Source organism: Schistocerca cancellata, chromosome 6 (genome assembly GCF_023864275.1).
Source record: "Schistocerca cancellata isolate TAMUIC-IGC-003103 chromosome 6, iqSchCanc2.1, whole genome shotgun sequence".
Classification (NCBI taxonomy): Eukaryota; Metazoa; Arthropoda; class Insecta; order Orthoptera; family Acrididae; genus Schistocerca; species Schistocerca cancellata.
Window position 1 is genome coordinate 277,873,076 of NC_064631.1, and position 72,089 is coordinate 277,945,164.

The window sequence follows — 72,089 nt, forward strand, 5'->3', positions numbered from 1 at the left end:
GTGCATAAGTGTCATCCACAAGCGGCCTGAATGGGCTGTTGAAGATGCCTACCTAAGAATGTTAGCAGTTTTACCACATTTCTCTGTGCTACACCTCTAATTTATTTTCTCTCTCGTGGTGCATTCACGTATTGAATGACGCACTAAGTTCTTTACGGTAAGGGATCTCTAATTCCAGAAGGCTGTTACTGATCGAAGCCAGCTCTCACTTTTGAGTGACAGGCCTGTCAGCCACATTGTAGTCTGCCTCCAATACCAACAGTGCTTTGCAATGTTGCAAACAGCTTTATTCAGTTCCAAAACCAATTCTAATAGTATACTGACATTCTTAGAAAAAGCAGCTCAGTGATTAGGAGCCACAAGCATTTTTTGTAAGTTAAAAGAAAAAATTAGTCAACTTATCGTTTTCGTGCACTGTTTTGTTTTCAGCTTTAGCTCATACTTTATCTCATAACCTAGATAGCTGAATTCGAGGTATTTTTATCTTGCCGAATATTTGCTTATGTCCAGGCTCGGTTTAACACTGGACCAGTGTAAGGGGTCAAAAGACCTTTGTCATATTTTTCTTCAATGTCACATTCAGTTTATTTGCTTTGTTCCTGTAATCCTATGACTTCTCTAATTTTTATTCTCTTTACAATGATTTACTAGGATTTACGAACTACATTCATTTTCTTGAATATTTAGTTCGATATACCTAGAGCGATTGAAGGTATCAGTTTGACATCTTTGAATTTCTCTTCAGGAGATATGTAAATAATTTTACAATGAAGTGTAAACAATCAGGAAAGATGCAGAGCTGTTGTTGGCAGTGTCCAAGTGCACAATAGAACCTGCTAGAGGTTATATCGTGTCATTCAGGTAATATCAGCAGTCTATAAAAGACGTCTTCAAAGACGTCTCGACAGTGTGGACTTCCTGGTGAAGAAATGTTACCAGTGTTAGAGAACTCCGACATTGAAACGCAAATTGACTTCACGGATGGAGATGAGTATTTTTTACCGGAGACAATGTGAAGATGAAGACGTTACGAACGAAGAAGAATTGGTGGATGAGAATTCACACTCTGATCTACCTCAGTCCTCACCTCATTCATCACAGTAGGCCCATTTCAATGTATCTACAAATATGGTCTTTAGAGGTGGAGCAGAGTAAGAGATTACAAGTTTTTCCATATTTGGGATAAGCTAGCAGTCAAGTAGACGACTGTCTTCATTGCTTTCCTTCTTAATTTTGACGAAGTAATGCTACGTCTCATTGAAAAGTACACATAATAAAATCTTCTTACTGTACTCGATAAACTACGATTGCATCTCATTTGGGTAACTGGAGATAATGAGAGCCGTGATATACGTTCAGGAAGTTATTTGTATAAAAGGTATCTATGCCGATTATCTTCGTCCCAATCCTTGGAGACTTACTTTAATCAAGTACATTATTTCATCAATTTCTCAGATACCTCCTTTGCGATGGAAAATTAAGTCGCGCTGAATGCCAGCCAGCCGACCAATTCGCTCTTGTATCTGATACTCAGGGGTGGGGGGAGGGGAGTCCATGGAAAACAGTATTTGCTCTTACCTCCATAGAGTAAATACAGCCATTTTCGAGCAAAATGAGATACTTGTTCACTCTACTCATGCCGAACAAACCTGACAAATATGGTCTCCAATTGTGGATTTCGATAAAGAACAAATGTAATGCTTTTCCATAGCTTGGTAAAGAGAATATGCATAGCGAAGTACATCGTCCTGTGTCTCATAAAGCAATTTCTAAATGGAGAAATAAATGTTACGACAGACAACTTCTTCAAATCTGTTCAACTTGCTAAGGAGCTCAAAGAAAATATCATTAGTCGGTATAACGTACAAGATCCGTCGTGAAATCCGTGATGGGGTAAAGGAAACGGACTGAAATACACCAGAAACCATCCTGTATTAGGCTCGCGACGCAGATTGCATCATACCTGTATAGCACGGGAAGAATAAAAATATGTACATTGCGTACTGAAGTAGAAATAAGTAAAGAATGTACGAAGAATCCTGAAACAATAATATTCTGCAAGACGGCAGGTTAAGGGGTGGACTATGTTAACCAAATGAATTGTTAATACTCGTATCCTACAAAGGCAGCATGTAGGAGACGGGCGATGCAAGTCTTCTACATCGTCGTGGACGTGGTGGCAATAAATGCAAGAGTAATCCACAAAATAGTAATTAACCAGAAAACGGAAAGGAACAGGTTCATACTTCATCTGGTGAAAGAACACAAGGGAAAGAAAGAGCAGGAAGAAGGACAGACGAGAGAGGATGTGGCAAATTATCCAAAAACGGGAGGCAGCGCCAAATCAACCTCTCCAAAGCCCACAGATGAGCAACAACCATCTAAAGTGCCCCAAAGTCCTACGCGGAAAATCTGAGCGTGAAATACAAATCACCTGTGCAAAGTTCATTTAGCAGAGTCAATTGACTTGAGTACAAGTGCAACAAATCAGTGTGTAGAAGACATGGGAGTGTAGATGGACCGTATATGCCGGATGTGTCTAGAAGCTTTAACATACGGTTAGTGTACAGTTTAAGAAACTGTTCCATGACGCAGCGTTATGAATTTAAGAGAATTACTTATGGTTATTTCTAGCTAAAGAAATAGCTGTAATTTATTAAACAGCGTCCCATGTGGGGCGACAATCTACTCATGTGGTAAAGGATACTAAAACCCTGAGCTGTGAAAATTTTGAATATATGTATCATGTACCAGTAACTTTCGCGACGTAAAATACAAGGAACTGTGGTCGAATCCTTTAACGTGGTTCGCGCGATTCACGTGAACGTATAAAAAACGGAATTGCATGTTGATGTACAACATAGCCAGAATACGCGATAGTCCTGTTCGCCGAACTACGTCACAGCACATTACGTCTAACGTGCTATGACATAGTTCGGCGAACAGGACTATCGCGTATTCTGGCTATGTTGTACATCAACATGCAACTTATTAAGTCTGAAATCAGGCAAAGCATTTCACGGAAGAGGCAATCAATCGCCGATAAATGCTTTGAGCAAAGTTTTTCAGGTTTACTGTGCAGATATGTTATGCAGTGTTGAGATTCGCTGGACGACTAGAGCTAGTAACATTCACATTTGTCTGATCTTTAAGACAGAGATACAACACCATGTGGATGATGAAGACATTGAATTCATTTCTGCAAAAAGAAAAATCCAGTCACAGTTAATAAACATTATTAAGTCAATTTAATCTGCTTCACGTCAAATAGACTATAAACATAAATGACAACTAGACCAGCAACCTTTCTAGACATTTAATCAATGCTTTAATTTGTCTTTCAGTAGTCACTTACAAAGGTATTGTTTAAATATTCTGGTTGAAGTAGTATAAAAGGAAATCAGTGGCATGTCTTAAATGTTGTACATGGAAGTAATTGGTTTGTATGATGTGTCACGTATTGTTGTCGGCAAAAGTGGAGGAGACCATCAGGTGATATACTGAGGATATCGTATCTAGTTGACAGAGTATTATTCAGGCATTGGCGATTTAAGTTGCACACATTTACTGTGAACATATGTTCATTGTTGGCAGCTTGTGAGCAAATGTGTAGTAAGTTCCTTGCATCATCAAACAACAGTATTCAGTTTTCCTCTGTATATCATCAGTATTTCGGCGTAGAGAGTAAATCTTTAATAAGTGTGACTTTAGCTACAATTATCAACTAATCTGTTTGTAGGAAGGGAGATCGTTAGGTTTTGAAAAAGTTTTACGCGTTATAGTGAAAAGTAGATATCAGTTTAAGATGGAGTATCAACAAGCAATTCTGCAGTCTGTAGAAGAAGTAGTCGAGGCAGATAACTATATGTGGCCCAGTGCTGGAAATTTTAAAGCACTTGAAATAACTTTCTGCAAGGCAATTCGAAATGCCGACTAAGGAGTACTTAAACAGTCTATCCAGTAAAGAGAACCTAGCAAATTCATTCTCTAAGCAAAACTGTACTGTCTTACAGACCTAAGTAACTGGGAATTCTCAGCAACAGGAAATCTTGTTATAAGAGTTACAGAATTAGCATATGATACAACAGAGCTAAAATTACACAGATACAATTTCGACCGCACGTGATATCACTTACTAGTGAAATACAAGCATCGAAAACTCCGCAGAGAATCACCAATTTCACCGTTGCGGGCTTATATGTCCAAGTATCCAATATTAATTGAAGCCATGAAAAAATTATTCAGGAAAAGTGTGATGAACGTAAGGGATACTTTTCCTCAGAGATAGACCCTTGTGCCGGAAAAGGGAAGAGCAAGTTAAATAATATGTAGGTGAACAGATTAAGTTGGCAGTCGCAAACTGGTTATAATGTAGTATTTGATTCAGAGGTTCATGAGGAGCTATGCAGTATTAAGTGACAAATAGGTTCGAATCTCCAGCAATGGAAAATTCAGATAACCACTCAAGTGGAAGAGGTGTCTAAGGAAGTAGAACAGGTGTGTGTGCGTGGGAGGGGAGAGTGAAAATACAAGATTACAAGATAGTAATACACTGGTACATTATTCAGTATGACCACAAACCTCGAGGTCCGAATTATATTGTGGAGATGAATATCTGTGTCAACCAGAGCTCACAGTCAAAATGAGCTCAAATTCAGAGACGATTCTCACTTCAAATATGTATGCTGCGATGCTTATGGAAGAGAAACCCCTGAAGCACAGACAGTTCCAGGTATTCGTACCTGAGAAACATATAACTCAGTAGTCTCTATAAAATGATTTTTAAAAGTTCTGTCTATATCGTGGAATGACAAGCAGAAGATAAGCTATGTCTCAAGATACAGAAACTATGGAGGAGTAATCTGGGTAACCAAAATGGTGGAAACATGTGATTCGAATTAATTATTTCGAAAGCCGTTCTTAAGGGGAGTTGGAATGCCCTATCCCAACAATGTTAAATTTAGTTACTTGGCTTCCCTGTATTTCAGGAGCCACTGAAGCCACTGACATGAAACTTTTACAGGCCATTAAACTGTATGTCCTGCGTCTAATAAACTACAATAATTACATTTCAGTCACTGTTTTTGGAAACACAAGTTTTCAGTTACACAGTTTAGATTTTGTGTACCTTTTTGTACGTTATCCTATATAATTTTAATTATACATACCATTATGTTCTTCCTTTAAGTTCATTATACTCAGAACATGTATGTTTTTTCTCCCTGAAAATTTGAATACTTTACTGTAGTGATTTCTGAGATTTAGAAAAAATGCAACACAAAATGTAAATTTTCAGGAACGGCTTCTGAAGATTCAAAAGATTTTGACTCACTTACTACATGCGTAATTTTTTATTTTTAATCACTCAGAAGCACCCTGCACCATGGTGTACATCATCGTCTTGATATTTTTCCAGTTCTTTTCTTCTTTTCTTCTTAGTGGCCAACTGTGCTGCATACTCTGCTTTATCAATGCAAAACTCGTCCATCCGTTCAAGTAAAGTACTTGTTTAAGTGAAATATGAAAATATCTTATATTGGTTTAAAATGACATCTTTTCCTGTTTAGGAATATTATGGCAGACACTCACCAGCGCTTACATTGGTTCTGTGATAAAAAGCAAATCTGCCGTCGTAGTTATAGACAATAGGGACTTTATGGTGGGCCAACTGCAGCCCTTCATGTTTTATATCTTTCCCAAAGAAAATGCAATATACAGCTGAATAACTGTCCGTTTCGTAAAACCAGAATCGTTCGTGTTGCATTGGTTTGAGGAGCATGATTGTAAACGCTTGTAGAAGTGTTGCCCATAAAATTCGCCTAACCTAAGCCGGAAGTAGCACGTATGGGGCGATATTTAGTGCTAGTTCGGCTAACACAAACCCATGCTTTTTGGTAAATGCGTGAACTGTGGTTAGACACCTGGTGTTAAACGACTCTGGAAAATTACTAAGGATTCACAGAATTCTGCTACGCAGAATCATTGGCATATTTCTGCCAACAGGTGAACAAACACCATGTCAAACAGGTGATCCTGACGTCTTTCTTCATCAGTGTATATTATTTAGAGTCGAGCAAAATGTTGCATTTCAAATAATAACACCCTTAATTCTTTTGAGTATATTGAATGCATTGGTATTCAAAGCTGATCGAGACAATAACTCTTAATACTGTATTCCTGTTGAAACTGCTCAATTTCTTTAATTGATTGTCAGTGTATTTTCTTTCTTGCAGTTCTATACCCTGATGCGTAGCCAGCCTACGAAATTCTTCCCTACGCAACCAATTCAGTAAGATTGTTATTCAAATATCGTGCTACATATAATTGAACAGAATGCAGTGCGGAACACCTGAATTTAGTGAATCAAGTTTAGACTGTAAATTCCACCTCCATGAGGTCTTATCGTAATTTTGAATAGTTCAAATGGATCTAATACAAATTCTTCAAGCTGAATATATTATATTATGGAAATACAGTCCTGAATCACGTTTTATAACCCTTACTTAAATTATAAACATGGTACATGTAAGTTTTAATTGCCCAAATTATTAATCTCAAAACCAAACCTCTTTCTCGTACTAATAAAATCGGGAAATCTCATAGCCCTTTTCCTCACTGCTCGATTATCAATAATTTATTTAATTTTAAAATGTTATATTAACACAGAAATTAATGACACATACAACACAGAACAAAATTATAAATGAAAAAACAAAAAGGCTGCTGCAAAGGAGCACGAGGATGTAAAGAGCAACTGATAATACACTCCTGGAAATGGAAAAAAGAACACATTGACACCGGTGCGTCAGACCCACCATACTTGCTCCGGACACTGCGAGAGGGCTGTACAAGCAATGATCACACGCACGGCACAGCGGACACACCAGGAACCGCGGTGTTGGCCGTCGAATGGCGCTAGCTGCGCAGCATTTGTGCACCGCCGCCGTCAGTGTCAGCCAGTTTGCCGTGGCATACGGAGCTCCATCGCAGTCTTTAACACTGGTAGCATGCCGCGACAGCGTGGACGTGAACCGTATGTGCAGTTGACGGACTTTGAGCGAGGGCGTATAGTGGGCATGCGGGAGGCCGGGTAGACGTACCGCCGAATTGCTCACCACGTGGGGCGTGAGGTCTCCACAGTACATCGATGTTGTCGCCAGTGGTCGGCGGAAGGTGCACGTGCCCGTCGACCTGGGACCGGACCGCAGCGACGCACGGATGCACGCCAAGACCGTAGGATCGTACGCAGTGCCGTAGGGGACCGCACCGCCACTTCCCAGCAAATTAGGGACACTGTTGCTCCTGGGGTATCGGCGAGGACCATTCGCAACCGTCTCCATGAAGCTGGGCTACGGTCCCGCACACCGTTAGGCCGTCTTCCGCTCACGCCCCAACATCGTGCAGCCCGCCTCCAGTGGTGTCGCGACAGGCGTGAATGGAGGGACGAATGGAGACGTGTCGTCTTCAGCGATGAGAGTCGCTTCTGCCTTGGTGCCAATGATGGTCGTATGCGTGTTTGGCGCCGTGCAGGTGAGCGCCACAATCAGAACTGCATACGACCGAGGCACACAGGGCCAACACCCGGCATCATGGTGTGGGGAGCGATCTCCTACACTGGCCGTACACCACTGGTGATCGTCGAGGGGACACTGAATAGTGCACGGTACATCCAAACCGTCATCGAACCCATCGTTCTACCATTCCTAGACCGGCAAGGGAACTTGCTGTTCCAACAGGACAATGCACGTCCGCATGTATCCCGTGCCACCCAACGTGCTCTAGAAGGTGTAAGTCAACTACCCTGGCCAGCAAGATCTCCGGATCTGTCCCCCATTGAGCATGTTTGGGACTGGATGAAGCGTCGTCTCACGCGGTCTGCACGTCCAGCACGAACGCTGGTCCAACTGAGGCGCCAGGTGGAAATGGCATGGCAAGCCGTTCCACAGGACTACATCCAGCATCTCTACGATCGTCTCCATGGGAGAATAGCAGCCTGCATTGCTGCAAAAGGTGGATATACACTGTACTAGTGCCGACATTGTGCATGCTCTGTTGCCTGTGTCTATGTGCCTGTGGTTCTGTCAGTGCGATCATGTGATGTATCTGACCCCAGGAATGTGTCAATAAAGTTTCCCCTTCCTGGGACAATGACTTCACGGTGTTCTTATTTCAATTTCCAGGAGTGTAGATGCAGAGGTGACATATCAAGCTAAAACTAAACAAAGGTCGCCACACTACGCATACATTGATTACCAAAAAGCTTTTGATAGTTTTTTGTTTTGTTTTGGTTTTAGGGCGCAAAACTGCTATGGTCATTAGCGCCCGGTCCGGGACTTGAGAAACAGTAAAAAACAGAAAATGGAAACCAGCAGCAATGGGAACGAAAGTCATAAATTGGAGAAACTAAAAACAGAAGGAAGGCTTAAAAATCCTCTACAGAAAGGGGTTGGTTGTCCTCCAAAAAGCTTCAAATGACTGACGTCATTTCACTGGCGATCGGCTGAGCGCGTGTCATCTGCTAAAATCGACGATATATCAGGCGACAGCTGTAGACGCGAGCGTAACGGATTAAAATAGGGGCACTCAATTAAAAGGTGTCTTACCGTCCACAGCTGAGAGCAGTGGGGACAGAGTGGGGGAGGACCGCCGCTTAAAAGATGTCGATGGCTAAAAAGACAGTGCCCTATCCGGAGTCTAGTTAAAATTACCTCCTCCCGACGACGCGTTCGGGAGGAAGAGGTCCAAGCACAAGGAAGAGCTTTCACGTCCCGCAATTTATTATGGGGAAGTGTCGACCAATGTGCGTGCCATAAAAGAAGAACACGACGACATAAAACGCTCCGTAGATCGGCGAAGGGAATCGATTGAATAGCTGGCCGAAGAAGAGAGACTGCAGCCTTGGCTGCTATATCGGCCGCCTCATTGCCACAGATACGAACGTGTCCCGGGAGCCAGAGGAACGCCACCGAGACGCTTCCCAGGTGGAGCAAGCGGAGACAGTCCTGAATCCGGTGGACCAGAGGGTGCACAGGGTAAAGAGCTTGGAGACTGAGGAGAGAGCTGAGAGAATCTGAGCAGTTAACGTACTGTATCCGCTTATGGCGGCGGATGTAGTGGACAGCCTGGAGAACAGCGTAAAGCTCTGTAGTATAAACCGAACACTGGTCGGGAAGCCGAAATTGATTGGGGGTGTCGCCAACAATATAGGCGCTCCCTACACCTAACGATGTTTTCGAGCCATCGGTGTAAATAAATGTGGCTTCCTTTATTTGTGCACATAGAGCAGCAAATGCCCGACGATAAACAAGTGAAGGGGTACCATCCTTGGGAAATCGACAAAGGTCACGGAGCAGGCAGATCCGGGGACGGAGCCAAGGCGGTGCTGTACCCCAAGTTGTCAAAAAGGTTTTAGGAAAGCGGAAGGAAAGAGAACGGAGCAGTTGACGGAAGCGGACTCCCGGTGGTAGTAGGGAGGAGGGGCGGCCTGCGTACCCCGCATCAAAGGAGGCGTCGAAAAAAAGGTCATGGGCTGGATTAGCAGGCATGGAAGACAGACGGCTAGCATAACGACTCAGAAGGACTGCTCGCCGATTGGACAGCGGAGGTTCAGCAGTCTCAGCATAAAGGCTTTCCACAGGGCTGGTGTAAAAAGCTCCAGACACTAAACGTAATCCACGGTGGTGGATAGAGTCGAGACGCCGAAGAATAGACGGCCGAGCAGAGGAGTAGACTATGCTTCCATAGTCCAATTTCGAGCGCACTAAGGCGCGATAGAGGCGGAGAAGGACCACGCGGTCTGCTCCCCAGGAGGTACCATTCAGGACACGGAGGGTGTTGAGGGATCGCAGACAGCGAGCCGAAAGATAGGAAACGTGGGAGGACCAGCACAGTTTTCTGTCAAACATAAGACCCAAGAATTTAGCGACGTCCGAAAACGGAAGGTTGACACGTCCTAGATGTAAGGAGGGTGGAAGAAACTCCTTACGTCGCCAAAAATTAACACGAACGGTCTTACTGGGAGAAAAACGGAAGCCGGTTTCGACGCTCCAAGAGCGGAGGCGATCGAGACATCCTTGAAGACGTCGTTCAAGAAGGCTGGTCCGTTGAGAGCTGTAGTACATAGCAAAATCGTCTACAAAGAGGGAGCCCGAGACATCAGGAAGGAGACAATCCATAATTGGATTTATGGCAATGGCAAACAGTACAACACTCAGCACGGAGCCCTGGGGTACCCTGTTTTCTTGGGAGAAAGTACGGGAGAGAGTTGTGTTCACCCGCACCCTAAATATGCGCTCTGCCATAAATTCGCGAAGAAAAAGGGGCAGCCGACCACGAAAGCCCCAAGAGAATAGTGTGCGGAGGATGCCTGTCCTCCAACAGGTATCGTATGCTCTCTCCAGATCAAAAAATAATGCTACTGTTTGGCGTTTCCGGAGAAAATTGTTCATGATGTAAGTGGAGAGAGCAACAAGATGGTCTACTGCAGAACGATGCTTTTGGAATCCGCATTGGGCAGGTGTTAAAAGACTGCGGGATTCCAGCCACCATGCTAAACGTTAATTCACTATACGCTCCAAAACCTTACAGACACTACTCGTGAGAGAAATGGGACGATAGCTAGAGGGGAGTTGTTTGTCCTTTCCAGGTTTTGGAACAGGAACGACGATAGCTTCGCTCCATCGCCTGGGAAAAGTACTGTCGGCCCAAATTCGATTATAAAGGCGAAGTAGGTAACGCAGACTATGTGTTGATAAATGCAGCAACATTTGGACGTGGATACTGTCCGGTCCTGGGGCGGAGGAGTGAGAAGAAGAGAGTGCATGTTGGAGTTCCCGCATGGAGAAAACAGTATTGTAGCTTTCGCGATTTTGAGAGGAGAAAGCAAGATGTCGCACTTCCGCTGCACGATTCTTCGGGAGAAACGCTGGCTGGTAATTTGAAGAGCTCGAAATCTCAGCAAAGTGCTGACCCAATGAGTTAGAAATTGCGACGGGGTCCACTAATGTATCATGCGCGACAGTGAGCCCAGAGACCGGGGAGAAACTAGGCGCAGAACCGTCGAAGCCGACTCCCAACTTCCGACGAGGGAAAGGTGTTAAATGAGCTAATAAAGAATTTCCAGCTTGCCTTCTTGCTATCGCAGATGACACGGCGGCATCGCGCACGGAACTGCTTATAGCGGATACAGTTGGCCAAAGTAGGATGGTGGCGGAAAACGCGAAGAGCACGTCGCCGCTCACGTATTGCGTCACGGCCTGCCTCGTTCCACCAAGGAACTGGGGGGCGTCGGGGCAATTCGGAGGTGCGTGGTATTGAACGTTCCGCAGCTGTAAGAATAACGTCTGTAATATGAGTGACCTCATCGTCGACGCTAGGAAAGTGACGGTCATCGAATGTCGCTAGAGACGAAAAAAGTGTCCAATCGGCTTGGGCAAACTTCCAGCGTCGCGGGCGCATATATGGCTGTTGAGGCTGCAGTCTAAGGACACATGGAAAGTGGTCACTCGAATGTGTATTATCAAGGGCGGACTATTCGAAGCACCGAGCTAGCGGAACAGTACCGACCGCAAGGTCCAAATGAGATAAATTTGTCGTGGAGGCAGACAAAAATGTAGGGACCCCAGTGTTGAGGCAAACTAGATCCGCTTGTTGGAAGACGTCTAGCAATAGTGAGCCACGTGGACAAGGATGTGGAGATCCCCAAAGCGGGTGGTGGGCATTGAAGTCCCCAACCAGCAAATAGGGGGGTGGAAGCTGACCAAGAAGATGAAGGAGATCAGCTCGTGCCATTGGTGTGGACGATGGAATGTATACAGTGCAAAGAGAGAACGTGTATCGAGAAAGGGAAAGACGGACGGCGACAGCTTGGAAGGAAGTGTTTAAGTGGATTGGGTGATAATGGAGAGTCTCATGGAGAAGAATCATGAGTCCTCCACGGGCTGGAGTGCCTTCAACAGAGGGGAGATCATATGGGACGGACTGAAAATGAAGGAGAACAAAGCGGTCATGGGGACGCAGCTTTGTTTCCTGAAGACAAGATGACCGGCGAGTAGGATCGTAAGAGGATAGACAATTCATCCCGATTGGCTCGAATGCTGCGGATATTCCAGTGGACAATAGACATAGGGTGAACATAAAATGGAGGAATGTGACCAAGGGTGCCGTCAACTGAACAACTGCTCAGAACTTGCGACCGACAGCATGGAATGGCATTCAGCCGAAGGCAGAAGATTCTGATCCATAGGTTGTTCAGGAGCAGCTCCTGCCACCAGCGATCGGCCGTTTGATCGGCCGCCAGCATTGCGCCTCGGCGACACAGAAGACGACCGAGGGCGATTTCCGCCAGGTGGCGCTGTAGATGAGACACGCCTTGGCGGAGAAGGTGATGAACTGGGTTTCTTTGTAGCCTTCTTGGAAATATGATGTTTAGATGAAGGAGGAACCGATGGTTGTGAAGTTGGGGTACGTAAAAAATCTTCACGAGTATGCTCTTTTTTCGAAGTCTTGGTGTCTGACTTTTGGGCTCGAGATTTAGCAGAACCCGATGAAGGGTGAGCCATAGAGTGGGCAGGCGAAAGTGGTGAGGTTGAACGGGCGATCTTTTCGCTGGCCGATCTGACGATCGTGGCACTAAAGGTGAGTTCGCAAGTCTGCGTGGCCGCCTCCTTTGTTGGCCGAGGAGAAGCAAGGACAGCGCTGTATTTTCCTGTCTGAGGCACGGTGGGTTGTCGACTGGCGAATAATTTTCGAGCAGCAAAGGTTGACACCTTTTCCTTCACTCTGATTTCCTGGATGAGCTTTTCGTTCTTAAAAACGGGGCAATCTCGAGAGGAAGCAGCGTGGTCACCCATACAGTTGATGCAGCGAGGGGATGGAGGTGGACAAGCACCCTCATGGGCATCCTTGCCACACGTAACACATTTGGCCGGATTGGAACAGGACTGTGATTGAACTGCTGACACCAATAGCAATGCGTAGGGTTTGGGACGTAAGGGCGAACGGAAATTATCTCATAGTCTGCTTTGATTTTCGGCGGGAGTTGAACTTTGTCAAATGTCAAGAAGACAGTGTGGGTTGGAATGATGTTCGTGTCAACCCTTTTTAATAGCTCTATGAACAGTCGTTACGCCATGGTCAGACAGGTAGTGCAGAATTTCTTCATCAGACAATCCATCGAGGGAGCGTGTATATACGACTCCACGCAAGGAATTTAAAGTGCGGTGCGCTTCAACCCGGACAGGGAAGGTGTGGAGCAGTGAAGTACGCAGCAATTTTTGTGCCTGGAGGGCACTGACTGTTTCTAATAACAAGGTGCCATTCCGTAATCTGGAACAAGACTTTACAGGACCTGCAATTGCGTCGACACCTTTCTGAATAATGAAAGGGTTGACCGTGGAGAAGTCGTGACCTTCGTCAGACCGAGAAACCACAAGGAACTGTGGCAACGATGGAAGAACTGTCTGTGGCTGAGACTCAGTGAACTTACGCTTGTGAGCAGACATAGTGGAAGGTGAGGAAACCATTGTGGAAGAATCCCCCATGATTACCGGCGTCTCCGATGGCGCGCTCCTCCCTTGTGGGGGCCCTCTCTGAGGGCACTCTCACCTTAGGTGATTGTTCACACCTCATGTCACACCTCCCGACAAACGGACGGAGGGACCAATCGGCACTTTCGGAAGGTATCAGCTCGGGTAATCACCCCTCCCTGGGCCTGGCCATTACCAGGGGGTACGGACGTGTCCTACCTGTCTACCCGGGGCGGGGAATTACGCGTTACCCCGTCACCGGCTACGCACAAAAATGCGTGGGTCGGCCTTCAGACACGCACAGGGAGGAAGAAAGAGAAAGGGAAAGGAAAGAAGAGAGGTCTCAAACGCCGCAGCGGAGAAAAGGGTAAAGAGAAGAGGTAAGGAACAGAGAAGGAGAAAGGAAGGAAGAAGACATACAAGCAAAGAAGGCGAAGAATGCGTTACATTTACGAGCGTCCGTCTCCGGACGTAGGCACAAACCATACTCCCAGATGGGGAGAAAGGGAAGGAAAGAGCCAGAGGTGAGGGGAGGAGGGGCGAAGATGGGGGATGGGGAAGAATGCGGAAAGGGAAGGTATGCAGCTCGGAAAGGAAGGAAGGCCACATTAGCTCGGGGTCCCGTGCTTGCTACGCACGTATCCACAAAAGAGTTGTGGACCCCCTGTGGGGGCTTTTGATAGTGTACTCCACTCATGGTTACTACGAATATTGGAAATATACAAAGTAGATCCTAAATTGATACAGTTCCTAAACACAGTAATGAAAAATTGGAAAACCACACTTAATATCCAAACAAATTCAAATAATATCACATCACAGCCAATACAGATTAAGCGTGAAATATACCAAGGAGACTCATTAAGTCCTTTCTGGTTCTGCCTTGCTCTGAACCCACTGTTTAACATGCTAAATAATACAAATTATTGATACAAAATTACTGGAACATACCAACACAAAATCACACATTTGCTATACATGGATGATCTAAAACTACTGGCAGCAACAAATCAACAACTCAACCAATTACTAAAGATAACAGAAGTATTCAGCAATGATATAAATATGGCTTTTGGAACAGACATATGTAAGAAAAATAGCATAGTCTAGAGAAAACACACTAAACAAGAAACCACAGAGACTGCTTAGAAGCGATGGAATAACTGATGCCTATAAATATCTAGGATACAGACAAAAAATAGGAACAGATAATACAAATATGAAAGAAGAACTAGAAGAAAAATATAGGCAAAGACTATCAAAAATACTGAAAACGAAATTGACAGCTAGAAACAAGACAAAAGCTATAAATACCTATGCTATACCAATATTGACCTACTCATTTGGAGTAGTGAAATGGATGACCTACTCATTTGGAGTAGTGAAATGGAGTAACACAGACCTAGAAGCACTCAATACACTTACACGATCACAATGCCACAAAGATAGAATACATCACATACATTCAGCAACAGAAAGATTCACATTAAGCAGAAAGGAAGGAGGAAGGGGATTTATCGATATAAAAACCTACATTATGGACAGGTAGACAATTTAAGAAAATTCTTCCTAAAACGAGCAGAAACTAGCAAAATACACAAAGCCATCACTCATATAAATACATCGGCTACACCATTGCAATTTCATAACCACTTCTACAACCCTTTAGATCACATAACATCAACAGATACGAAGAAAGTAAATTGGAAAACGAAAACACTACATGGCAAGCAACTTTATCATCTAACACAGCCACACATCGATCAAGACGCATCCAACACATGGCTAAGAAAAGGCAATATATACAGTGAGACGGAAGGATTCATTATTGCAATACAGGATCAAACAATAAACATCAGATATTACAGCAAGCGCATTATTAAAGATCCCAATACCACAACAGATAAATGCAGACTTTGCAAACAACAAATAGAAACAGTAGATCACATCACAAGTGGATCTACAATACTAGCAAATACAGAATACCCCATAAGACATGACAATGTAGCAAAAATAATACATCAACAACTTGCCTTAAACATAAACTAATAAAACAACACGTTCCCACATACATGTATGCACCACAAAATGTACTGGTGAATGATGAATACAAATTATACTGGAACAGAACCATTATAACAGATAATTCAACACCACATAACAAACCTGACATCATACTCACCAATAAACAGAAGAAATTAACACAACTAATCGAAATATCCATACCCTATACAACAAATACACAAAAGAAAACAGGAGAAAAAATTGAAAAATACATCCAACTGGCTGAGGAAGTCAAAGACATCTGGCATCAGGATAAAGTTGACATCATACCAATTATACTATCAACTACAGGAGTCATACTACACAATACCCACCAGTACATCAACGCAATACAGCTATATCCAAACGTATATATACAATTACAGACATCTGTAATTATTGATACATGTTCAATTACCCGAAAATTCCTAAATGCAGTGTAACATATACTGTACAGTTAAAAGGAAGTCACGCTTGATCAAGGTCCGCGTCACTTTCCATTTTTAACCAGGCATAACGTCTGAGACAGGAAAGAGAAATAATAATAATAATAATAATAATAATAACTGTATAGAACTACACTTAGTTTGAGCGACTCAGTCCTCAGCATCGCTGGAGGGATGTGAGGACTCACGAACGGTTTGCTGGACCGTGGTTTCAGTCTCAAATTTATTCATTGATTCTGATTAAGTAGTTCATCCAAAATTATGAAATAATTGGCACATCTTCAGGCAATGTTCAAAATAAAACTACTAGTGATATATTTCAAAGAATGGTTATCTTGGACCTAAGTTAGGTAATAACTTGCCTAGAACTGCATTTAAATGTGTGGTCATAGCATAGATTTCTCACTGTGTATCCATATTCTTATCCTACCCTCTAATCATGCCTAACGAATTAAATTCTTTTTCAAGAATACGTCACTGATAACTCACCTTAAAGGAGGAATTATTGTGCTTTTTTATCGAAAGCATTTTATCTCTGAAATTAAGTGCCAGAGGATCTTCATAAACGCGCTCCTATAAAACTCCGTTGCATCAGTTCAGTGCAGCTCGTGTTCCATAAAAGAGTGGGTACAGTTTAGGACCTTAATGTTACGATCTGTATCTCCGGTGCCATTCAGTATTTAATCACGTCGTTTAGTGTACCTTCAGTCTTCATCTTTTAACTGCCGATTTCTTTTTATCACAAGCCGCCCCTCGCAACCGTCACTATGTCTTTTTCTTCTATTGCTTGCATCGTGCACAATATTGTGCTTTTTATATCTACACATCGCTGTATGCTGATCTATTTCTGTTACTGTGAAGTAGATTTCAAGATCGAATGGATGAAGACGAAAAAAAGTAGTCGATCACGAGCTGCTCATTTGAAACAATTAAGGAAGATGTTTCTACGTATTCTTACCAGTCGTGAAGTACCGTATACCTGTAATCCCATTTTATTTAAACCGTTCGCATTTTAATTGTTATTCGACACAATTTTATATGCGATGGCTGCAGGAAAATAGTAATTTCAGTGTAATCTGCGCTTATCAACGAGTCTTGAAGCTTCAGTAACAGGTATCACATTTGTCGAAATATCTAGAGAAAGATATTTGACTAGTCCGTTAGAGAGACTATGAGGCTGGTTGAAATAATGAATAGTTGCAAATATTTGATAAAGTTGCCGCCAAATCTTGTAGAATGCGCATTACGTAGTATTTACTGTGTCGGATAAAGATCATAACGTAAATTTTTGACTACTTTAATACAGAGTATAAACGCATCCCCGGCTGGATAACCACTTAGATTACTGTGTAGTACTCATCCTTTCCCTGATGGGAGAACTGTAGTTAGTAAAAGTGAACATCAAAAGCTTATATAATTAGGTTCTGATACGCAGCATATTGGTATAATTTTATGGTGAGGTGACTGATCTTCTAGAGAGACGACTACTTGAAAAAGGCAGAAAGTCAATAATCGAACGTTAAATATGGCGTATAATTTCATTTGACAGGTCCGATTCATATAATTATCACTCAGACTATATGAACGTTACATAAATTAGGGAAACATCTTAAGTTTATAGACACCGCCAATACTCGAGTCACCCGTATCCAAGAACATTCAAACATTAAATGTAGGACTGATGAATGCTAAACGCATTTCGAGGCATATGCAGTTTGAAGTGAATTGTTAGACTTGCTAACTGCTAATACGCCTGTCAGTACATAACGGATACAACAATAATTTCAAACGACCAAATATAGTGCTATAGGACACAATGGCCACTGACACCCAATATAGCCGAAATACAGTGCCTAGTAGGGTGAGTCTGTGGTTGAGCATTTGACATACCCGTTAGACGCTAACAAGATCTGAACCCGGGTCCTGTACAGTAAACAGACCACTTCCCATATGGTCATGTCAGATCTTATGAAGAGAATGTCACGCAGCGGAAACTATTGAAGATCTGAATTTAAACAGAAATGTCCCAATAAAACAGAAAGATCGGCCCCATAACTCAGAGCTGAGTGGATTTGATTGAACTAAGGTCACAATAAAATCAATGTCTATTGTGTACATGCGTTATCTTTACTCAGAAAACTGAATGGGCTAGGCACATGGTCATCATATGTGCAAGGTGTCAATGAATTATAAAAAATACTTAAGAATCCTTTGGCACAAGTGGGTGGAATTGGAAAGAAAATGAAACAGTTAGTTATGTACACGTAATTTGGTAATGCCTGCTAGATTAGCAACAAAAATCAAGGAACAATTCTGAAAACTACACAAAAGTTGGAGTTGTAAGTTCAGGCACGATATCTATGACCAGCTACAACATTAAGTCCTCCCTCCCTGCAGTTATAAAGTGAAGGCATCTCTCCATCTGAATAGCTAAGACCAAGTGTCTCTGCTCTCCCTCTCAAAATCTTACTGATTATACCAGCATAGGATCCTCGTTAGCCAATTTCGGAAGACGTTCCAAGCAACGAAAAATTTACAACATCGGCAACAGTCTTCTTTTCCCGAAAAATCTGCAATGATTAATCAGTAATACTCAGTTCTCTCACACAGTGGGGTCGTAAGCAAAACTCCCCTCCCGCCGTCTGAGCTGTTTCTTGTTTTGGTCGATTTTGACGGCTGCACGTACGTAACTGCGAGTTTCCCTTCCCATGACGAAAATAATTCTGGTGAATCTTACTAGGACTCCCTTACAACATTTGAAAGTCTACTATGCTGAACTCGTAGGAGTCCAACAGATTCTTCCCGCACTCAGTGCGTCGTGTTTCTCATCGGCTTGGAAATCTGCATCAGTTTTGAAAGCATTCTTTACACTACTCTCCGCGATGGAAGGTTACATACCTCCAAATGGCTCTGATATGTGAGACCCTGTACGTGACAGCACTTATCCATCCACTGTACCACAGTCGAGTTTCGTCTACCAACAGTTTTACAGCTTGCTTGCCAAAATTCCTCTCCGAACTTTACTTTCCAACAATTAGCCAACCGGTCCACCTCACATAAAAGCATAACACCTCTCAAACACGAAGGAATGAAATTGACAAGTAGGTATTAGATTCATAATCACTGGTATTTGATTCAGTTATGCGTCGTTAGGGATGTGAGTAGTTTTAGGTAATGTAATTATGATAGTGTGCTATTAATTAATTTGCAGAGCAGTTCTGGAAAAACTGTCTAGTATCATCACGTGAATTTGGTTTTAAAATAATGCTGAAGTAGTGCTGGGACTTGTTTATAGAAAACACCAAATAAATGTTACTTTGTCTCTCGATTTTATGTTTCCGTTTTGTTTTTGTGGGCATTGGATTGATATACCGCATGGCACGCGTCAAGGGACTAAGGTGGCTACCCAGTTGCCAAGACGAAAACCTTTACATTCACACTCACATTTCAACATGACCCTCCACACACTTATCCACTATCTGGTGAAAGCTTAAGCTTTTATTGGGATGATATGTAAATAATGGTGCAACAACATTCGATTCAAAACTACTATTTACTTTGCTGTAGTGAAAGAATGTGGCATTGCCTTGAGAATCTCATTCAGACAGGAACGGCTCATTGATCAAATATACTCATAATCAACTGAACAGTTACTTATAAGCCATTGATACTTACTACATTATAACAGCAAATCATTCACACTATTCCACATTACAGCTTTCAGTACTCCTGATCGTGTAAATACAGAACAGAAGAGAACACAAAAATGCATGAGGTAGCATAGTTCGAACATGATAACATAAAATACAATATTGTCACCGAAAATGCAGAAAATGTCACTGGAGAATACTTTTCTACGTGGCCGTGTCATTCGATGTTACCACTCGTGCCCCCCGTGTCGTGCTAATCGGCGAGCATCTGAGAGAGCTCACCATTCATTTGTTTGGTGAACCTGGGTTTCCAAAACTAGAAACCTGGGGACTAGTAAGCGCCGCCAGTCCTCTGCAGCTCTCAGCTCTGGGCACGCTTCCGCGGCCAAACTATGACCCTGCAGTAGAACGTTGTTGTCGCAGGGACCGGGAATCTTGGCTTGACCACCCTTCACGCGGCGACAGAAGACTCCTCAATCTCAGCGTTTCGTAAGTTAATACCGTAGTACCTAAGTTTTTCTAAAACAGTAACATGATTTACACCTTCAAACGCCCAGAAGGATAACAGAAAATGCCAAGCTGTGATATTTTATTATTTATGGTTAATAGTGCACGGCTGTTGGGGTGGCACTGTCGTTAGCGAACAACTTCTGTGGGAGCTGCCCAACTTCATCTGTATAAGGCTTTCAGAGGCAAGAGGGACTATGAGTGAACCCTTATTTCCTTAGCTGCTCATGGGATCCAGATAGAATCATATAAATTGAACTTATCAAGTCCCAATGGAATATTTCAACCGCTGTTAGCTATCACCTCCCAATTTAAAAAGAGGGCTCGTTTGACTAGTCCTCCTGACTGACTGTTCAGAGGTCTTAACAGTACGCGTGCTGTTGGTCCATTGTTAAAAAGAAAGAGGGTAGCTTCGAGAAAATTTTCCCTTTCTTTTTTCAAACAATACTGGCACTGACACCTGTTAAGCGATTGTGCAGTTGAACACTGTTGGTTGAAAGTCTCTTCGGGTTTGCTGCCGGATCGTAAAATCCACTTGACTCGATATTTCGGCGACCCAGCTGGTAGCCATCTTCAGAAAAATTCTGTCTCTGCTGATGACTCCCTCTCAGAACTGACGCCAGGCTGCAGATCGACGTCCTATATAGGCCACGGTTCAGTATACGGCGCATGCGCTGCCCATCACGGATGCTGCCTCCAAGACAGGGAGGTGGCGCCGCCCTTAGTGGAACACTGCTGGAAACGATATATCGCACTCAGGGCCGCACCGAAGAACGTTCAGTTTTGATGCGAGACAATACAGGATTCCACGTCTTGCTAAGCGGAACCCCATTGTCTCTGTTGATTAAGTTATCCGCCAACCTAATTTCAATCGCCGCTTTATAGACACTGTTCCAAAAGCCGGAAATGTTGGCAACGACCACAGTTTCATCAAATTTCATACTATGTCCCTCATTTAAGCAGTGTTCTGCTACTGCCGTCTTTTCCGGCTGTTGTAGCCTCGTATGACGGCAATGGTCCACACAACTGTCATGCATTGTGCGAATTGAACTGAAAACGTAAGCTTTCCCACACTGACACGGAATTTTGTACACGCTGGGTTTCCTAAGCCCCAAATCATCTTTCACAGAGCCGAGTAGTGCCCTAATCTTAGAAGGTGGACGGAACACACTCATAAAGCTAAAATTCCTTAAAATTCGTCCAATCTTAAACGATATGCCTCGAGCATATGGAAGAAAGGCCACCAACTATGTTCCTCTTCATGCACCTCCGGAGATGGTCCAAACTCCATAGCCCGATGAATCTGCTTCTCGGAGTATCCATTTTTATTAAAAACAGCCATCAAATGCTCAAATTCTTGGGTTAAGCTATCCGCGTCGGAAATGGCATATGCTCTTCGTACCGAAGTCCTAAGGACGCCACTGCGTTGGTGCAGATACCAATGTGTGTGCGTCGCCTTTCGGTGAACACTGTGTCCCAAAGTACCATCTGGTTTTTTGGAAAATTGAAGCATCCCATCATTTTCAACCTCCATAGTAAATTTTGTGCGGGGATGAAGACAATTGAAGTAGTCCAAAAAATCTATTAAGAGCAACACGTCCGCGCGGCCAGACGAAAAAGGTATCATCCACATGTCTCCAGAAGCACTTTGGTTGCAAAGCTGAAGTCCTCATTGCCATATCCTCGAAGTCCTCCTTAAATAAATTGGTGACTATGGGTGATAAAGGACTACCCATAGCCACTCCGTCATTCTGTTCAATAATGTTACCGTTAAGTAAAAAATACGTGGATGTCAGCACATGACAAAAAAGCTTCACCAGCTCTTTATCCAGTTTTTCACTGATCAAACTAAGGGACTCTTCCAGACGAAATCGTGTAAAAAGGGATACCACATCAAAACTCGCTAACAGATCTGAAGGACTCAACTTAAAAAACCCCACTTGTCAGTCTTGCAATTTTAGGAACTGTGTGGATGATAGTCATCAGAAAGTCAGACGGTATGTCACCAGATTACACATTCTACATAGCAATGTGAATAGTCGTTTTCTTGCCACTTCTCCCAGTTATTTTAGAAATTCTGATAGAATGTTATCTACCCTTTCTGCCGTATTTGATCTTAAGTCTTCCAAAGCTCTCCTAAATTCTGATTCTAATACTGGGTACCTTCTTCTCCTCAATCGACTCCTGTTCTTCTATCCCATCAGAGAAATCTCCCCCCTCATCGAGGCCTCTTTCCACCTATCTGTTCTCTCCTCTGCATTTAGCAGTGTAATTCCAGTGGCACTCTCCCACTATTTTAATTTCACCGATGGTTGTTTTGACTCTCCTATATACTGGGTCAGTTCTTCACATAATCATTTCTTTTTCAATTTCTTCACATTTTTCATCCAGCCATTTCATCTTGGCCTCCTTTCATTCCTCCGCGACATGTATTTCTGTATTCCTGAATTTCCCTGAACAATTTTGAACTTACTTCTTTCATCCATCAAATGAAGTTTTTTTTCTGTTACCCACTGTCTCTTCGAAATAACCTTCCTTGTACCTGTGTTTTTCTTTCCAACTTCCATGGTTGCCCTTTTTGGAACTATCCATTCTTATTCAACTGTAGTGTCTACTGAGTTATTTCTTATTGCTTTATCTATAGCCTTAGAGAACTTCAACCGTTTCTTGTTATCCCTTAGTATGTCTATATCCCTCTTCTTTGCGTATTGACTCTTTCTGACTAATTTCTTAAACTTCAGCCTACTCTTTTTCACTGCTACATTGTGATCTGAGCCTATATCTGCTCCTGGGTACGCCTTACAATCTAATATCTGATTTCGGAATCAGAGTCTAACCATGAGTTTTGAGAAACTCATGATGTGTATCCTCAACATGAGGAATCACACTCATTTCTCAGCTGCTACCTAGTCATCTATTTTTGGTCATCAGTCTACTGACTGGTTTGATGCGGCCCGCCACGAATTCTTTTCCTGTGCTAACCTCTTCATCTCAGAGTAGCACTTGCAACCTACGTCCTCAATTATTTGCTTGACGTATTCCAATCTCTGTCTTCCTCTACAGCTTTCGCCCTCTACAGCTCCCTCTAGTACCATGGAAGTCGTTCCCTCATGTCTTAGCAGATGTCCTATCATCCTGTCCCCTCTCCTTATCAGTGTTTTCCACATATTCCTTTCCTCTCCGATTCTGCGTAGAACCTCCTCATTTCTTACCTTATCAGTCCACCTAATTTTCAACATTCGTCTATAGCACCACATCTCAAATGCTTCGATTCCCTTCTGTTCCGGTTTTCCCACAGTCCATGTTTCACTACCATACAATGCTGTACTCCAGACGTACATCCTCAGAAATTTCTTCATCAAATTAAGGCCGGTATTTGATATTAGTAGACTTCTCTTGGCCAGAAATGCCTTTTTGTCATAGCGAGTCTGCTTTTGATGTCCTCCTTGCTCCGTCCGTCATTGGTTATTTTACTGCCTAGGTAGCAGTACCTGAAACTTTCTTTTATTTCCATCATTGCTTCCTCAATGTACACATTGAAGAGTAGGGGCGAAAGGCTACAGCCTTGTCTTACACCCTTCTTAATACGAGCACTTCGTTCTTGATCGTCCACTCTTATTACTCCGTCTTGGTTCTTGTACATATTGTATATGACCCGTCTCTCCCTATAGCTTACCCCTACTTTTTTCAGATTCTCGAACAGCTTGCAGCATTTTATATTGTCGAACGCTTTTTCCAGGTCGACAAATCCTATGAAAGTGTCTTGATTTTTCTTTAGCCTTGCTTCCATTATTAGCCGTAACGTCAGAATTGCCTCTCTCGTCCCTTTACTTTTCCTAAAGCCAAACTGATCGTCACCTAGCGCATTCTCAATTTTCTTTTCCATTCTTCTGTACATTATTCTTGTAAGCAGCTTTGATGCATGAGCTGTTAAGCTGATTGTGCGATAATTCTCGCACTTGTCAGCTCTTGCCGTCTTCGGAATTGTGTGGATGATGCTTTTCCGAAAGTCATATGGTATATCGCCAGACACATATATTCTACACACCAACGTGAATAGTCGTTTTGTTGCCACTTCCCCCAATGATTTTAGAAATTCTGATGAAATGTTATCTACCCTTCTGCCTTATTTGACCGTAAGTCCTCCAAAGCTCTTTTAAATTCCGATTCTAATACTGGATCCCCTATCTCTTCTAAATCGACTCCTGTTTCTTCTATCACATCAGACAAATCTTCACCCTCATAGAGGCTTTCAATGTATTCTTTCCACCAATCTGCTCTCTCCTCTGCATTTAACAGTGGACTTCCCGTTGCACTCTTAATGTTACCACCGTTGCTTTTAATGTCACCAAAGGTTGTTTTGAATTTCCTGTATGCTGAGTCTGTCCTTCGGACAATCATATCTTTTTCGATGTCTTCACATTTTTCCTGCAGCCATTTCGTCTTAGCTTCCCTGCAATTCCTATTTATTTCATTCCTCAGCTACTTGTATTTCTGTATTCCTGATTTTCCCGGAACATGTTTGTACTTCCTCCTTTCATCAATCAATTGAAGTATTTCTTCTGTTACCCATGGTTTCTTCGCAGCTACCTTCTTTGTACCTATGTTTTCCTTCCCAACTTCTGTGATGGCCCTTTTTAGAGATGTCCATTCCTCTTCAACTGTACTCCCTATTGCGCTATTCCTTATTTCTGTATCTATAGCGTTAGAGAACTTCAAACGTATCTCCTCATTCCTTAGTACTTCCGTATCCCACTTCTTTGCGTATTGATTCTTCCTGACTAATGTCTTGAACTTCAGCCTACTCGTCATCAATATTATATTGTGATCTGAGTCTATATCTGCTCCTGGGTACGCCTTACAACCCAGTATCTGTTTTCGGAATCTCTGTCTGATCATGATGTAATCTAATTGAAATCTTCCCGTATCTCCCGGCCTTTTCCAAGTATACCTCCTCCTCTTGTGATTCTTGAACAGGGTATTCGCTATTACTAGCTGAAACTTGTTACAGAACTCAATTAGTCTTTCTCCTCTTTCATTCCTTGTCCCAAGCCCATATTCTCCTGTAACCTTTTCTTCTACTCCTTCCCCTACAACTGCATTCCAGTCGCCCATGACTATTAGATTTTCGTCCCTCTTTACATACTGCTTTACCCTTTCAATATCCTCATATACTTTCTCTATCTGTTCATCTTCAGCTTGCGACGTCGGCATGTATACCTGAACTATCGTTGTCGGTGTTGGTCTACTGTCGATTCTGATTAGAACAACCCGGTCACTGAACTGTTTACAGTAACACACCCTTTGCCCTACCTTCCTACTCATAACGAATCCTACACCTGTTATACCATTTTCTGCTGCTGTTGATATTACCCGATACTCATCTGACCAGAAATCCTTGTCTTCCTTCCACTTCACTTCACTGACCCCTACTATATCTAGATTGAGCCTTTGCATTTCCCTTTTCAGATTTTCTAGTTTCCCTACCACGTTCAAGCTTCTGACATTCCTCACCCCGACTCGGAGAACGTTATCCTTTCTCAGACACTATACAGTGGAACAAACTTATCAGCCACATTCTGGTAACGATTTCCTATTGTGGATCCACCTATTGGATGGAGCATTACTAGGAAGCGCCAAAGAGAAAGGTTAAGCTGAGCCACCTGGTCACTGTTTAGTCAGTTGACTGTGTTTGAATATCGAAGTAGCGTACAAGAATGACCACATCACATGATTGATACAGGATGCTGCTGAATTATCCACCCATAATACTCAGGTCATTTTAGGAGACAAACCAAAACCTTCGAGGACAGGTGAGTGCTGAGTCAGGCAACGGCTCTACAACGGTTTAAATGCCACACCACAGCAGACAACCTCACAGTCTTTTAAGTCACGAAAGCCACGGCTTGACGCATAATTAATGACTTCAAAGAAAGGTCATGGGAAGCGTTCGTGGACAACATCAACGGCTGCACTTGTTCTACAAAAGGATGGGCAACCATCAGGACTATTACCTGAAAATGCAGTCGTTTAACCGTAGCAACAGTGCTGAAACAGTGGTGTCTCCAAACAACAACGCCTGGAGACATCGTGAAGACAATGACAGAGAATTTTGCTTCGACTACTGCCTACGCCAGCCACGATATTGCGTTCCACCCTTACCGTGCAACAGTAGAGAGAAGTTACTTGGACTCCAGATCCAACAATTCTGTGTCCTGTAATGGCCGTCTTTCCGTGTGGGAGCTGGATTCAGCACTGTCTGGAGCACATTATGTAGATTCTGCACATAATTACTACCAAATCCATTATGGTACGTGTCGACATTAGCAAGCAACGTCTCACGAAATCCTTCTCGAACGTTTTAATTTGATATGGCGGGCAGGTCACTTTCCAAATTCGAGGTGTGAGGCAATTTTGATACCTCTCCTCAATCCAGTAAAGGATCGAACTTGTCCCAGTAGGTACTGTTGCTTTGCTATTACGAGCTATGTAGGAAAGACCCTGGAACGAATCATTAACCACGTCTAATCTGGATGTTAGAAACCAGATAACTCCTTAGTCACTCAAAGTGTGGGTTTAGAAGTTTTCGGAGCACTGTCGACTACTTGACTCATCCAGAGGCAGCTATTCGGCAGGTTTATATATGTAACCATCACTATATCGGTATATTATATGACGTCTTGTAGTCCCGAGTTGTGCTGTCGGATCGTTTTGAGGAGGAGAGCGGCGTCGCTCATGGCAGTGTTTTAAGTGTTACCCTTTTTGCCATGGCCGTAAGCAGTATCACATTTGCGGTAACGGGTCCTGTATAATGGTCCTTATTTATGGACGATTTTGCAGATTTCTGTTCCTCCTCCAGGGTGGGAACAGCGATCCGTCAGTTGCAGCCTACAGAGCAGAGGTTAAATGAGTAAGCTGAGCTGCAAAGAAAGGTTTTCAGTTGTTTTTTTTTCATTTTTCTGCAGAAGTGTGTGTGTGTGTGTGTGTGTGTGTGTGTGTGTGTGTGTGTGTTCATTTAAATCGTTCTCTTTATATGTTAATGTATCTGATTTGCATAAGAGAGTCACCATGGTAGATTTTAAAGACACAGTGGGGTTTCTGGGCGTTGTTTTAATGGTAACTGTCGTGGTTACCGTACCTGAGAGATTAGAGAGAAGTAGAACGTAGTGCACATTTTAAAGTGCCTTCGCCACAGGTCTAGGGGATTGGACAGGGGTGGTCTGGTCCAGTCTTATAAGGCTTTCGTGCGTAGCGGATGGACTATGGGTGAACAGTATATAGACTAGCGAGCCCGTCTTATCAAATGATTATTGACCCCATCCACCATGAGGGTCAGGATTGCCATTGCTACTTATTCCCAGTGTCTGTGCTATGGATGGGAAAATACCACCCACCATAGCGCGTCACGCATGCAAGTACCTCGCTGTTACTAATTCTCCTGCCTTCCATGCTGCTACTCGTTTATCTGGAACGCCTTTCATCCCATTGTTCACGAGCTCAATGGGCTGAATTAACTTCGGATAAAGCACGTTCAACACCGAATCCAGTGCTTCAATCGCCTGCCGCTCTTGTTACTACACAGCCCAAAGTAATTTTTTATTTGATGTCCTACAGGAGACGGTGCTCTGCTGCGTATGTTTTAAAACTTTATGAAATCTTAACTGAGCATCACAAATCTGTAGCTGTGTTTACGGATGGGCTTAAACAGTGATCTCCGTTGTTTGTTCTGTTATTTTCCCTGATGTGTCCACAAAATCAAACTGCCTCTCGGCACTGCGGTCTTTGATGCGGAATTAGACGCCATCTTGCAGGCACTGGAGCGGATCAGACACGATTTTAGTGCTAAATTCCTTATGTGTTCCGATTCCTTGAGTGCCTTTACTCTCTGAAACCCTTAAACACAGCAGATAAAGTAGTCCAGAATATCCAGGACGCCCTCCTCCGTCTACAAAGGCTGTGGAAAGAGTTGTCTCTCTGCTGGGTGCCAGGGCCCATGGGTATTGCGTGCAACGGAAAGGCGGATGTAGCGGCCAAGGAGGCGAGTCATGATTCTCATGACTCGCTAGCATCTGCTCTAACTTCTCGAAACTTTTCTTATTTCATTAAAATGTTGTTAGAATGTTTTTCTTCCGCTCATTGTTTTTCTCATTTTGTAGCTTACTTTCGAACGCTATTATTCCAATTTCTTTTCATTCTTCCTGTACTGCTGTTTCTTTTCTGTTGATGTTACTGCGAAATTCTCTGCCATCTGCTTGTTTATTATATCGAAGTTCGAAGTTCTTTTTATTTTCTAACTGCATTTCAATGAGAAAAGACTGTGGGTCAAACAGCGCCAGCGCAGGAAGAGTTGGCATACGCTTCGTAGTACATTGTGCTATTTCCACATGACCATCAGCTTCGGAGTTATTCGTCACCTGTGAAATCGCCAGTGTTTTTGTCATTAATAAACTCAGTTTTTATCTGATACCCATTGTCCTTTATGTTGCTCTTTTCACTTCATGTAACAACTGAGTCCTACAAATTATCATTCGGAGATTCTCTAAATTTCACTCTGTTGCGTACAATGCTTTTAGGATTCATAGCTAACTTCCTATGTGTAATTTCTGAATTAATGGACTGCACTTTGTCAACCACGTTAATCCTAGCTGAACTGCGTGCACGAGCACGAGTTAACTTCGACATGCCCTGATAGTGACACACCTCTCGCCTACCACAAAATCTCTTAAGCCACGTATAAAAGAAAACAATGAAAAGATCCCAAAAGCAGCAGACACAAATGAATAAATCCCCAAAAAGTTTCAAAGTTGAGACTGAGGAAACGACTAAGTACCTTCACCTCCTTTTCTTGCTGCAAGATGAATTCAAATACGCATAGTTCTAGCAACTTAATATTATTTTAGTTATGTCAAGTTTGTTATTAACATCGTGCGCACCACTCGTTCCATCCTGGTATGGTAATGTAAGTATAAAATTGGCAGTACTCGAAAAATTTTTGGATTTGTGTTACAAACTCTTAATTAGGTAGTTATAACGCAACTGAATGTATCATCCAAATCGCCACTGTCTTGAAACAGCCTGGACCAGGAGAGACTAATTCCTATATGATAGGACTGAACCTGCTGTCTTATACAGGGAACAGAATGCTTCCCGTAAGGTCCGGTGAAACGTTTTGGAGAAAAAGTCGCGCAATGGAAACTACTGAACACGTGAATTCAAGGTTTGGTAGCCCAGTTACATAAGAAATATGGGTACCTTAGCTTACATAGATTGAACTATGAAATGAAACGAAAAGTCAAAAAGACCTTGTTCATTACATTAACGTGATTCAAGTCACTGAATACGCCATGGAGCAGGCGTACAAAACGAATGTTGTGGAGAACATTCAGGAAAACCAGCGAAAGCAGACGCAAGTGCGATGCTAACGACTCTACCAAGTAGAGATATAAGCAAAGTAGCTACTGCAGCTAAAATCCTGGCAGCACAAACAATTCAACAAAATTCTTTGCTCATAAAGTTAAGAACAAATGAAGAGGCAAAGATAGGGCAACAAAAACTAACAACCACTAAAGAGAAAATTTCTATATGGAAGCTCAAGCAAACCAGTAATGTAGTCAACGTGGAAATTGTTGCGCAAAGTGACACGGAAAACATAATCAACAACAGAAATGTGCAAGAGACACTGACTTGTAAACAGCCAAGAAATGGAGACCTTTAATGATGCTGTTAAAGGTAAACTGGACAGGTGGACAGAATATGTCAAAGAACTATTTGATGATACAAGAAAAGATCAAAAATTTTATGATAACATGATCGGAGAACGAGGACCAAGCATATCGAAAGAAGAAATATTACATGTTATCAACAAATCAAAGACAGGAAAAGCCCCTGGACCGGATAAGATACCAAATGACATCCTGAAACTCATAGGAATAGACCATATAGATATATTTGTACAGTTGTTTAATGATATTTATAATTCGGGAATTATTCCTAGGGATTGGTTGACATCTACCTTTGTTACATTACCCAAAAAGGCTAATGCCAAAACTTGTAATGATCACCGTACAATAAGCTTAATGAGTGACACCTTAAAGATATTTCTAAAAGTTATACACCAACGAATATACAAAAAAGTAGAAGAAGGTATAAGTGAAACACAATTCGGTTTTAGAAGTTCCCTCGGTACAAGAGAAGCATTGTTTGCTTTTAACATATTAGCGCAACGATGTATGGAGGTTAATCAGCCACTATATGTGTGCTTCCTGGATTATAATAAAGCATTTGACAAAGTTCGTCATGATCATCTCATAGAATTGTTAGAAAAGAAAACACTTGATAAGAAAGACATCCGCATTATATATAACCTCTACTACAATCAAACCGCAACCGTGAAGGTAGAAAATGAGTTATCGAATGATATAGAAATAAAGAGGGGTGTGAGACAAGGTTGCGTTCTCTCACCCTTATTGTTTAATATGTATTCAGAAGACATATTCCAGGCAGCTCTATCAGATGAAATAGCTGGCATTAAAGTAAATGGGCTAAACATGAACAATGTTAGGTTTGCTGATGACACTGCACTACTAGCTGGAAACCTCAAAGATCTACAATTACTTCTTGACAAAGTCGCAGAAAAAAGTGAAGAATTTGGCTTGACTCTTAACGTAAGCAAGACTAAGTTCATGGTGATATCTAAAACACACCAACAAGAAAATCTTACAATCAATAGGGAAAGAGTCGATCAAGTACGTAAATTTAAATATCTCGGAACAATTGTAAATGAGGAGATTGAAAGCTCAGAAGAAATTAAATCGAGAATAGGACAGGCCAGAAGTATCTTTAATAAGATGAAAAATGCATTCTGTTCGAGAGACATTTGTTTAAACACAAAAATGAGGTTGCTAAGATGCTATGTATTCTCAAAATTACTATACGGAATGGAAGCGTGGACATTGAAAAAGAAGGACATGAACAGTTTAGAAGCTTTTGAAATGTGGGCATATAGAAGAATACTTAGAATTAGTTGGGTGTTGAGGATTACTAATCAAGATGTCCTAAGAAGAATGGGAAAGGAAAAAGAATTAATTAAAACTATTAAAGTAAGGAAGCTACAATATTTAGGCCATGTTATTAGGGGATTAAATTATAAAATATTGCAAATAATACTAGAAGGGAAAATTTGTGGGAAGAGAACGAGGGGTAGAAGACGGACATCCTGGATTGACAATTTAAAAAATTGGTACAACTGCTCAACGTCAGAACTCCTTAGATCAGCCAAATCAAGATCAGAAATTGCCATGATGACAGCCAACCTTCTTAGAGGAGACGGCACATGAAGAAGAAGAATGATGCTGTACGACAGCTCAGAGGACACAGATGTAAAGACCCAAAAGACAATCTACACGCAGGATCTTGAAAATGAATTGACTCAGGAAAGCTTCGAATGTGGCTTTACAGTAAGGTTCAGCGTAGATCAAAGGGGAAGGAAAATGGTCTACCAATTTACTGAACTGAGCCCTGAGCTTATAACAGCTCTCAAGAATCGACAAAAATTGTATCTTGGGTTTCGTTCGGTTTCACTTAAAGAACATCAAGTAGTGACGCGGTGCGTTCAATGCCAAGACCTTGCTCACGTGGCAAAACATGTGATAAACAAGTAGTAATTCGTGGACACTGTGGGAAGAAGGTCGTATCAGAAAAGACTGCGATAAAATCAAACAACCAGTAGTGTGAGTGCCATGTAAATACAGGGGTAAATAATACACAGGGAACAGAGATGAACGAGGGTTGATTGAAAAGTAATGGCTCCACCTTTGTAACCCTTCAACAGCTGGCAGCATTGGTATGCGGCAGGTACCGACTTTTTCCGTAGCCTCTTCTCCAGTTCGCGGTAGGCATTAGTATTGAACTTATGTTGTTACAATGTAAAGTATGGAACCATGCGCAGACGGTCGTCAATGCGATTTAAGCAACGTGCAGACATTGAATTCTTGACAGCAGAAGGTGTCACCCCAAAGGATATAGATCAGAGAATGAAAGCAGTTTATGGTGGTTGTGTTGATGTGAGTACTGTGCGTCGTTTGGTGAGTAAGTTTAAAGATGTTGAGGCAGGAACATCTGACCTGCGTGATAAAGAGTTGGACGTCATGTGACAGCAACCACCGAGTTTCACCAGCAAAATGTTGACAAATTGATTCAGGACGATTGTCGTACCACTCAGAAATTGCAAGCACAATCGGCATTTCTCAAGAACGTGTGGGTCGCATTGTTGCTTTACTTGGCTATCGGAAGATGTGTGAAAGATGGGTACGCCGGATGCTGACTCCTGAAATGAAAGCGCACAGACTTGAAATTTGCCAGGAACTCCTCTCGCGTTACGACAATGAAGGTGACGTCTTTCTCCATTCAATTTTGACAGGAGACGAAACGTGGGTACACCATTACGACCCGTAGACGAAACGTTAGTCTATGGAATGTCGACACAAAGTCTCGTCCCAGAAAAAGAAATTCAAGACGCAGTCTTCAGCTGGAAAAATCATGGCCACAGTGTTTTGGGACACAGATGGTGTTATCCATGTTGATTCCTTGATCTGGCAACGACAATAAATTCGGAGTGTTACTTCACAACAGTGCGAACTCTGAAACGACGGCTAGCAAGGATCCGAAAGGAAAAAGGAAATGTCTTCCTGCTACAGCAGCAGAACTTCAGAGACTGAATCTCACCACCGTTAGGCATCCCCCATACAGACCAGATCCAGCACCGTCTGACTTCCATCTGTTACCGAGACTGAAAGACGATCTGCGGGGACTTCATTATGCTTCTCATGGAGACGTTGAGTGAACTGTGAGACTGTGGTTGCGGAAACAGAGTGTCTACTTCTTCCGTGACGACTTCAGAAAACTTGTTCATCGTTGGCAGAAATGTATCCAATTGGCAGTTGATTATGTGGAAAAGTGAATATTGGTAATTAAATATCACATTCTAAGGATTATTTCTGCATTTGATTTATTAAAATATTCCCATCCAAACCCAGTTAACGAAGGTGGAGGCATTACTTTTCATTCAACCCTCGTATGTTACCAGTACCAAACCTTCCTAACGAGGCAGATTTTAAGAACAGAGTGTGGGTACACATCTTACAATACTAGAAAGCAAAGAGGTCTCTAACAAATCATCAAGTGCGTCTATGTAAGAAACACCTTTGAGGAGGAGAATGCCGAAATAGCGAGGAATTTCTGGCAAAAAGTGAGCACTAAGTACCACAGAAATGAGCATGCGACACAGACCGAAGTAGAGCATCATGCACCTACGAAAAATCAGGAAAGAGTTTTTTTTTCGAAAATTCAGAACCATCTGGAATGACAGAGAAGCAAGATGAAAGGCGGATGTAAGAGTGACATATGATACAGGTGATCAGAATTCGGCGGCACAACCCGAGGCAGTTGTACGTAGAATGCAACAGCAGACATCCTGAGGATTACAATGCGCTGCCTACAGAATTACAGACAGATTGGTCAATGAAGGACGTGAATCTGCAACAAAAACTGCACGAGAGACAGAGGCAGTTCGTATAGGAACCAAACACCAATTAAAAATAAGTTAAGAAGAAAATTCAGACCGGAACAGATCCGCTACATTTTTATGAAAGTACTGAGAACGTTACGCAATTCACTAGACTGGAAGTGGCAATGCTCTTAGTATAGCGTTAAAACAGCTGATAAGGTATAAGCATCCAGAAGATGAGTGTGTTACATTGCTTGAAAGTCGGATGAAAGACGCAATTTGTCGTGTAGTATCACTGTAAATTCGTTACATTACATGAATTTCTTTTGTTTTCGCTGACCTACAGAAGCAAATGACACACTAGATAAACTGCTTTAGTGGTGCTTTTCAATAACCCCACAAGGCATCGAAAATTACTGTTGAATTAATGTTAATAACATTGACTGAAAAGAAGACGTGCGGTTTTCGACGAGGGACAGAGTTGCGCGGTTTTCAAATAGTGAAGTAGACGCCTTACTGCAAGTACCTTTTCATTTTTTTATAAAATATTTACGTAAACTGTTTTGAATCTGAATGTGAGAAAAAACTTTATGACGTTTAAAGATCCCGCAGAGGATACCTTGCTAAAAATTGCTGCAAAGTGACTCATAGTCGGGACTTACGAGGATCAGGGAAATGACATGGACGGACAAGGAGCCTTTAACTTACGTCATTTATCCTTCTGACACCAAACATTTATTTTTCAAAGTAACAACAGATGCCCTTTAAGAAAAACAGGAGAATTCTAAGTCAATTTGCCGTGTAGAACTTAGGCTCTTCAAAAACGTTTAAAATGGTAAATAACAGAGTTGCCCTTTTAATGACCCCAAAAAAGACGCAAGACAATGGCTTTGAAAACAAAATTAAATAATTCAGAAAACAATAAAATATGAGCTGTACGTCACTTTCTTCAAGCGAGCTCAAGATGATGACTTCAGGCAGACACCCAAAAGGTAAACATTAAGAAATTAACATGAGATAACAGTTCTCCTTTAAGGCTAACCCAAAGGGCATACACCAAATAATTTAAAATGAAATTTAGAACAAGATCACAGTATGTATTAAACAAAACAATTATAATTAAAGCCGAATCCCCTGTGCGAAGCCAGTTAATCAGATAAAGGCCTCTTGACCCACAGCTAAATTTCATTTACAGTGCAAGTCGGATAACAAACGGTACTCAATTTGATCACAGACAGTAAGGACACGCGACTGCTAACAAATGGCAAGCCATGCTAGGAAATGCTCGAGAGCCGTCCACGCTGAGAGAAGCCGCCGTTATGGAGCGCTTTCCCCGTAATTTAGTTGGTGCTGTCAACAAACAGCGAACATAAACAAAAAATGGTTCAAATGGCTCTGAGCAGTATGGGACTCAACTGCTGTGGTCATAAGTCCCCTAGAACTTAGAACTACTTAAACCTAACTAACCTAAGGACATCACACACATCCATGCCCGAGGCAGGATTCGAACCTGCGACCGTAGCGGTCGTGCGGTTCCAGACTCTAGCGCCTTTAACCGCGCGGCCACTTCGGCCGGCCCGAACATAAACGCCTCACTCTATTACACAACCAGAGAAAGTTATGTTTAATCACGATTGCTCTTGTAGAACTTCTGCAACACGGTTATAGGCCCTAAGGAAAAAGCCTCGCTAAAAATGTAAGGCGTAAAAGAGAACTACTCAAAGAGAACTGTAAATCCTTCCAGGAGGGAATATAAATGACAATTCACTAAGTTCTTAGTATTAGCTGGGGGTCATAAGACACAAAAGTTAAAGGGCTGGATGATAGTTCCAGAGAGCATACCAGCTTCTAAAACATAGTGATAACAAATATTAAAGTTCAGAAACAGTTTGATGTCTCTCATAGAACGTTTTAAAAACAAACCTTCTACCGAGTCCTGCCGAAGAGTGAACGACTACTCGGAAATACGTCGAGTCGATCAGCACCGCGTGTCCGTCGCTCTAACCACCGCCGCTGCCCCAGCTCCACACTTCCCGAAGACAAACTGCCTGCACTGCACTGATCAAAGGCCTCCGTGGAATCCGCTCGAGCGGCCGCTTTCGAAGCCTAGCTGAGGTAGCGATAATTGCCCTAGAGAGTGATATGCGCAAGCTGGTGAGACCCCAGCTAGAAGCTATCGATTGTGGGTAGGTGAAATAAGCCACCACAGCTCGCCCAACCGAAAATTATAAAACATTTACGTGAACTGTTTTTAATCTGAAGACAGTATGTGAAAAGAAAAACTTCTGAGTTTCAGGACTCCAACAGAGGATACCTTGCTAAAAGTGATGTAACGTGGCTCGCCGCGGTGGTCTAGCGGTTCTAAGCGCGCAGTCCGGTACCGCGCGACTGCTACGGTCGCAGGTTCGAATCCTGTCTCGGGCATGGATGTGTGTCATGTCCTTAGGTTAGTTAGGTTTAACTAGTTCTAAGTTCTAGGGGACGGATGACCTCCCATGTTAAGTCCCATAGTGCTCAGAGCCATTTGAACCATTTTTTTATGTAACGCGACTGTGTTTGTAAATATAATTCATTCCCATCATACATAAAGGTATTTCCTTGGTAACAAAATAGATCAAATGGCTCTAAGCACTAAAGGACTTAACATCTGAGGTCATCAGTCCCCTAGATTTAGAACTACGTAAACCTAACTAAGCTAATGACATCACACACATCCACGCCCGAGGCAGGATTTGAACCTGCGAGTAGCAGCGGTGAGGTTCCGGACTGAAGCGCCTAGAACCGCTCGGCCACAACGGCCCGCTCTTGGTAACAACTAGAATTTGTATGCATCACAATGAACTTGTTCAAAATACGCGTCCGCAAAATAAAATTTCTTATAATTATACATCACTGGCCATTACAAATGCTACACCACGAAGATGAAATGCTACAGACGCGAAATTTAACCGAGAGGAAAAAGATGCTGTGATAAGCAAATGAATAGCTTCTCAGAGCATTCACACAAGGTTGGCGCCGGTGGCGACACCTACAACTTCCCGACATGAGGAAAGTTTCCAACCGATTTCTCATACACAAACAGCAGTTGACCGGCGTTGCCTGGTGGAACGTTGTTGTGATGCCTCGTGTAAGGAGGAGAAATGCGTGCCATCACATTTCCGACTTTGATAAAGGTCGGATTGTAGCCTATCGCGATTGCGGTTTATGGTATCTCGACATTGCTGCTCGCGTTGGCCGAGATCCAATGACTGTTAGCAGAATATCGAATCGGTGAGTTCAGGAGGGTAATACGGAACGCCGTGCTGGATCCCAACGGCCTCGTATCACTAGCAGTCGAGATGACAAGCATCTTACCCGCATGGCTCTAACGGATCGTGCAGCCACGTCTCGATCCCTGAGTCAACAGATGGGGACATTTGCAAGACAACAACCATCTGCACGAACAGTTCGACGACTTTTGCAGCAGCATGGCTGTCAGGTCGGAGACCATGGCTGCGGTTACCCTTGACGCTGAATCACAGACAGGAGCACACGCGATGGTGTACTCAACGACGAACCTGGCTGCACGAATGGCAAAACGTCATTTATTTCGGATGAATCTAGGTACTATTTAGAGCATCATGATGGTCGCATCCGTGTTTGGCGGCATCACGGTGATCGCACATTGGAAGCGTGTATTGATCATCGCTATACTGGCGTATCAGCCAGCGTGATGGTATGGGGTGCCATTGGTTACTCGTCTCGGTCACCTCTTGTACGCATTGACGGCACTTTGAACAGTGGACGTTACATTTCAGGTGTGTTACGACCCGTGGTTCTACCCCTCATTCGATCCCTGCGAAACCCTACATTTCAGCAGGATAATGCACGAGCGCATATCGCAGGTCCTGTACGGGCCTTTCTGGATACAGAAAATGTTCGACTGCTGCCCTGGCCAGCACATTCTCCAGATCACTCACCAATTGAAAACGTCTGGTCTATAGTGTCTAAGTAACTAGCTCGTGACAATAAGCCAGTCACTAGTCGTGCCGAACTGTGATATCGTCTTGAAGCTGGATGGGCAGCTGTAGCTGTACACGCCATCCAGGCTATGTTTGACTCAATGCCAAGGCGTATCAGGGCCGTTATTGCGGCCAGAGGTGGTTGCTATGTGTACTGATTTCTCAGGATCTGTGCACCCAAATTGCGTGAAAATGTAATCACATGTTAGTTCTAGTATAATATATTTGTCCAATGAATACCCGTTGATCATCTGCATTTCTTCTTGGTGTAGCAATTTGAATGGCCAGTAGTGTAAATGGTGTCCTTTCATTAGCTTCTAAGTCCCCTAATCTCATAACCTTCTGTGTTTGATTTCATTCGGTTCTTTATGTCACTTAATTATTGGTTCGCAATGTCAGAGAGCAAAGAAGAATTCACAGTTCGCTAGATTTTGGCGCCCAGCGTGGGGCGATTTCATTGGTAAGTTGTATGCTATAGAGATATCACAAGCAGTTCTCGAAGAATTACGGAACACTTATCTGCGACAAAAGCATTGACTATCTCTCCTTACCTGGACGACTAGTAAAAGCCAAAGTATGTTATGACAAAACGGTCTAAAATTCAGACTGAGAGGAGATGGAACGCATTCTTGGAAGTATCACATTGAGAGACCTCTGCAGAATCTGAAGGCTGCTCTCTTTCGCTATGAGAATAATTAGTGCTCTGCATATGTTCCTTTCCTCGCTGGCTGTGCATTTCTTCTTGGTGTAGCAATTGTAATGGCTAGTAGTGTATTTATAATGACTATCCATAAAACGAATGTAATAAATGGTGTTTCCAAGATGAAACGACAATTCTTAAAGCTCTATAAAAGGTTAAAATTAAAGGCTAAGCCGAGAAGTTTCGATTTATGAAAAGTAGATCTTTTTAAGCAGAATTCCCTTTAAGTCACACAGAAGTGTACTCTAGTTTTTTCACGTGTTTGGCAAAATAACTTTTTTGTTATTACATGTTAATCCGGGAAAACATTTCGTGTCTATTGTCCTTATTTTTCTTATTGAATGACTGTTCTGATTAGTTTTACGGCGATATTCATTTCGTCGCTGTAGCAGGTTTCCGAGTAATGAAAAATACAAAAGTGCTAAACAGCTGGGAGGCGTAAAGCGAATCGTTTCTTTTTTCTTTTTTTTTTATTGGAAGCGTCGTTTGGAAAGAAAGCAGTCAGCAAACGACCGTTGGATGGTCGTCGGGGGAGAAATCAACCGAGAGCGAAGCGTGGCGGATACCGGCAGCTCGCCGCGCCGCGCCGGCCGAGAGCAAACACGGCAGATGACTGCGAGCCGGCGCGGCGCGCTCCGCCGCCTGAACAAACAGGCGATGGCTGGCTGGGCGCCCCGGGGCGGAGCAGCAGCAGCACGGTGCCGGCGATATGGAGCCGCCCGCATTCCGATCGGCGCCGGCCGCTCGGCGCCGGCGACGCGCCGACGCAGGTCGGGCTCCCAATTACTCACTCCATTGTAGCGTGCGACTCCAGCGTACACAGCCCAGGGTTGACGGATCGCTGACCCGTCACTGGAGACTCTGCTATGTGCCAACCTCGAGTTTGAAAATATTTCTTAACGCACAAGTAGCATTCGCTCAGGACGATCGCTTCTAATGACACATATACAGGGTGTTACAAAAAGGTACGGCCAAACTTTCAGGAAACATTCCTCGCACACAAAGAAAGAAAATATGTTATGCGGACATGTGTCCGGAAACGCTTTCCATGTCAGAGCTCATTTTATTACTTCTCTTCAAATCACGTTAATCATGGAATGGAAAAACACAGCAACAGAACGTACCAAGGTGACTTCAAACACTTCGTTACAAGAAACGTTCAAAAGGTCCTCCATTAGCGAGGATACATGCATCCACCCTCCGTCGCATGGAATTCCTGATGCGCTGATGCAGCCCTGGAGAATGGCGTATTGTATCACAGCCGTCCACAATACGAGCTCGAACAGTCTCTACATTTGGTACCGGGGTTGCGTAGACAAGAGCTATCAAATGCCCCCATAAATGAAAGTCAAGAGGGTTGAGGTCAGGAGAGCGTGGAGGCCATGGAATTGGTCCGCCTCTACCAATCCATCGGTCACCGAATCTGTTGTTGAGAAGCGTACGAACACTTCGACTGAAATGTGCAGGAGCGCCATCGTGCATGAACCACATGTTGTGTCGTACTTGTAAAGGCACATGTTCTAGCAGCACAGGTAGAGTATCCCGTATGAAATCATAATAACGTGCTCCATTGAGCGTAGGTGGAAGAACATGGGACCCAATCAAGGCATCACCAACAATGCCTGCCCAAACGTTCACAGAAAATCTGTGTTGATGACGTGATTGCACAATTGTATGCGGATTCTCGTCAGCCCACACATGTTGATTGTGAAAATTTACCGTTTGATCACGTTGGAATGAAGACTCATCCGCAAAGGGAACATTTGCACTGAAATGAGGATTGACACATTGTTGGATGAGCCATTCGCAGAAGTGTATCCGTGGAGGCCAATCAGCTGCCGATACTACCTGCACATGCTGTACATGGTACGGAAACAACTGGTTCTCCCGTAGCACTCTCGATACAGTGACGTGGTCAACGTTACCATGTACAGCAGCAACTTCTCTGACGATGACATTAGGGTTATCGTTAACAGCACGAAGAATTGCCTCGTCCATTGCAGGTGTCCTCGTCGTTCTAGGTCTTCCCCAGTCGCGAGTCATCGGCTGGAATGTTCCGTGCTCCCTAAGACGCCGATCAATTGCTTCGAACGTCTTCCATCGGGACACCTTCGTTCTGGAAATGTGTCTCGGTACAAAAGGGCATCTGCCAACTCCGCATTTGTAAACATTGCAGTGACTGCAAAACCACGTTCGTGATGAACACTAACCTCTTGATGCTGCGTACTGATGTGCTTGATGCTAGTACCGTAGAGCAATGAGTCGCATGTCAACACAAGCACCGAAGTCAACTTTACCTTCCTTCAATTGGGCCAACTGGCGGTCAATCTGGCAAGTACAGTACATACTGACGGAATTAAAATGAGCTCTAACATCGAAATTAAGCGTTTCCGGACACATGTCCTCATAACATTTTTTCTTTATTTGTGTTTGAGGAATGTTTCCTGAAAGTTTGGCCGTACCTTCTTGTAACACCCTATATACGTAACGTTGTAGATTCTACAGAGGTATCCTTCACTTTTATTTCTACTCATTTGTGCGGTCAAAAAAATGGTTCAAATGGCTCTGAGCCGTATTGGACTTAACATCTGAGGTCATCAGTCCCCTAGAATTTAGTTAAACCTATCTAACCTAAGGACGTCACACACATCCATGCCCGAGGCACAAATCGAACTTGCGACCGTAGCAGTCGCGCAGTTCCGGACTGAAGCGCCTAGAACCGCACGGCCACCGCGGCTGGCATTTCTTGGGTCCCGTGGGATCATGTGCACCAAGGCACGAAGCTACCGGTCAGTACACAGTTTGCCGAATGCTGATTAGAAAATTTATAAACCAAAAAAACCAAAGAATTAATAAATCAACAGAAATGATAGTGTAGGAGTAAATAACACACAAACACACAACACACAAACTTTTAAAATTTGGTGACGCAGAAGTGCAGGGCTACCATAAATGAGTCTGTTGCAGAAATGTATACAACATTCGGCGGCCCTGTCAGCAATTGTATAAATATTAATTCTAATTTTAATAATCAACAGTCTCAGTTGCACCGTTTACCTAGAATTTACCCAGGTTTCAGTCGGGATAACTCAACCTTCTTCAGAATAACAGTAACTACCGTTTGTCCATAGTGGACATCGTCAAGCTAAAACTACAAATCCGTAAATTATTGCCGGCCGGTGTGGTCGAGCGTTTCTAGAAGCTTCAGTCATGAACCGCGGGACCGCTACGGTCGCAGGTTCGAATCCTGCCTCGGGCATGGATGTGTGTGATGTCCTTAGGTTAGTTAGGTTTAAGTAGTTCTAAGTTCTATGGGACTGATGACCTCCGAAGTTAAGTCCCATAGTGTTCAGAGCCATTTGAACCATTTAAACCATTAATTATTATCGTAAGGCTATAAAAATTGTCTGGAACTGCCTCGGCCCCACTTCGCGATCGCGAGGAGGCAGCCACGATTGCTGTACTGGAAGTCACGATAATTGTTTAGACTACTAATTACAGCGCCTTAGTACCATCTTCTTCACACCCGTGCATTTAGATCAATAAAGAACAAACTGAGTTGAATAATACAAGGAAACTGCTACATCAAATACAAACAACCAAATAATATGAACTAAAAGGAATATGCACAACAGTTGTTCACAGACATAAGGTATGAGAACATCAGGTCTATTTAATCGCTCTATGGAACACAATGGTCTCATTTTAAGGGGATTTACTAAACCTACATATTCTACGACCAAGATGTGAAACACATCCAGCAAGAAATCAAAAATTATAAACTCATAAGAAAGGTGTAACGTGAATGGAAGAAAAAGGAAAATTGTACGAAAAATTCACTCCTGGAAATGGAAAAAAGAACACATTGACACCGGTGTGTCAGACCCACCATACTTGCTCCGGACACTGCGAGAGGGCTGTACAAGCAATGATCACACGCACGGCACAGCGGACACACCAGGAACCGCGGTGTTGGCCGTCGAATGGCGCTAGCTGCGCAGCATTTGTGCACCGCCGCCGTCAGTGTCAGCCAGTTTGCCGTGGCATACGGAGCTCCATCGCAGTCTTTAACACTGGTAGCATGCCGCGACAGCGTGGACGTGAACCGTATGTGCAGTTGACGGACTTTGAGAGAGGGCGTATAGTGGGCATGCGGGAGGCCGGGTGGACGTACCGCCGAATTGCTCAACACGTGGGGCGTGAGGTCTCCACAGTACATCGATGTTGTCGCCAGTGGTCGGCGGAAGGTGCACGTGCCCGTCGACCTGGGACCGGACCGCAGCGACGCACGGATGCACGCCAAGACCGTAGGATCCTACGCAGTGCCGTAGGGGACCGCACCGCCACTTCCCAGCAAATTAGGGACACTGTTGCTCCCGGGGTATCGGCGAGGACCATTCGCAACCGTCTCCATGAAGCTGGGCTACGGTCCCGCACACCGTTAGGCCGTCTTCCGCTCACGCCCCAACATTGTGCAGCCCGCCTCCAGTGGTGTCGCGACAGGCGTGAATGGAGGGACGAATGGAGACGTGTCGTCTTCAGCGATGAGAGTCGCTTCTGCCTTGGTGCCAATGATGGTCGTATGCGTGTTTGGCGCCGTGCAGGCGAGCGCCACAATCAGGACTGCATACGACCGAGGCTCACAGGGCCAACACCCGGCATCATGGTGTGGGGAGCGATCTCCTACACTGGCCGTACACCACTGGTGATCGTCGAGGGGACACTGAATAGTGCACGGTACATCCAAACCGTCATCGAACCCATCGTTCTACCATTCCTAGACCGGCAAGGGAACTTGCTGTTCCAACAGGACAATGCACGTCCGCATGTATCCCGTGCCACCCAACGTGCTCTAGAAGGTGTAAGTCAACTACCCTGGCCAGCACGATCTCCGGATCTGTCCCCCATTGAGCATGTTTGGGACTGGATGAAGCGTCGTCTCACGCGGTCTGCACGTCCAGCACGAACGCTGGTCCTACTGAGGCGCCAGGTGGAAATGGCATGGCAAGCCGTTCCACAGGACTACATCCAGCATCTCTACGATCGTCTCCATGGGAGAATAGCAGCCTGCATTGCTGCGAAAGGTGGATATACACTGTACTAGTGCCGACATTGTACATGCTCTGTTGCCTGTGTCTATGTGCCTGTGGTTCTGTCAGTGTGATCATGTGATGTATCTGACCCCAGAAATGTGTCAATAAAGTTGCCCCTTCCTGGGACAATGAATTCACGGTGTTCTTATTTCAATTTCCAGGAGTGTATATTCAAAGTAGCAGTAAAAATATTTATAATTATACGCAACTGAAAGCAGCTTAAGGAAGGATCCTGTGTAATTTAAGTGTAGCATCAACATGAATTATTTCGTACGTTGATAAGAAAATCAGAAAATATTACATCATACACAAAAGACAAAGCGAAGCTTTGTTGTGAAAACCGTACAAATATTTTCACATGCAAAGTAGGTTGAAAACATGTGAACTATAAAAAGTAAGAAATATCTGCCACTCGCATTGTAGAACATAACATCGTTAAGAAGATTACGGAGTACTTGTCAGGTTACATAAGAAAATAAATATGCGATGGAAACTAACAGGACAAGAATTCGTTATTCTTTTGACTAATGGTATGTCTTAAAAAGATTGATCTATGTACCTTATTGCTGAGAATACGCACTAAGGAATGCAGCATCTGACCATAAAAAACAAAGCGAGAGCTGGATTAAAATAATCGCTTACTCGTGAAAAGCGCAAGAACGAAGCAATGGGTTGATACTTGCAACAGTAATAAAGACCCTAAATCAACTTGATAACGAACGGTTTCGTCTCCTTCAACGTTCTATGCGCCGCTCTGGTCTCACGAGCCAAGTGGCTGTCACTTTCGTCCCTTACCTTTAGGTACCAACTTCCTGTCAATGTCCATCACAGTAGCCTCGATGCGTTCTCTGGCCTGCTCCTGTCTTCTTAGCTATGGGGATACGCAAACGCGGCCCCTAATGCTCACCTAAGGAAAAAGTCATAATGCATTAGGTCAGGTGACCTGGAGGACCAAGGGAACACAGTCACATCTTCACCTTTACGCCCAGTCCAGCGATGCGTAAGTTCGTCGTTTAGGTAGCAACGAACATCGATGCACCAATGGGCACTTGCCTCTGGCTGGCTGGCTCAGAGCACTATGGGACTTAACATCTATGGTCATCAGTCCCCTAGAACTTAGAACTACTTAAACCTAACTAACCTAAGGACATCACACAACACCCAGTCATCACGAGGCAGAGAAAATCCCTGACCCCGCCGGGAATCGAACCCGGGAACCCTGGCGTGGGACGGCGCTTTCCGCGTCTTGTTGCAAGAAGAAGTTCTCGGAAACATCACTCAACTGTGGAAATTGCCACCAGTGCGACATGTCAAGATAAGAGGCATCCGTCAGTGTTCTCACAAAATAAATACGGCCAATGAAGCCTCGGCTGTAACATTGCACAGAAAACATTAACTTTCCGTGAATCTCATCCAATCGCCACCATTTCACAAGCATGGTAAGTGTACCACACTCTCACACTGTTGCAACTAACATTTCCTGACACATGGAAGGTCCCTTCGTCACTGAATATCAACCTGAAAGCGAAATTTTATCTACGAGTGTTTCCTGCGTAGTGATGCAAAATTTAAGGCGCCAGTCATAATCTTCCGATTTTAATTGTTGAACGATTTGTAGAAGATACGGTTTCAAATGTAACCTCAGGCACAAAATCTTACATACATTCTTTGTGTGGTATTCCAGGTTCATGCCTTGGATGTAACACTGACTCTTTTGGTCTACATACAAACATTCCCTGACTCTCTCCGTGGTTGCTTCCGCCACACTTGGTCGATCGGTACGTTTCTGAGTCTACCAGAGTGCCTAAACTGACGATACTAACGCACAGTGCTCTATCTCCATGGTGATTCTTTCCCACAATTACTTCTGGATCCACGCTGCACTGTTGTAAAACACAGACATCCCGCATATTCAAACACCAACACAAAAATCTATTTTCTCCTTTTATCACCATTTCCTCAAAGCACAACACTCCTAACGCCAAATGGTGACCACAATAAAAAAAACTCTGTGAGTTTATGGTTCTATTCATGCATTGTCAACCGTGTTTGAACATGTAATATTTTACAGCTAACACGGAGCAAAATAACCGACGACGGACGAAACCAGGGAGCACGCAAAAAATAAATAGAAAAGGCGAAGAGGGAGTTCGTGGGCAAAAGAAGCACACAGCGGCCATAATCTGAGATAAATGTTTCTCAGAATGTGCGTTTGGACCACAGCACTGAAGGGGAGTGACGGACTGTGGGAAAAGCAGAAAGGAAGAGAATCAAAGCTTTTGAGGTGTGTGTCCGTGGAAGGGAGTTGAAAAGTAAGTGTACTGATAAGAAAAGCGGAGGTACTCTGCTCAACGAGCGAGGAAAGGAACATATGGGGAACACTGACAGGAAGAAAGGACACGGTGATAATACATGTTACGAAACATCCAGCAAGTAATGGAAGGCGTAGATCTAAAGTGCTGCACTGACATGAAGGGCTTATCACAGAAATGGCAGTCGTGGCGGCCGCATCGAACATGTTCTACCCTTTTGGCAGCCTCTTCATCTCACAGAAGCATTAACATCAAACGTCTTCAGAGGGACAAAAGAATTAGCAACGTAAAAATAAAGGGTGAGAATCCGTAAATAAATAACACTTAATAGAGAGAAACCTGTCCAATTTAGCGACCAAAGAGTATATGGAGCGAAGGAATTCAACCAACTTGGAGTACATGACGGACCAATATTTTGCGGAAATGTGTGCTACAAGGAAACCTTTGAAGAATTGGACTTTATCGTCCTTTTCGTCAGTCCTGCCAACAACTTACTGAAAATTAAGCCTGCTGATTAACAAAAACCTTTGTGTATTATACTTTATGAAAATTGATACAAGAGCAAATAGTTTGTCGATCTGGAGTTCATTGAATGAATGTTACAGATTCTGCTCATTGGAATCACTTTCGTCAACGACAAATCGCGTGATAGAGCATTTGTAGAATGGTAGAATTCCGAGACCCCTAATACATGCCCTACATAACGTTGGTGAATCGTCCGCGATCTGTGTGGCTGCTCGTTGACGGACTAAGTATATTCTTTGTTGATGCAGAAAGCTGCTCACGAAAATGACGCCGCAGGAGACAAAACCTTCGGTTTTCAGTGCGCTGCTACGGAAGAAGGAGATTCTCCACACAGCCAGCGAGGAAAGGAAGATATGGTGAGCACTGATTATTCTTATAGTGAAAGAGAGCAGTATTCAGATTCTACACAAGGTTCTCAATGTGATACTTCCAAGAAAGCGTTCCATCTTCTCTCAGTCCTAAGAGTGAATTTTTTACCGTGTTGTCATAACATACATTGGCTTTTACTAGGCGTCCAAGTAAGGAGTGATAGTCGATGCATTTGAGGCAGGCAAGCGTTAATGTATTCCGTAGTTGACCGAAAACCAATGAAATCGCCCGCCGCCTGGGGTAGCCGAGCGGTTCTAGGCGCTACAGTCTGGAGCCGCGCGACCGCTACGGTCGCAGGTTCGAATCCTGCCACGGGCATGGATGTGTGTGATGTCCTTAGGTTAGTTAGGTTTAAGTAGTTCTAAGTTCTAGGTGCTGATGACCTCAGAATTTAAGTCCCATAGTGCTCAGAGCCATTTCAACCATTTGAAATTGTCCACGCAGGGCGCCAAAATTTAGCGAACAGTGAAATTTTCTCTTCTCTCTGACATTGGGAGCCAATAATTAAGAGACATAAATAACGAAATGAAATCAAACACAGAAGGTTATGGCCGGCCGAAGTGGCCGTGCGGTTAAAGGCGCTGCAGTCTGGAACCGCAAGACCGCTACGGTCGCAGGTTCGAATCCTGCCTCGGGCATGGATGTTTGTGATGTCCTTAGGTTAGTTAGGTTTAACTAGTTCTAAGTTCTAGGGGACTAATGACCTCAGCAGTTGAGTCCCATAGTGCTCAGAGCCATTTGAACAGAAGGTTATGAGATTAGGGGACTGAGAAGCGAATGAAAAGACACTGTTCAGATGAATAAAACACGAGATGACTGCATTAATTTCATTAGCTTACGCACAAAAAACAGAACAAAAATTAGAAATCTCTGCACCGATTTCAGTGTTTATTAAGGTGAAGTAGGGGAGAATGAATCATCTCACCATTTTTCGTGTGTTGATGGCCGAATGTGCTAGCTCGGGAGGACGCTTCACCTCGGAGCTACGTTCGGTGGTCTTCTCCTGTGTAGCGAGGGCTCTGAACAACGTTCCAATTGACAGCACCGTACGTTCCTGTAACAGAAGCAGCGCTGTCATGAGAGTAGATGTTGGTGATGGATGGATGTCTTACTCCGACTTCTCTCTTCTCATCTACCTCACAAGTTTCCTCGAACATTGTCCCCCTTCCGACATTGCCATTGGCGAACTAAATTTGCAATGTCGCCGAGTAACTGATCGCCGTTTCATAATGACGCCTCTCAGTGCAGGGTGGACATTTCCTATCTTGCGTCTGCTAGCGCGTGACTCAGGAACTGGCCTGTTCTCACAATTTTACTGTCGCAGCTGTTTCCAGCACTGGTTGCACGTTGTTTCAGTGTTGTTCTGCATTCTTAAGTTCCTATGAAATTAATCACACAACACTTCTTTCTAACGGTTGTCTCTGTGTGAGGCCTGCACATCTCACGTTTGTGTTTGGTCTCAGAACCCACCGGAGTTCGTAATTTATAAGCAATGTTATTCCTGTTCAGAAAACATCTTTTTAAGCAGACTGACTCCTTGCGGAGTTCTTTAGTTACACATGCTTCGTTGTGCGAATTCCTGATGCTTTGTGTGCACGCTGTCACCCAGAGCTTGCCGGGTGCTTGAATCTTCGTCACGATTTCGCATTCTTCTGGCGGGTGAAAAGGACTGCTCTCAGGCCAGAAGAATTCACGTGCTCATACGTGCATTATTGACGCTCTGTGCCAGTGGCCACAGTGGTCCGTCAGTTTCCGGCGTGCTTCTCATTGTCCACCAGGCTGTGAAGTGAGGCCTGCCTACACCTGTGCGTTTGCAAAATGATTACAATGTCAAGATCTCTGTCGCTCGCCGTTAGCACCGTTAGCGACGTGAGCCACTGAAAGTGGCCCCTCGTGGAGGTATCACACAGCTCCTTTTCATGACTGTTATCATACCGAACTGTATTCCTTCTCGGTGAGTTTGGTTTCCGCACTGGGCATTGTGACAGCGCACGGAACCCATGCTTACGCACAAGTGACCGTCACATCACCTCTATACATTCACACCAAGTGTCCCACAGTCCAGACATGCACAAAAATGGCTATCTAAGCCCAACAAATACTTACTGATTACTACGACAGAAAATCTATTGACAAAGTACGTCTTGTTAACAACTACTTTTACAATTATCTATAAAATATAGTCATAAGCTACAACGTGCTGTTAACAGCCATTTACAATTATCTATACCTCTATTGCTCTATACTACTATATTGAACCACATACAGTCTCCGGCTGTGGGCGTTAAATATCCCAGACCGGTGCACATAATCACAAACTGCGTGTGTGTTGGGCGTTACTAGTTTTTGCATAGAGTGCGTGCCCTCGAACAGGTGGAAGAACAACGCCGTCTCTTTCTTTTCGGCATCCGACTGCCTATGCGTTCCCTCGAGGATTCAGTCCCCGATCTCATAAGGATTCGTCCCTTTTCCGTGTTCCCTTTCGATTCTTTTCGTCCCCTTCACCATCTTGAATTCTCTGGCTCGATTCAGCGTTGCTCCCGTCGGTGGTTTCACAATCCTGTCAGCTACGGACTTCTCCGGTTTCTGGAAATGTAGGTCTATTGGTCTGTATCCCGTAATGCAGTGCACAACTTAACTGAAGTAGCTTTCGTTAGGTACTGAACCTTTGCACTGTGTCTGGCAGAAACCGGTATCTCAGCTGGCGCATTTATCGTTCTGCGGAAATGGAATGATGGTTTTTAGTTGAGAAGAATGGAACTTTGATTCTTACTTTTCTATCCCTGACGTCCATCTTGAGGAATTGAAAATTGTAGAGTGGTGTGACAGTACTCTCTTTGGCTCACCACAAGTTCGCACATAATCTTCCGTCAACATTCGTATGCAGATTTTCGCTGTAGTGCGGTTTGTGGCGCAAAGCCTGACGTCTTTAGCGACGACAACGAAACTAAATTGCCGCTAGAATTGTCCCTTCGACGGGTGTCCATAACGATCAACACACACCAGGTCATTCGGTGCTTCTGTTGTGATGACATGCATTTCAAGTCATACAAAAGCGTTCGGGTGTTTTACGCGCTGGCACGTGTCGCATTTCCTAACAACCTCCGCAGCCTTCAGTCTGAATAAGGCATGTGCCCACTCGTTGAAGACCGTTGCACACAAATTCGTCGCTCCCCAGAGGCCAAAGTGCTGATGAGAGCGTTCGATTAAATCTTCGAAAATTTCCACCTTTGTTCTTTCACATGCCACTGAAAACGTACCCTCCTTTCGATCGTGCACAATACAGCAGTACTTCTCACTCGCGTGTTCTCTCCATCAACGGGGGTACAGAAGAAAGTCCTTTACTCTCTGGATTTCAGGGTGTTCGTGGTGTGCTGCGGCTAACTCCCTCCTGTACCGTCCGATGTACGACTAGTCCCTTTGCTGTAACATTGGCATTATAATCTTCTTACTTTGTCGCTCGACGTGTTCGTCACCGTCCTTCCGCGAAGGATTTTAGCTCGTCCAGATGGCAAGTTTGTTTACCCCAGCAAAAAGCGATATCCAGATAGTATTCCTGAATCTCCAGGACTTGGCACAACACTTTGTTACTTGTGTAACTGGTGGTTCCTAGGAACCTTAGAACATGGTGTTCGGACGTTAGAGCATGGCGGTCTGTATGTGAACGTGTTTTCCGGCCGAGCAGGCAACTCCCAAACTGTTTTGTAGAATAGTTGTCAGCATCTCTAGTTCGGTAATGAAATGCCATGACTCTTCGTCCAGTAGTTCCTGGCTACAACTGACCTCAATGTGCGCATTTCTATCATTTCCTTCCTGTCGTATACAGCCCCCAATACCTCGTGCACATGTGTCTGTGAAGGGTCGGAAAGATAGCGAGAGGTCAGGGTGCGCAAAACAAATACTGACATGGAACGCAGTCTTAATCTTCTAGAACGCATTTTCTCCTAGTTTCCTCAGCTTCACTTCTTTCCCGTGTCCGACAGCGCTTATAGAGGACTCAGAATTTACCCGACGTTGAAAACGTGTTCCCTGTCAAGTGCGATCTATCTCAAGAACTGTCTTAATTCTCGTACGTAATACGGCAGTTTCATTTCCACGTTTTACATCAATTTCCACTTTCCCGGACGGATACCTTCCGACGAGATCTCGAATCTGAGAAATACCACCCTGATTGTCGCAGATGCGACACGTATGTCGTTGATGTAGGACACACAGAATTCCCTCATCTCTAGTGTGATGATAGTATTCAGGTCACTTACAAATCCTTAAGCCCAAAAGGTGTTCGGCTGAATACGTACTGTTTGTTGCCCCTCGGATAGGAAGACAGTTTAATTTCGGCAAGATGGATCGAGCTCAATTTGATTGAAACCGTCTGTAATGTCAAGGGCTGACGGCCAAATTTTTCCGTAGAATTGCAGGAGTGGATCCTGGATGATTCCGGCGTTCTTCCATCTGCCTCAATGTGATCCTCGAACACCACTGCCTCGTGGCACAATCGTGAGAGGAGTTACCTATTCTGACGTGCCCCGCGATATGACTCCGGCTGCCTCCATCGCTAGGTTTCCGGTGCTTCCAGGTCACTGAGCAAGCATTGCTTGTTGGCGACCGATCACACTTTAAACTTGTGGACCGTTCCCCGAAATCTGCCCGATAGGATCAAGAGTGTGTTCTTGAATTCTATGATTCTTCTTTCCACCACTACCTCTTCTCTCAGCTTAACTATGGGTTATATCGTAACCTCTTTCTAGGTATTCCAATCGGATCAGCTTCTCCGTACTTCACACCTACGTCTCAGTGTTCATCAGTTCGCAGGGCGCCATCTTCTGTGTCTCAGGCTTCTGAGTCAGACGAGGTCAATTTCTCACGCCACTTCGACGCATGGAAACATTTTCAATCCTCCGGAAACGGTCTGACTTTTATAGCTTTTTCTGTCGTAGGCGGAACAACGTTATCTTCCAATACTGGCGAGTTGGCGTATACTACACTTGTACAACTGTGGCGCACCTCACAGTGCTTCTAAGCTGCTCTCAAATTTTATCAGCGTTCGCTCCATACGAGTTTCTCAGTTGCAGAGGGGGCTTCACCTTCAACCATTTCCATTGTCTCTGCGTGCTTGTTGTCACGGAATTTATCTACAGCCGCTCACTGTATATCATTATATTCCATTTTGAGCGTGTCTCCACGAATTCCTCTCCTGTGACAATCTCCTCATCTCAGTCATCTAAGCGTAGCATTTTCAAACTGTGTCCTCAATTACTTGCTGGATGTACTCAACCTCTATCTCCCTCTACAGTTTTTGCCCTTAAAGGTCCCTCTAATAGCATGTAAGTTATTCCGTCTTGAGAGATGTCCCATCGTCCTGTCCCCTTCTTCTTGTAGGTGTTTTCCAATGTTCCTTTCCTCTCTGATTGCATGCAGGACCCCCTCACTCCTTACCTTATCAGTCCATCCAATTTTCAACATTCGTCTGTAGTACCACATCTCAAATGCTTCTATTCTCTTCTATTCGTGTTCTCCCACAATCCATGATTCGTTGCTGTCCTTCAAGCGTACATTCGCAGAAATTTTTCCCTCAAATTAAGGTCTATGTTTCATACTAGTAGGAATGCTGTTCTCGCCAATGTTGCTTTTGATGACGCCTTGCTCCGTGAGTGATTGGTTATTTTTCTGCCTACGTATTAGAATTATTTTTCATCTACTTCGTGACCATAAATCCTGATGTTAGGTTTCTCGCTGTTCTCATTTCTGTTACTTCTCATTACTTTCGTTGTGTTTCGATTTGATCTCAATCGATATTCTGCTCGCCCTAGACTGTTCATTCCATTGAGCGGATCATGTAATTCTTCATCACTTTCACTCGGGAAAGCAATGACATCAGCGAATCGTATCATTGATCCTTTGACCCGGAATACAAATTGCACTGCTGAACCTTTCTTTTGTTTCTATTATTGCTTCTTCGATGTACAAAATGAATGGTAGGGGTGAAAGACTACATCCCCGTCTTACACTCTTTTCAATCCGAGCACTTCGTTCGTGGTCTTCAACGGTTATTATTCCCTCTTGCCTCTTGTGTATGTTGTCTTTCATCCGTCTTACTCTATTGATTACCTCTATTTTCCTGATACTTTCAAACATCTTGCACCATCTAACAGGATCCAACAGTTTTTCCAGGTCAAAAAATTCGATGAACGTGTCTTGATTTATTTTTTTTCAATCTTGTTTCCAATACGAATCCCAACGTCAGAATTATCTCTTCGGTGCCATTACCTTTCCTAAAGCCCAAATGATCGCCATTTAACACGTCCTCAACTTGTTACCTTGCAGTCTTCGGAATTTTGTGGATGATATTTTTCCGAAAGTCAGATGGTAAATCGTCCGACTTATACATTCTATTCACCAAAATGAATAGTCGTTTCGTTGCCACTTGCCCCAATTAATCTCAATTTCTGATGGTATGTTATCATCCTTTCTGCCTTATCTGATCTTAAGTCTTCCAAGCTCTTTTAAACTAATATTTTAGTACTGCATCCCCCACCTTTTGTAAAACTGCTTCCATCTCTTCTTGTATCACATTAGACAAATCTGCCACCTCGTAGGGGCCTTCAGTGTACTAGTTCCACCATCCGCTTTCTCCTCTTCATTTAACAGAGGAATTCCCTTAGCACTGTTAATATTACCACTTTTCCTTTTAATTTCACTGAAGATCGTTTTGAGTCTTCAATATGTTGAGCCACTCCTTCGGAAATCATTTTTACAAAAGTAAAAAGAAAAAGATGAACATAAATGCAAAGTCGTTTTAAATTGCATATCATTAATCGGATGGAAATATTTCAACAGGACGTGGAGACTACACATTTATGTAAGTTCCAAAATCTAGCTCACGAGGCCAGTATTCAATTCTCTGTGCCTGAATTAAATAAGCTAGACGCACGATAACAATCAGCAGTTATAATCAAAAATAGACTGAATCTCTAATCACGCATGGCCGAGCGGTTAAAGGCGCTACAGTCTGGAATCGCACGACCGCTACGGTCGCAGGTTCGAATCCTGCCTCGGGCATGGATGTGTGTGATGTCCTTAGGTTAGTTGGGCTTAAGTAGTTCTAAGTTCTAGGGGACTTATGACCACAGCAGTTGAGTCCCATAGTGCTCAGAGCCATTTGAACCATTTGAGCCATCTAATCACGCACGCCAAAGTGGCATCGGACCAGGAGAAAACATTACCAATGGAGAAGAATAAGACTGCAATTAAATTGAACGAAGCTATCGCCAGACAAGTAGAAGCACCTAGCAAAGAGAATGGGTGGGAGCATGATAAGACTGCGATAACCAAGAATATTAACAAAAATTATTTGATAATGATGTCTTGATTGTTAGCACGGACAAAGGTAAAACAGAAGCTATTTTATCACAGGTAGAATACAAAGTGGAGTACTGTGTAGTTAATAACAACGTAGAGCAGGCAAAATTCAACCTGATTAATAAATTTGTGGCAGAATTTAAAACCAATTGCAGGGGCATCTATAAAGTTCTCACAGAGCCTCAAAACAGGCATATTGTTCTTAAGAATCATAGAACATGTTCCCTGCATGGCACTGTGAGGCTCCATAAACAAGGTGCCCCAGTTGGGCCTATTATTAATGCCGTTGGTGGCCCAGGACACCGAGAGGCCAGATATCTCAATAAGTACTTAATCAGCATTATTTTTCCTCACAACCATACATGATTAAAAATAGGAGGAAGGTTATTAAATGCCTACAAGCGGTGAAGATACCTGCGGAGATGGCGGCTGCAGTGTAACATGTGTTAAGTTCGGCTCGTGAAATTTAGTTGAATTCGAAGGTGCTCACTTAGGTGGTGTTGTCTAGTACCAGTGGAAATTGTGAAAACAACAGTGTTCTGTGAAGCAGTGCTATTTTTTCTGTGCTCGACCAATATCTACGCTGGAGAAAATGGTTAACAGGAGAGTCAACAGCAGCGCCTCCAGCAGCGGGGCAGCAGCAGGTGCGGCGTGCCTGCTCTTGGCGGAAGGTGTGGCCGCGTCTCCCGGTATAGTGGAGCTGGTCCGCTCTGAGGTAAACGCTGCGCTTCGCGTTAAAGACAATGTCAATCTTATAGCAGGCACTATATCAGATACAGTAACGGCAGCAGTATTGGCCAAAATGCGTGGAACTGTTGAGGCCAATACTGCCGAAATTACAGCGTTAAAAGAGTTTGTGTCTGAATATGAGAAAAAGGCACGAGAGTTGGAAGTAAAACTATCTGCCGCGAGAGACGAGCTAGAACGGTACCAAAGGCGAAATAGTCTTCGACTGTTTGGTGTAGCAGAAAATAAGGAAGAAGACACAGACAAACTGCTTATACAGGTTGCACGTGAAGTATTAGGCGTTGAATTGACTAAGGCAAAAATTGACAGGAGCCATCGGGTGGGACGAAAACTACCAGGTGCTACCAAACCTCGTCCAATAACGATTAAATTTGTCTCATACCAAAAAAGGGCAGAGATCTTTACCAGAAGAAGAGGTTAGCAAGGACAGGGCTTATAATAAGGAAAGATCTGACACGCGAACGGCTAAAGATTTTAAACAGTGCCATATCCCATTTCGGTCTTCAGAATGTGTGGACTCAGGATGGCCGAGTAATCATCAAGACAGAAGCTGGAAATAAGACAGTCACAAACATGACAGAACTGAATACTATCAAGTGAAGCTACTCGAGCCTAAACTGCAAACTTAACACCATTTGCAAATTGTAACATCCGCTACACTCAGATATACTGTCTAGTGATTGTATTAACTTTTTGATTAGCTGGAAATAAGACAGTCACAAACATGACAGAACTGAATACTATCAAGTGAAGCTACTCGAGCCTAAACTGCAAACTTAACACCATTTGCAAATTGTAACATCCGCTACACTCAGATATACTGTCTAGTGATTGTATTAACTTTTTGATTAGCTGGAAATAAGACAGTCACAAACATGACAGAACTGAATACTATCAAGTGAAGCTACTCGAGCCTAAACTGCAAACTTAACACCATTTGCAAATTGTAACATCCGCTACACTCAGATATACTGTCTAGTGATTGTATTAACTTTTTGATTAGCCCCATATTTGTACCTTCAACTCAATGTTTTTGTATTTGTATTAACTTTGTATTATTTTTTGTATCTGTAGCGCTATCGTTTTCTCAACTTTAGTAACTGCTAATACTATTTTTTTGCTCAGTTTATTATCTTCCATTCTGTAATAGTACCCTTGCAATTATTGGTCTCTCGTTTAGTTCCTTAGTCACCCGTCTCTCCGGTTTAAATTGTTCATAACAAAAATCACTATCAGTATCACTTTAGTAAATTTCAGTTCAATTGTAGCTTCCTACGATAAACACTATCAGTATCACTTTAGTAAATTTCAATTTAATTCTAGCTTCCTACGATCATCTACTAGTTATTAAGCTTATTTCTCTCTCCTGGCACCATCGGTCTTTTAAATCACTCCCCTTTTCCTTATTACCACACTAAGCTGTTTCAAATACACTTATTACATTTCACCTCTTACAACAGGGGATACACAGTGACACATAGCCGTCACTGTTTTGGTCATATTCTCCTTGAACCGAATACCACTACTACATTTTCTATAGACCTGCAACCTCAGGAAACCTCTTGCGATCGCCTTTCTTTCTTCACTCGCAGAGTCAGAAACAGGGTGCGCAAAATCTCGGACACCCCTATGGAATGTCACTTTGCGGAAGCAGCGGCCAGTGCCCCTAGCGGCAGGTAGTGCGTAACAAAGGGACAAATCAGTCTAGTACCCTACTCTAGGCTGCTCAAGGCTTTTAGTAGCGCACTGCAACATCCACTCTTTATCTGCACATTACGAAGAACTTAGACTCCTCATCAACCAACTTAACTACTACGTAATCCTCTTATTCGAACCGACACATATCCTCTGCATCTAACCTTGCAGAACTAGCACTCCTGAAAGAAAGGATGTGGCGGAGACATGGCTTAGCCACAGCCTGTGGGATGTTTCCAGAATGAGATTTTCACCCTGCAGCGGAGTGTGTACTGATGTGAAACTTCCTGGCAGATTAAAACTGTTTGCTGGGCCGAGACTCGAACTCGGGACCTAGTTCTGCAAGGTTTGCAGGTGAGCTTCTGTAAATATAGGAAGGTACGAGACGAGGCACTGGCAGAAGTAAAGCTCGTGACTCGTGCTTGGGTAGCTCAGATGATAGAGCACTTGCCCGCAAAAGGCAAAGTTCCCGAGTTCGAGTCTCGGTCCAGCACACAGTTTTAACCTGCCGGGAAGTTTCACAAGAGGTATGCTGTCCACAGGCGTATCAAGGCAGATCTGAAACCCGAGCGTTTCGATGAATATAGAGAGCTACGGAACAGAGTGAATCAATGCATTCGCAATGCTAAAATTAGGCACGCTACCTCCCTTGTATACAGCGATCTGATACCCACGACTCTATGGAAGGATCTCCGTAGCTTGGGGGTCGGAAAGGCAAAATCGGAAACTGCTTTTCATGTCTCAGCCAAAGAATTAATTGAATTCTTCTCTGCACCTCTGAATACCCATATAGCTGATAATTACCGTCCACAAGAACCCCTAACTGGATAACTAATAACGATAGCTTCCATCTAAAACACATAACAATAAGTACGGCATGAAAAGCAATAATGAGAACCTCTTCTGATTCGATAGGCAATGACAGTATCAGTATAACCGTGATTAAGATTGTTGTCGATATCTTAGTACCTATCTTAATTGACATTTAATTTTTCCCTCGTGAGCGGAATATACCCCACTGCATGGAAAAGAAGCTTAATTCGACCCATCCCTAAGATCGAAAAACCGCAATTGCCTTGTGATTACCTACCAATTAGCATACTGCTTTCTGTTTCCAAAGCACTTGAATATATTGTTCATGATCAAATCACTGAACACCTGCATGAATTCAGCCCACATGACAAATTTCTATCTGGTTTCCGTGAACACCACAGCACATGCACTGCTCTAATTAAAGTAACTGATGATCAGAAATATGCCATCGACAGCCGAAAGGCCACAATGTTGACGCTACTAGACTTCACAACAGATTTTGACATTGTTAACTTTGACTTATTGCTCAGAAAAATTAAACAGCCTAATTTCTCAGATAGTGCAATGAGATGGTTTGAAAGCTACTTAAAAGACAGACAGCAATGTGTTATCTGCTTAAAGTAAAAATGTTCCTGGAAACATGTCTCCTCAGGAGTGCCACAAGGATCAGTCTTAGGGCCACTTTTGTTTTCTTTATATGTCAATGATATTTCGTCGGTTCTGTCCTCCTGCAAATATCATTTCTATGCCGACGACCTTCAACTCTACCTAAGCGTCAGACCTGAAGATATAAACACTGAAATCGCTCAGTTGAATGATGATCTGTCTTCAGTAGTGACATGGGTGAAAAGACTGGGGCTTAAAATAAATGCAAAAAAGCCACAAGTAATCTTAATAGCCCATCAGAAATTAATAAGTTCAGATTTCCGCGAACGGCTACTCCTACTCTGCTCGACGGTATTCCAATATCATAACAGAAAAGAGTTAAGAATTTGGGTGTAGTTTTGGATGAGCATCTCAACTGGGCAGAAAATACAATCGCAGTGTGCCGGAAGACGTCCGTTTGTGTCTATGCTCTCAAAAAGTTTCGGAACGCATTTCCACAGGACGTGAAACGCCACCTCGTGCACGCATTCGTTCTACTGAACCACCACTATTGTGATGTAATTCAACAAGGCATGAGTAGTGAAAACAAAAGACTGTTACAACTAGCCATGAATGCCTGTGTGCGTTACACTTGCAACATTCGCCGATATCATCAAGTTAGTGCTTCATACTCCCAGCTAGGATGGCTGCGGCCGGACAAATTGCGTGACTACCTCACTCTACGTCTACTTCTCCGACTCCTCGTCGCGCAAGCTTCGGAGATTAAACAACTTTCGTCCCATCATAATCGAAACACGAGGTCACTGTTATTTGGTATAACAAAACAAAAACTTTTGCAAACTTCTCAGTTTCCACTGTCCACCTCCGGAACAAACTACCCTTTACATCGCGCAAAATGCAATGTCTTGCTGCATTTAAGAAGAAGTTGAAGCATTTGCTACTATCATCCTCATGATGTTTTCCACACAATTAATATACAAGGCCAATCCTCCCATGTGTCAAATAGCAAAGCTAGTGTCACCTATCTTGCTCCTTTCGCTTCTTCCTCATCATTTATCACTATTAGACACGCAATCATCTTTTCCTTTACATTTACTTAATTATTTTTCATCATGTCTTTATTTTCTCGTCCATTCACCATTAGTATCCCTCGTACTCCCTGCTGCTAGCACTCCTATCCAAAATCTGTCTCTTCCATAACGTCTGATTGTAACAGTACTTACCATCTACTGATATAAACTGTATATGTACACTACTGGCCATTAAAATTGCTACACCAAGATGAAATGCAGATAATAACCGGGTAGTCATTGGACAAATATACTATACTAGAACTGACATGTGATTACATTTTCACGCAATTTGGGTGCATAGATCCTGAGAAATCAGTATTCAGAACAACAACCTCTGGCCTTAATAACGGCCTGGATATCCCTGGGCACTTAGTCAAACAAAGCTTGGATGGCGTGTACAGGTACAGCTGCCCATGCAGCTTCAACACGATACCACAGTTCATCAAGTGACTGGCGTATTGTTACGAGCCAGTTGCTCGGCCACCATTGACCAGACGTTTTCAATTGGTGAGAGATCTGGAGAATGTGCTGCCCAGAGCAGTATTCGAACATTTTCTGTATCCAGAACGGCCCGTACAGGACCTGCAACATGCGCTCGTGCATTATCCCACTGAAATGTAGGGTTTCGCAGGGATCGAATGAAGGTTAGAGCCACGGGTCGTAACACATCGGAAATGCAACGTCCACTGTTCAAAGTGCCGTCAATGCGATCAAGAAGTGACCGAGCCGTGTAACCAATGGCACCCCATACCATCACGCCGGGCGATACGCCAGTAAGGTGATGACGAATATACGCTTCCAATGTGCATTCACTGCGATGTCGCCAAACACGGATGGGACCATCATGATGCTGTAAACACAACCTGGATTCATCCGAAAAAATGACGTTTTGCCATTCGTGCACCCAGGTTCGTCGTTGAGTACACCATCGCAGGCGTTCCTGACTGTGATTCAGCGTCAAGGGTAACCGCAGCCATGGCCTCCCTCCTGATAGTCAATGCTGCTGCAAACGTCGTCGAACTGTTCGTGCAGATGGTTGTTGTCTTGCAAACGACCCCATCTGTTGACTCAGGGATCGAGACGTGGCTACACGATCCGTTAGAGCCATGCGGGTAAGATGCTTGTCATCTCGACTGCTAGTGATACGAGGCCGTTGGGATCCAGCACGGCGTTCCGTATTACCCTCCTGAACCCACCGATTCCATATTCTGCTAACAGTCATTGGATCTCGACCAACGCGAGCAGCAATGTCGCGATACCATAAACCGCAATCGCGATAGGCTACAATCCGACCTTTATCAGAGTCGGAAACGTGATGGTACTCATTTCTCCTCCTTACACGAGGCATCACAACAACGTTTCACCAGGCGACTATTTTTTGTGTATGAGAAACCGGTTGGAAACTTTCCTCGTGTCAGCACGTTGTACGTGTCGATACCGGCGCCAACGTTGTGTCAATGCTCTGAAAAGCTAATCATTTGCATATCACAGCATCTTCTTCCTGTCGGTTACATTTCGCGTCTGTAGCACGTCATCTTCGTGGTGTAGCAATTTTAATGGCCAGTAGTGTATATATTTTTCCAAGTGTGCTTTTGTAATCGTTTTTTTCACTTTTTGTGCTAGATGAAGTTTAACATGCCTACTAAAACATATGAAAGTAAAATAAGTAGAATGCCTAGTTAGATCTAAGAGAAGACCTGATGGTCCTAATCTTGCCATGCTAAATAAATAAATAAATATACCATTCATCGCTGTAACAAAGCATGTACTCTAATATCTCAATACCTGATCCTAATCTATTACTGAAGACAACATACGCAGTGTTAGTAATCTGGAGGGAGATTATGTTAGTGTTTTTATGAAACTGTTGGTGATTATCAAATTGTTCAAATGGCTCTGAGCACTTTGGGACTTAAGATCTGAGGTCATCATTCCCCCATAACGTAACGCTACTTAAAACGTAACCAACCTAAGGATATCACACACATCCATGCCTGACGCAGGATTCGAACCGGCGACCGCAGCGGTCGCGCGGTTCCAGACTGAAGCGCCTAGAACCACTCGGTCACACGGGCCGGCTGGTGATTATCCTTTATGAATAATTACTTTAGATTTGGAGACAATACATATGAGCAACATATATGATTAGCAATGGGTTCCACGATAGCTATCACAATTTCAAACATTTATACGTCCTATCCAGGAAGAAAATTTTTCAGTGACTACTCTGAGTTGAAATTCAGAGTACTGCTATACAAATGGCACCCTGAAGATGTCATTTGAGTTTTTGATGGTAGTATTGGACAGATGAATCCAATGCATGCAGCTCTGAGTACGAAAGGTCCGAATACCGAATTCACAGTGGAGCATGCAGTTCTCTGCAACTTCCTGTTCATCGACCTTTGTTTTACTCTGAAGAGTGGTAATCTAGAATTTGATGTGTACTGTAGACCTTCGTCAAGTGATACACCGATTCATAAGTAGTCCTAGCACTGGAAATCTAATGAAATAGCTGTGATATGCCCTGCTAAACCCGGAGGACAGGACAGGTAGTTGAAGTTGCGGAAAGGGGCCAAAATAAGCGGCAGTCAGTTACACTCGAACATACAACCTTTTATTTGATCAGACCTTACAAGAGCCAAGTAAATTAAAAAAAAAAAAAAAAACATCTTTACTTTCGTAACTTAACTAGCGGCTGAATGCACCGTACAATTTCATGCCTTAAGGGCAAGACCACTTTAATTTAAAAACGGCTGGAAGCCAAAAACTAAAAGCTCAAACAAAATCAGAAATTCCAAAGTCAAAGCCTTATCTTAATTTTGAAAATGCTAAAGGCTTTACGTAAAACAGTTCTTAAATTACGCTGAAGGCCCAAACCATCTTACAGCTTAAGAGCCGAAAAACCTTAATTAAAAATCGGCTGAAGGCACAAAGAATCTGATACTTTAAGAGCAAAACAACTTAAATTCAAAATCGGCCGAAGGCCCACACTTAAGACCCAATAACAATAATTTTAAAAATGCCAAAAGCTTTATGTAAAACATTTCTTAAATTAGGCTGAAGGCCCAAACCATCTGACGCCTTAAGGTCAAATCAAAGTTAATGTAAAATTCGACTAGAAGCCATACAAGTACAAACAACAAGAAAAAAAGAGCAAGAAAAGGCAGTATACCCAAGGGCGCCCAGAAGTTCCGAGAGTCGGCCTGGAATTCAAACACTAACGCTGGCTTAGGTGAGACAGGCTCTTCGCCCAACCACGTCGATCCGACAACAACCCAACCGACAGACAGGCAACATACCAAGCGACAGGATGCCCCAACAGTCCCCAACGAAACTTAAACGACACACTGTGAACAGTTGGGACTGGCTGGTAGATTAAGTGAAGACTTAAATTTCGTGTCCTGGATCGGTGAGCCATGGCCTCGTAGCAATGGGAACAGCCCCTCACACTCGGACCGCGCGTGGACCCCGCCAGCGGCGCCGGCCAGACACGCGCCACGGAGACTTCCTTGCTGCTCCATGCCAATCGACCGACTGGTCGCACACCGCCCAGCCGGAAACTATAAGCGCCAGGTCAAAGATAGTCCAAGGTGCAAATATCGATACACACTTCTGCTGCCACCTGCAGAAGGAGAGGATAACAGTATAATTGCGAAAACCACGGGAGACTAAACGCAGAATCGCAACGAAGATTTAATCCAGCGCAGAGCGTGGGCCAGCTACGGCTGAAGCTGCTTTCAGGTCATTGGTCCAGTGAGTCTTGGAAATCCCGTTGAATCCCGTTTGTCCCATATCCGATAATCTAGGGAGACATTTGAGATCTGTCGGTGTTATTCCCGTAATTTTTTGTAATTTAAAATAACGGACAACGTTGGTTCCATCGCGAAGAGCACATAGTTGGCCCGGATAATAATATTGGTGTTTACGGTGTCAAATGCCCACAGTGTGAGTGTAAATATATCGGGCAGACAGGGATAATATTTCAAACTGTGTTTAGTGAACATGCTACGACTCGTAATCCTAAGTCAGCTTTAGCGGTGCAATTGGCACGCATTATGCACAGCTTATGTATCATTAAAGATAAAAACTTTACATATACAATCAAAAGGGCCGGTCCTTAACTTCTCGGAAGAGTTGAAAATCATAAGTGCAAGTTACAGCATACAGACAGCAGCCTCAATGAGCTAACCGAACTTAGACATGAAGGGACGCTCAGCAACTATTTTCATTGCCTACAGTAGTCTCCATACAATAGGTTGCAGTACTACAAGTTGTATCTGTATCATCTAGTCCCAGGATCTTCGGAATTGCGCATCATGCCAGTTGTGACGTGTCGCATAATGTTTTCAGATCTAGCTCAAATGGCTATGAGCACTACGGGACTTAACATCGGAGGTCATCAGTCCCCTAGAACTAGGAACTACTTAAACCTAACTAACCTAAGGACATCACTCACACCCATGCCCGAGGCAGGATTTGAAACTGCGACCGTAGCAGTCTCGCGGTTCCGGACTGAAGAGCCTAGAACTTCTCGGCCACCGCGGCCGGTTTCAGAACTAGGTTCAATGTTTTAGTGTTCCATACCGCAATCGGTAAAAACGGAACTCTCATGGGCACGCTTCGTTGTACATCTGTCTATCCGACTGTTAAAAAAAAAAACATATTTCTCACGGAAGGGTACACCTATCAAGTTGTAACTTACGTCACATGCTGAGATTTACGGTCCCTTAGAGGTATAAAAAATTGAAGCTTCTAAGTCAAAGCTATAAAAAGAGACGTCCATTTATGTCACATATTTCAAAACTCGCAAACTAAATCATCAGCCCTCCAGGGTACTTCCCGTTCGCCTAAAATCATGCAATTGGGCAAAACGGTAGGTTTCAGAATACAACCAAAGGAAAATATTCGAAAACAGTACACTTTTAATCATATCAGATGAAAGAATTTTTTTTGTCTTTTCCTATCTGACTCTCAGTTAGTCCGTCAAATTTTAGGAACAGGTCGACGTATCAAGTTGAAATCTATATCACCTACTAAGGCTTACGATGCCTGGCGATGTATAACATTGAAGCTCCTGAGGTAATGAAGTGAAGAAATACTGCCATTTATGTCACATGTTTTGAAGCACGCAAAAATCTTCATTAAAACCTGTAAGTACTTCCAGTTGGACTAGAATCATAAAATTTGGCACAAAGTAAGGGTTCCCAGTACAGCCAAAGGAAAACATCCAAAAACTATAAATTACACACGAAATTATTTTGGTCATTAGTTATTTTTTATATGTCCGTCTGTTAAGACCCCTTTGTATCAGGAACGGAAAATCGTATGGCGTTGAAATTTACTCACATACTAAGGTCTTTGATCCCTTTGCGCTGTAAGAAACTGAAGCTTCTAAGTCAATGCAGTCAAAAGCTACCACCATTGATATCACTTATTTTGATGCCATGTCACTCATCAAAACCTACACTATACTTGCCGTTGGCCTATAATCATTAAATTTCGATAAAAGGAAAGGTTTTAGAGTACTCTCAAAGGGAAAATATCGGTAAAAAGTAAACATGTAATTATATTAATACGAAAAACAATTTAGTCATTTCTTATTTGAATGTCTGTTATTCCTCGTGTTAAGACCCATTTTTCTCAGAAACTGGTATACGTATGAAGTTGAAATTAAATCACATACCAAGCTCTACAGGCCCTTGGCGGGGTAATAAATGTAAGATTCTAAGTCAATGCAACCGAAAGATATGGCTACTAAGAGCACATATTTCGATATTGGCAAATTCACTCATCAAAACCTATAGGGTACTTCCCATTGGCATAGAGTAATGCAACTTGGCAAGACGCACGGTAAAATCCGAAAACGGGTACTTAGTATCTATATCAAACGAAAATATATTTCTTTTGCCATTTGTTATCCGATGTCAAATGTGAAATTAAAGCAATCAGTAGTTCTCCATTCAGGTTGACTGGGTCGCAATCGTCAAAGTCAAACACGAGGCAAGGAATGACTTTGTTTCTCATGTGACGCGTTTTGGAATTTACCATCTTCGGATTTCCGGGAGCGATTACTGCACGTAATGATAAATATGGCGTTTCAAGTCGTGTGTGAAACAAACATTCGCCATGGCGTCATTGAGCAGCTCTTCCATTGCAGTCAGTGAATCCATCCACGAGTAGCATATGAGCCAATTCTTCATCAACAAACCTATCCATGTAACAGTTGTGTATCACTGTTATGGTACAAATAACACTGCAGGAAAATAAAACGCTACACGGAGCTGAGCAGAAATGAATGCAAGCTTAGGGAGAATGGGGTAAGGAGCATTCCACTGCCGTCAATAGCAGATGTCGTAGTGAATGGAAAAAAGACACACATCTAATACCGCCGACAACTGCACTGTTGTGCGCTGTATTCAATGAAATACAGGCGCACTGCTGAGCTGGGCAACACTCAAACGAAACGCTGTACCTCTGTAAGGAGCTGCCGGACACCTACATCTACATCTACATCTACATTTATACTTCGCAAGCCACCCAACGGTGTGTAGCGGAGGGTTCTTCACGTGCCACTGTCATTACCTCCATTTCCTTTTCCAGTCGCTTTTGGTTCGCGGGAAGACGACTGCCGGAAAGCCTCCGTGCACGCTCGGATCTCCCTAATTTTACATTCGTGATCTCCTCTGGAGACATAAGTAGGCGGAAGCAATATATTCGATACCTCATCCAGAAATGCACCCTCTCGAAACCTGGACAGCAAGCTACACCGCGATGCAGAGCGCCTATCTTGCAGAGTCTGCCACTTGAGTTTGCTAAACATCTCCATGACGCTATTACGCTTACCAAATAACCCTCTGACGAAACGCGCCGCTCTTCTTATGAACTTCTCTATCTCCTCTGTCAACCCGACCTGGTACGGGTCGCACACTGATGAGCAATACTCAAGTATAGGGCGAACGAGTGTTTTGTAAGCCACCTCCTTTGTTGATGGACTACATTATCTAATGACTCTCCCAATGAATCTCAACCTGGCACCCGCCTTACCAGCAATTAATTTTATATGAACATTCCACTTCAAATCGTTCAGTACGCATACTCCCAGATATTTTACAGAAGTAACTGCTTCCAGTGTATGTTCCGCTATCATATAATCATACAATAAAGGATTCTTCTTTCTATGTATTCGCAATACATTAAAAAAATTTGTCTATGTATAGACCGCGCTGCCTCATACAAAAATTGTCAGAAGGTGTCTCTGAAAAACCTGTGAAAGTTTGTTGGTAGAAAGCACAACATTTTCCGCCTGGATTATTCTTTAATTTATCTATTCTCCATTATCGCGTTTTTGGCTTACAGTGTCACTTTGAAATGACGTCTTATGAACTACGTTAATGAATCGCTAATTTAAGAGGATGCTGTTTATGTGTCCCTTCGTGCTATTGCTGAAAGCTATTAATTGGTATAGTAGTTTTTGACAGTAAGGACTGTAAGGTTTTGCAACATTCCATTTCTTTCTTTAGCGAGATGCTTTTTGTAGTAGTTGCACATGTCTATGTTCTTTTAACTCCTGACTGTGGCGTGTTATTCCACGTCGCCATATATATCCCCACTACATTAAAATCTTGCATGCCACTCGAGGAAAGGGAAAAAATTTCATTGTTTCTTACTGTTTATGCATAAATTTTATGACGCCGGCTTCCAGTTAGTTTCACTACAGTTCTGTACGGCCCCTGTTCAATATGTTCCTTTACCATCATAATGTACTTTTAACGCTTTTCATGTAGCTTTGTGTGTAACGGTTTTTTCTCATTTTGAATGTTAATCACTAATTTAAACTGAGAACGGCGGGGCTAATTGGCCCCGCGTTGTTCTTCCCTTCAACAGATGGCAGCACTTTCGCCACTCTGGTTTAGCAGTTTGCTTTCCCCTTCGTGCGCACTACTCTGTGCCCTGCGGTTGCTCGTGGTACACGGCAGCGCTCGGGGTCACAGCACAAAGTGTGTCCTGGTGTTCGTTGCATATTTTTTTTAACCGGGCAGTCGTCCGTGGTAATGCCTGGTGTCACTTTGCCATTTATTTAGGTTTCACCCTACCTAGCCCGTCCTTTACTTTCTAAAATGTTATATGCAAGTTCTTTTTTGCTTTTTTATGTGTCCTACTACGTCTAAAAACGGTTATTAGCGCAGTTCTCTTGCTTTTAGTTGTAGTATAACATCTGATGACGGGCATCTAAGAGCGCGAAACTGGTCATGTTTTAACTACTGAAGAACAAACAGAGCCACACAACACAAGCGCTATTTTCAACCTCTGCGGTAACCTTTATTTTCTTGATACTATATTTTACTTTTCCGCGGACCAACGCTGTGAAAACGACAAGTATAGCATTATAATAGACAGAAAAGTTGAACACGATTAAGTATATAAACTTTTCTCTAACGTTTTCTGTTTTCACGACGATATTGATTCATAATGAACTTTTGAGTGATTAGCTTAGTTGTTGATTCCATTTTCTGCATTATATTTTGTCAACCGGTCGATTCACTTTCTTGAGGTACTGTGACTTGTCTACTGCCTCCAAGCAGCGAGAAAGTTTAATAACACGTTTTGCAGGATATGAAGAGGACGATTCAGTGGGTCGTCGAAATATTGTGCTGAAAAGGCAGTCAGCAATTAGGCATTACACCAGAAAGCACAAAATTAAGTGTATGAACAATTAAAGAACGTTGGGAAATTTCGTAGAGCAGCTACGATTTATCATGGACACAATTATAAAACAGAGAAAAGAGTTTGTAATGAAGATAAATGAACCAGAATAAGATGTGGTGAGAACCAGCGGACGGGATAGTTCCATCAAAGTATTATCCGAAGTAAAGGCCTCCCTACAAGTAAAATGGAGCAGTGTGAAGGAAATTACGTTTGGAGTACCTCATGCACTGTTATTTGCAGTAGTAATAGGCTGAAAAGGTCAGGTGCTGGCTGGTTGTAGGGCGAAAAATATATGTTAGTAGTCAACACAATTTTATTACTAAACTCTTCGCATCTCTACCTCGAATTTACATAACACACAAGGAATGCTGTAAAGAAACCACTGCCCTCAGAGGCTCAGCATTCGTTTTCTGGGGTCGGGCTTGTGTTCCGAGCATGGGACTGATAAGCGTCGCCATAAGCTATGGGCAAGCTTCAGCGACCACCGTGATGTGCATTAGTGGAACGTTGTGTGTCACAGGGAATGGCGATCTTGGCTTGACGTCTCGGATCACGAGGATGGTAAAAACCTCTATCAAACACGCCTCAATCTGAAGGTGTGCTACGCGCTGACCAGATCCATAGCCGTTGAGGTGGAACAGTCGTTAGCGGGGAATTTCTGTGGAACCTGTTGTACCTCAGCTGCATTAGGTTTTCCTAGGCACGCGGGGCTGTCTGCGTGAACTTTTATTTTCCTAACTGCCCATGGGACCGAAATGGATCCTTCGAAGTTTTCTTTTCCTTCTTCCTGCTGAAAGGGTCGGCCGCTGGAAGGTAGCAACACTCAATGTAACAAAAGGGCTCGTGTAGTCGTGTAAGTACTGTGTCGAATAACAGAACGCATTCTGGTCATCAGAAAATGTTTTAGTAGCGACAAGAAAAGAGCGTAGTCTTGACAAGTTTTCGCTCATCTATATACAAAAGGAGTTAGAGAGCATCTGTGGCTTGCGCAATTGGACACTGTTAGTGGAAACTTCAAATTCCCAGACAGCCACTAACCTCCGAAAAGCTAAAAGCCTCGGGTAGTATGCAGTAGATACCTAAATGCAGAGCACCTTCAATTGCGGCAAGGGTGTTGTGATAAGCAGGGATGTAGTTGACATTTCGAAGGAGAAACTGCAACGCGAGTTGACTCCAGAAGATATAGGCGACGTGCACAATATTATGAAGAAGGAAGATGAGGATACTGTCAAATCCATTTCCTTTATCCTGTCATTCAGTAGTACGAAACTTCTTAACCACATTAAGACAGGTTTCCTTTGCCTAAGAGCGGTTTTATGACCCCAAGCCAAGGCGCTATTTAAAATGCCAGCGCTTTGGGTATTCTACTCTTGGGTGTAAGGGAGAAGCCACTTGTGGCAAATGTGATAAGGCCGCCCACAAAGGAGTCAGTTTTTCATCTTCTTAAAGTGTGTGAATTGCTCTGGGATCACCCCGTATGGGATCGGGACTGCAGTGTACGTCTGTAGGATACAAGAACTTCAGACTGCGAAGCGCATTCCATATAATGAGGCCAAAAAAAAAAAACGTATAAATCGATGCTGTCCCCATTGTTCGCTGCCTCGTTTGCTCCGTTCTTAAACAGCCAATGTAGAAAGCCAATGTTGCTACACCAACAGCGGTTGCTAGTGTCGGCACTAGTACCTGCGTTTGTCAATGCAATTGTGCTGCTGCAGTCATTTCGAAACCTGTCACTCCACCCAGAACTTCAGAAAAGGCCGTGGTTGACGATGTTGCGGAATTCCCTGCGCCTCATAATATCCCGTGTTGTTTACAGTCCAGGTCTGCCATTACCACTTTTGCGATTGTGGCTCCGAAGGCTACTCAGACCAAAAATTTAAAGTCGATGGTGAATAATCGCCCACTGACAAAGACAGGTAGTACACCTCTAAGATGCCTCTCTCGACTCTTCTTCAGTGGTGATGTCGAACTGGGACGCTCATCTCGCCTGAAGACCTCGCCTCCATGTTTTGCAGGCTCCTCTCCCCAGCAGAACGTCGGTATGAAAGTGCTATCCCCGTGATAGATGGCTCTCAGACAGTGGAACATTAATTGGTTCAAGACACATGTGGGGGAGTTAAAATTCCTAGCACAGTCATGCTTCCTGTGCTTGTTTTTAGAAGAAACACATTTTAAAGTCCCTGACTCTCCTGTGTTACGGTTATATCCTTCACTGAAAGGACGACATGACTAGGGACAGCGTCAAGGGCGGGTTGATTTGTTCGTCAATAACAAACACGACTTCACTGTTCTTTCCTTGATTACTGACCTACAAACAGCAGCCATTAGCGTTCGTGTGGTTCAGAAGATTACTATCTGCTTATTGTAATAATCTACGGAGTATGCAATTGACTCTAAGGCCCTCATAGGCCTTATTGAACAATTCTCTCCATTTCTCCAGCTGGGTGATGTCAATGCCCTTAATGAATTACGGACCTCGAGCAATCCTTGCCCTAGGGTCGAGTCTTGGAGCATCTCAAGTTGTACATTCTCAATACATGCTGTCAGCTGCTATCGGGTTATCCTCATGCACTGTCTTCTCTTTCTGCTCTCCCGTCTTTGCAGACTCGGCTCAGTGGGGAGCAAAGAAAGACCTTCATTCCAACGACTACTTTCACTGTAGATCCCCAACGACTACTTTCACTGTAGACCCCCGATAAGGATGGTCTGCAGGGTTAAACGCTGTTCAGCCAGGTGGCTGTGTTGAACACTGTGATAGTATCCAGGACAGTTGACCGCATCACATGAGCAATCAATCATGCCACTAACTTATCAATCCCAGAGTCCTCAGGTTATCTTATGAGGCAACGTGTTCCTTGGTGGAACAGAGAGTGCCGCTCAGCAATCTGGTACAGGCGCATGGTTCTTCGATGGTTTAAGTACACCCCAACAGCAGACAACCTCACAGCATTTCGGGTCGCGAGGGCCATGGCTCCACAGGTAATTAAGGAGTGCGAGAAGAGCTCATGGCAAGCGTTCCTGGAATCCGTCAACCATCCTATTCGTTATCCAGAAGTATGAGAATCCACGAGGAGGATTTCCGGCTGACACAGCTCTTCACCCGTGATAGCAGCGCTGAAATAGTGGTATCTCCAAACAACGCCCACAGACATCGCTCAAAATATCGTAAAACATTTTGCTGCCGATGCCAGCCAAGATACAGCGTTTTTCTACTACTGTGGAACTGCAGAGAGGGGCACAAATTTTACAGCTTTCCTCTTTATTATGGGATATGAAATCGGCACTTTCTGAGACTAGTAATACTGCACCCAGTACTGCATGCTTAGACGTTTGCAAACAGCGTCAAAGGAAATCCTCCTTCAATATTTTAATCTGATATTCGCAACTCGTGGAAAGAGGCTCTCTTAAATCAAAACAGACGACACATGTCCCAGTAGTTACCGGAGCATCGCCTTACGAGCAGTGGAGGATAGATATTGGAGCGAATGGTTAACCATCTTCTGGTCTGATTTATAGAGACTAGGCAACTCAGATGCTCTCATTGTTGATTCCAGAGATTTTGGTCCACTGTCGACAACCTGACCCTACTAGAGGAGGCAGCTATTCATCACGCTTTCCTACGTAAATATCACTGACTCTGAAATCAGTAAGGCGTATACTATTACTTGGAGACACAGTATTCTCGTGGAACTCCATCGGTGGGACTTGCGGCCAGCTCTCCATCTTCATAAGATCCTTCGTGTCTAAGCACTTTTGTAGGTATCGAGTTATTGATGTGCTGTGGCATCATCTTGAGCAGAGAATAGTGTTCCTGTTAGCAATAGCGATGAACTGTATCGTGTTTACAATACAGAGTCCTGTACAGTGCTCCTTATCCTTGGACGACAGCTGTTGCTGTTCCTCCTCTAGTGTTGCAACAGTGACCCATCGGTGTGGAGGTTAGAGGAGTGGGCTGCAAAGACAGGTTTCCAGTTTTCCAGTTTAGCCGGCCGGTGTGGCCGTGCGGTTCTAGGCGCTTCAGTCAGGAACCGCGTGACCGCTACGGTCGCAGGTTCGAATCCTGCCTCGGGCATTGATGTGTGTGATGTCATTAGGTTAGTTAGGTTTAATTAGTTCTAAGTTCTAGGCGACTGCTGATATCAGAAGTTAAGTCACATAGTGCTCAGATCCATTTGAACCATTTTTCCAGTTTTCTGCAGAGAAGTGTTTGTGCGTGTGTGTCTGTGTGTGTGTGTGTGTGTGTGTGTGTGTGTGTGTGTGTATGTGTGTGTGTGTGTGTGTGAGCTCATTGTAATCGTTCTCATAGTATTTGTAATTTACCTGCGTTGCATAAGCGGGACACCATTCTGTATTATAGAGACTTGGTGGTTTCTCAAATTGTCGTGGTCACTACACCTGAGAGTCCTGAAAGCCA